Genomic DNA, 72,089 nt, shown 5'->3' with positions numbered 1-72,089 from the left:
CATCATGTCATAAGATCCTTGAAACATGAAGGATTATTGTAACTTAGTATAGCCTATTCCACTGCTTAAATCTTAATAGAGTACAGGCATGTTTAAATATGCAATTCAACATTTAATCATTTATCGAGTCCAGAGCAACCACTGTAGTAACACATCCTGTTGATACATACTGTGTTTGAGGATTTATCAGTGCCATTGTAGAGGTGGTCAGCCTCGGACTTAATCCTAATGAGCACTGTTAGTTATTTCAACCCAATTTTTATCCTCTTCTATTACAGCACGGTACTGTAACGCATTGTGCAGTGGCTGCAGAGGCCATGTGCACCATGTGGGGCTCGCTGTGCCACGTGGCCTCTGCAGGACCACACGATGTGTTACAGCACCGTGCTGAAACAGGAGAGGATAACGATTCTATTTCTACCATACCCTCTTACTCAGATCATTCCTACCATGTTCTCTTTCTGGCTAGCACTGAGGAAGCTCCATATTGCTCCTCACTCAAGGTAACACAAAGGTGTACAAGCTGCATCTCAGAAATTAAAGTAACTGATCTATTTTTCTCAGAAAATAGCTCTTAATTAATAATCATGGGTAAGGAGGAGACTAATAAATTTTGATTTCCATTTCTCAAATCCTTTTTATCCAACACAATTTTAGAATTGTATAATGGTCCTAAAAAGTTTTATAACCTTGGACTTGGAGGACCTGTTGAGTACTGTTTTGGGGAGGGTCAGTTCGTATTACTTTGAAGAGTTTAAACGATCGGCAGAAGAATAATTGGGTCAGGGTCACAAATATCATGGCATTTATTTACTCTTGTTTTTTTGGTACATAACAAGGCTATTCATTCACGCGCTCCCAACGCCAACAGAAAAACAAACTACATAAAAGGATACTGAAAAAAGATAGGTAGCATGACCAACAGAAGGTTTGGGAACACAGAACTCAGACCGACGGAGCGGAAAGCGACCCGATCTCGCATGCCAAAGACCAAGTCATCCGGAGAAGGGGATGGGCGAAAGCCATTGCCCCAACTAAAATGCTGTCAACACAGCAATTGATAAGCGCATGCACTTTCGTGCCAATAGATAAGACCCCATAAGTGCCGAAAAGATCTGTGCCATCATGCCCATGCGAGCCGGTACATTGTCGTGCTGAGAAGAGCTTCGGCGAACGGTGATAGGGCCACAAGATCTGACTGGCGAGAGGGGAAATGGAGTCTGCCATTTCCATGGCGACACCAACGCCAGAACCGGCGTAACCTGCAAAACCAGAAAATAAAAAAGAAAAAGAAGGGGGTGAAACTTGGCACCACCCAAATAACATAGAAAAACCTTCTGCACCAAACACCTCGGCCTTGCTCACAACTAGCTTTGCCGATACAACCAACATCTGCGGGGACTGAAACTCCATCAGCATCAGCCACATCCCTCTGCCTATGGGGCTTCCGCCACCATCCATAAATGAAGAACTACCGAGAATGAACAACGCAGACCGATTCTTAAACAAATCTGAGAATAAAATGGGGGGCCAAGCGCTGGATTGGGCGAGGTCTTCCATGCTACAAGCAGGGGGACCAGGTTCGGTTGCATAGATGCCTTTGAAAGAGGATGGATCTAGGAGCTTGGAGGTACAGATGGTGAGGAGATTGTAAACCAAGTCCTCAAAAACACCCAAAACGAAGTTGAATCGGCAAAGGAACACGGCACCACCCACCGTCCACAACTCCTTCTGTAAACTACTTGAACACAGCTGGTGTTGGAGAATTCCGGGATAGGGGGTCTGAGATCAGAGGAGTGAGGTGAAAGGAAAGAAGAGGAAAGGGCGAGATCTGAGTTCTGGCGAGTAAGAGAGGAGATCTGATGAGTGAGAGAAGAAAGGAAAAAGTAGAAAAAAAAGGAACAAAGAAGCAAGTTCAAGGATCTGGTGATTGAGAGGAGAAAGGAAAGAGGAGGCTAGGGAGGAAATCACGCCACAAGGGCGGAGGAGGTCACGCCACTGCAGTGGAGCGTGTTCATGCCACAGGGGCGGAGGATAAGCTACATCTTGAGATGAGAAACCTGGTGCTAAACCTTGCCGGAGAAGAGAAGCTACGGTTCTGGTATGCGGCGGCTAAAGAAAACCCTAAGAGAAAGCGTCTGGAAGGGAGCGGTGCCCGTGACTGTTGAGTATCAATACCAATCATGGCATTTATTTACAAGTCATCACCAAATGTTCTTCCACTAGCTCCTGTTTTCATGGCTCTTCCCTGCATCCACTATCACACCCCGCCTTGGACAGCCCAAGCGTAGCATGAACTGATGCGGTCTCGCACCTAACCTAGCCAGGAACCTCTATGCAACACAGTTACCAAACATAAAAATAAAGAGATTCCAACAGCAGAAAGATAAGTATAAACAAGAATATTTACATTAAGTCCAACGAGGGACCATGTGGTATACCTATAAAGTATGAACAAGTTTATACCCCAAAAAGAAAAACCCATAATTGCAGACTTCCAAAAAAAGACTATCTACATAAGTATAAGTGTTATACACACATCAAGAAGAATATGAACATGTACAGCCTATCCCATCAAGCCCTCCTAAGAGAAAACACATAAATCACAGACACAGAACCCATCATGTTCCTCGGGCTCTGGGTCTGTGAAGTCCTCAAAGGCATCGTCCACGAACTCGTTATCGGGTAGTCCGTCACCTGCACAGTCATCTAAAAAGAGGATTTCCACGAGTGTGAGTTCACACTGAGCCCAATGAGGGGGAAAGCACACAGCATACAAATGCTGCATGATCATATATTTTAAAATGAAATCATCAATCACATTATATGATGCATGTTCAATTCTATTTTTTATTAATCCACCTAGCAAATAGACTAAGTCATTGGTATGAACTACGGTATTGACTCGATGAGTACTTTGAGTCACTTCACTTTATCGCCGCTGCACTCCCTCAGAAAATACAAGTAGGGAGCCCACCTCTACGCTTGGCACTTTGGCTCAAACCTTCGGGCAGACCCCGATAGTCAAGTACCCCTGACCCTGGGTTAATCCCTTTCTCTAAGCGTCAGTAACCCAACTACTCAGCACCTGAACCCCTGTTGGTAAGGGTTGTAGTTCGGGGTTCCCATCCTAACCATGATTGCTAGAAGATGACATGCTGTGTTCAAGAGTGTACTGTGTTCCATATACACATCCACTCAGGAATACAGGGTCACACAAATCATGTTATGCATATCCAATACAATATATTGTCCAACACACTACAATAGTTCACAACCAGCCATCACTAAAGGAATCACATCATAAGCAATATAGCAGTATCTTTATAGTAAATGGAACAATAATAACCCATACATCTTGATAGGTAAATTTACTTCTAGGCTTAAGACATAAGCACTAATAATGGAAGGTTCATACATATTAGAGAGATCAGATTTGAAATCCAAATACAAGCATATAGGAAATTAGATAGAAATCATCCAAACAACAAACACCCCACTCACCTTGGGTGTCTTAATCAAGCTACTCAACCAAGTGTCCAAAACCAAAAGGGAAAGAGTCCAAAGCAGGCTCAATGTCCTAAATACAAAGTTACAGAAAGGTTAGGGCACTTCCTAAAAGGCTAAAGCACCACCCCAACCCATCCAGGATCCCAAAAAGTCACTCAGGGGAGGCCGGAGCTTCTAGCTTCAGCAGTTCCGGTCAGCCTGCTCTGAAGAGCCAGCCCAAAAAATAGAGCCAAAATCAGCAACCTGTTTGACTGGGTTTTGTCCACCAGCCTATGTTCAGTCATCCAAGGGTCTTAGGGGGGAGGAAAGAACACCCATTAAGGGTCATTGTTCATGGATTGTATGTATGATCAAGGAATCATACATGCATTACACAATCTCAATCAAAATGGGAAGAATTTGAAGATGGATTTGGTGAGTTAAGTTGAAGCAACCCATGGCAGTAGCATTTAAGCTAAAATGAGGTAAACTAAACATGGATTGAACTAAATACAGATTAGGAACTTACCTATTGATGAATTAGAAGGGATTTGGAGGAGGAAAATCAAACATGCAAGCACTTTAAGAAGGTTTCCAAGCCGAAATCACAAGCTTTATACACACCAAAAGCAGCCCCAACGTTTTCAGCATTCTAAGCTTTGAGAAATGATTTCTCAAAGCTTAGAGCCATATATATATGTGGCCCCAAGGGCATGTTTGTTTAAGTGTTGAATTAGAATGAGTTTTTCCTTGATTCTAGAATGTGATTCCAAGCCTTAGTAGAAGCCGATTCTGAGATAAAATTATTAATACATAAGTTATTAATATGCCGGGGTCATACCGATACGACACAGGGTTTTACAAGATTTGATCGCATGGAACCCGCGAGGTACGGCAAGGAATCGAGCCGGCACGGCCAATCATGGTGGTAACTAATTCAAAGCTGGCCGAAACAAGCATAAAATAATTAAGTTATTTTAATTCTAAAACAGGTGTTATTACCTAATGTTCGGTGTTTGAGTTAAAATAATACCGCAAGCGTACTGGTCAATCGCAGCTACGGGTCGAACACGAGGAGATATACGACACTCTATTTAACTAACTTAAAAGTAATGCAAAGTGAATCAAATTAAAGTGTTAAATTAAACTAATTAAACTAATGAAAATTAATGCATCCTAACTCATAAGCATCTAACAAAATTAAGGGATTAAATTGGCATCCTAACACATGAGCATCTAACCTATCAAACTAAAGCGAATTGAAAGGAATAAAAATGCAGCCACACATAATAACCACATAAAAAGAAATAAGAGAATAAAAGTGCATCCACAAACCACGACCATATGAAAAAAAATAAAAGAAATAGAGGGAGAAGAAGAAGATAGAGAGAGATATAGGAGAGGGAGAATGAGATTAAGGCTTTAGAGAATGAGATACTTTGATGTGCTTGAATACTTGAATAAACTCACCATGCCTTCCTCTTCTAAATCTCCATGTCTTGTCATCAACATAGGAACATAGACTAGGAAGCTTTAAACTAAAACTATTACAACCATTAAACTAGACTTATGAAATCAAAACTAAGAACTTGAAAGAAACTAATCTTATGAAATCAAAACTAAAAACTAGAAAGCCAAAAATCATAATTTAGAAGGAAAAGAAGAGAAGAAATTTTACTAATTAATGAGCTAAAAATTGAATTAAAACTAAACTAAAACTAACTTAAAAATTGAACTAGAACTAACTGCTTACAACTCAAAGGACAAGGGGTACTTATAGGGGGAAGAGAGGAGAAGAGAGAAGAGAGAAGTGTAGGAGAAATATTCCCTAAGAAAAGAGAATATTCTCTTCTCTTTCCTCCTTTACATTGCCTTGAATCCTAAGAAAAAAGAAAAAAAATAGAAAGAGGGAGATAAAAGAATCCTAGATACATAAACTTTCTATTTATTAAAAAGTAACTTTCTAATTTTAACTTATGCTTCCTTTTCTTTGTAGATATCTTCTCCAAGCAATGAGATCAAGGCATCTTTGACTTTTCAACCTTCCATAGATGAGAGAATATCTTTCAAAAGAAATCTATCCCAAATAGAATTTCAAAAGTGCCCTTGAAAAGTTGGAGGAGAGAGTGAGAGTGATGACTAGGATTCCACTCAACCAAATAACAAAATCCCCAATGTGTCCTCTAAAAATCGTGGGGCATTAAATGCAGCCCAATAAAAATCGTGGACACCTTGTGGGCCTTCAAAACTATGGAATCTAGTGGCAGTGTGGGTCCCTCCATGTGGGTAGCAATCCTTCTCTCTCTTCAAGAATGCAAAATTGCTGAAACGGCCATGTACTTGCAGTAGATCTCCACCATTGCTTAGAAATATCTTCTATAATGTCAAAAATGTACTTGGACAGTGGTAGAATGACTATGGGCTTGCACTACAGCTCCTTTCTGACTCATTATCCTTTCTTGGGCTGAAAAAAATAATCAACTGCATGGAGGCCTAAACGGATGCGTACTTGCATTCCATCACGTCCATTTTGCTCCAAATTTAGTCCCATTTATAGCCATGGAAAGAAAAATGATAACTTTACGTGTAAATTGGGACATGCAGCTCCCGATAGTACAGAATAGCCCAAAACCTAAAAAACACAAGAAAGCACCAAAGTAACTCTGTCCAATGTGGTAAAATGTATGTTATATGCCCTAAGATTTCACACATAAATGTGCTCATCATTCGGCATCCAACACAGATAATTTTTGCAAGTGGTCCGCCAAACATCTCTCACATGTAAACCTTACATGCGACGGGCCACAGGGTTCCTCGGATTACATCAGGGCCGTGTTCGATGGTTCCTCAGTACAAGGTGTTGGTGCAGGTTTGTTTCAACGACAGGCAATGCCCACAACGCGGAGACGGTCATGGCACTTAAAATCGCACCCGTAGGACCTAATATTTCAAAAAAATTAAATTAGGCCTGATTTTATGAGGTGGGTCTCACACTGCCCCCTCCATATAAAAATTTCATCCACGAAATTGCCATACCTGGAAGACTGAATAGACGAGGATATTTCACCCGCATAGAATCTTCACGGTCCCACGAGGCTTCTTCAGGCGAATGATTACTCCATTTGACTTTGATGGAAGAGATTGTACGGTTTCGCAAGTTGTGTTCCTTGAGCTCCAAGATCTCCTCAGGCACCTCCTCATAGGTTAAGTCAGGAGTAAGCTCATCGGGCTGTTGCATCAAAACATGAGCCGTATCATACACGTACTGCCTCAACATGGATACATGAAAGACGTCATGGATGCCAGCTAGAGATGGTGGCAGTGCGAGCTTGTAGGCAACCAGTCCAACTTTCTGCAGTATCTCAAAGGGACCAATAAATCTTGGGCTCAACTTTCCTTTCTTTCCAAATCGAACCACTCCCTTGGTCGGTGATACCTTGAGAAAAACTTTCTCACCAATTTTGAATTCTAAATGTCGTCTTCTTTTATCGGCATAGCTTTTCTGCCAGGACTGTGCTGCTTTGATCTTCTCCTTGATGAGATCTCCTTTCTCACAAGTGTTTTGTATCAATTTTAGCCCAAATATATGCCGCTCTACAACTTCATCCCAATACAAGGGAGTGCGACAAGTCCTGCCATAAAATGCCTTAAAGGGTGACATCCCAATGGTTGCTTGATAGTTGTTGTTATAGGCAAACTCTATCAAGGGTATGTGGTCATCCCAACAACCACCCATTTCCATCACATATGCCCTGAGCATGTCTTCCAAAGTTTGTATTGTTCTTTCAGATTGACCGTCAGTCTGCGGGTGATGTGCCGAGCTAAGCTTCAAATTCGTACCCATCGCTTTTTGTAAACTTTCCCAGAATCTAAATGTAAATCTGGGATCTTTGTCTGATACGATACTTACTGGTACTCCATGCAAACGAACCACATTGAGGATATATAACTTTGCTAACTGGTCCATGGAGTAAATGAGTTTCATTGGAATGAAATGAGTTGTTTTAGTTAATCGATCAACAACAACCCATACAGTATCCAGACCCTTCCTGGTACGGGGTAAACCAGTAACAAAGTCCATAGTTATGTGCTACCATTTCCATTCCAGTATGAGTAGTGGTTGCAGTAATCCTTGTGGCCTCTGTATGACAGCTTTGACTTGTTGGCAAACCAAACACTTAGACATATAGGTTGTCACATCGTTTTTCATTCCATTCCACCAAAAATATTGCTTCAGGTCCTAATACATTTTCGTACTACCTAGGTGTATAGAGAGTAGATTGGTGTGCTTCTTCTAAAATCATATCCTTCCAGTTACCTCTGCAGGTACACACAACCGGTTCTTGTACATAAAAACACCTTCAGTAGTCAATGTAAAATCTGCATCCTTCTGTGTCCCCTCACGAATTTTATTTATTATTTTTTGAAGTTCAACATCAAAAGGCTGTACTGATATTATCTGAGCTCTAAGTGTCGGCTGCACAGTGAGTACTTATAGCAATCCACCGGTATCACCATCTACAAATCCCAATTCCATCTTTATAATTTCCTTCATCAAATGCTCCTCAACAAATAATTTGTTTAGTGACCCACCTGGCGACCTTCTACTGAGGGCATCGGCCACCACATTAGCTTTACCTGGATGATATTGAATTTCACAATCATAGTCTTTCACAAGTTCAAGCCATCTTCTCTGTCTCATGTTAGTTCTTTCTGAGTGAAGAAATACTTGAGGCTCTTATGATCTATAACTATCTCTATTTTGTCCCCATACAAGTAGTGCCTCCAAAATTTTAATGCAAAAACTACACCTGCCAGCTCCAGGTCATGTGTGGGGTAATTTTTGTCATATTCCTTTAGTTGTCGAGAAGCATATACAACTATCTTTCCGTGTTGCATCAAAACACACCCCAAACCTGTATTCGAGGCATCTGTGTATACTACCATTCCACCTGTGGCATCTGGTATTGTTAATACTGGGGTTGTTACTAGTTTCTTCATGAGCTCGTGAAAACTATTCTCACACCCTTCGGACCACTCAAACTTAACACCTTTCCGTGTGAGTCAGGTCATAGGCGCTGCTATTCTAGAGAAATTTTTAATAAATCGCCTATAATAGCCAGCCAGCCCTAGAAAACTTCTTATCTCTATTACAGTTTTTGGGCTTTCCCAGTTCAATACTGCTTCTACTTTGCTAGGATCAACTTCAATCCCCCTGGCTAAAACTACATGGCCAAGAAACACCACCTGAGATAACCAAAATTCGCATTTACTAAACATGGAGAATAGTTGTTTGTCTCTTAACCGTTGTAACACGAACTTCAGGTGCTCTGCATGCTCCTCTTTATTCTTGGAGTAGACGGGAATATCGTCGATAAACACGATCACGAACTTGTCTAACACATCATGGAAGACTCTATTCATGAGGTCCATAAATGCGGTTGAAACATTCGTGAAACCGAATGACATCACCAGAAACTCATAATGGCCGTACCGAGTCCGAAAGGCCGTCTTGCTAATGTCGCCTTCTCTAACTCTCAACTAATGGTATCTGATGAGTACATTTATGTGTGCTACTTCATTTGATGGTTAGATTCCTCTATGTGTTTTATGGACCCTTTGATCTTTTGGCTAGTAGTTGAGACCAATTTGTTTATGGCAAGGCAAGGCATAAAATTGAAAGCGAAAGAAAAAAATAAATAAATAAAGGAAAGTGGAATTCCTTGGGACTAGATAGGGCACTGTGCCTCATGAAGCAGGGTGACTTGATCAAAATTCCTTAGAAGGAAACTCAAAAAAAAAAAAAAAAAAAACTCTTGCATCAATGTCTCAATGTCTTATGGATATATGCAAAAAGCGAAGCTACCAAGTATTTGGGTGTCTGGAGTATGCTCCACTATGTCATTCAGGGAACAGTAGTAGAATAGAAATAGAGTTTATGTTGAGAAAGGAAAAAAAAAAAAAAAACTTTTGCCTTAATGCCTGAAAAGAAAGTATGGTTAAAAATACTCAATGCCTAAGTCTTTGGTTCCATCGATGCTATGAGTGGTTTACTTGAAGGTGAGTAGTGTTCAGAAAATATGAGGAGATCCCTTGACCTTGATGCATGCTTGTTACTTGAATTGATGTGGGGTGATAAAATTCAAGTGTGGGGGAATCTTTGGCTCCTTGATCTTTAGTTGAGTATTTCTTTGAGATTGTGTGCACTATCTTACTTATGCCATGAGAAAATTTTACATCATTCTTTTTTATTTATTGAATTTTGGGTGTATATTCACTGCAAACACCCACGAGACACAACTCGTCCACTAGGGATAACCTAAGGGTTTAAAGACTTGTTGCACATGCTAAGTGCAACCCTGATCCCTACGAAAGTGAGTTAGGATTTTCTGCATTCTAGATTAGTTTTTCTTTTGCTTTACTTGAGGACAAGTAACGTTCAAGTGTGGGGGAATCTGATGAGCACATTTATGTGTGAAATCTTAGGACATATAGCATACAATTTACTACATTAGACAGAGTTACTTTGGTGATTTCTTGTGTTTTTCAGGTTTTAGGTGAATTCTTGTGAAAATGGAGCAAAAGATGCTAAGAATAGCCGGAAGCGCCCAGGAGTCGAGAAAATCGAGTTTGGATTGAGCAGTGAAAGAATCATGCTAATCAATCAAATTTGAATGTGATTACAGTGGGCCCCTTAGCATAATTCTGAGGTGTTAATAGTATGGATGCGTAGCCCGTCGAGGCAACTTCGCAACAGTTCAAACAACACTTGATTCCGAGTTGAAACAAAGAAGTTACGGCCGTTTTCGTGGACAGAGGTTTATTTATAATTATTGACAATCGGCTGGGGATAAAATAAAGCAAAAGTTCGGATTCCAAGGGCCTTAGCAAAATTATTAGAAATTATCTTTCTGTCAACTGAAAGATTCCATTTGGAAGGCTCTGGAGCAGTCCAACTTCAACTTGAGATATCTTGGGCTCCCGAATTCCAAATTGAACGAAAATTGGGTCTATTTTGGGTGATTTTTCATAAGAAATACAACAGTGAGGCCCATATAAGCATCCCATGCTCCACGTTTTTTAAAGGACAGATTTGATATTTTATTAATTGTGAGTGGAATCCTAGTCATCACCCTTGCTCTCTCTCTCCTCCAACTTTTCAAGGGCACTTTTGGAATTCTACTTGGGTTAGATTTCTGTTGAAAGATATTCTCTCATCTATGGAATGTTGAAAGGTCAAAGATGCATTGATCTCATTGCTTGGAGAAGATATCTACAAAGAAAAAGAAGCACAAGTTAGAATTAGAAAGTTACTTTTTAATAGAAGGTTTATGTATCTAGGATTCTTTTCTCTCCCTCTTTCTATTTTTTTCTTTTTTCTTGGGATTCAAGGCAATGTAAAAGAGGAAGGAAAAGAGAATATTCTCTTTTCTTAGGGAATATTTCTTCTACACGTCCCTCTTCTCTCTTCTCCTCTCTTCCCCCTATAAATACCCTTACCCTATCCTTTGTAATGTTGCTCATTAATTAGTGAAATTTCTTCTCTTCTTTTCTTTTTAAATTGTGATTTTTGGCTTTCTAGTTTTTAGTTTTGATTTCATAAGATTAGTTCTTTCAAGTTCTTAGTTTTGATTTCATAAGTCTAGTTTAATGGTTGTAATAGTTTTAGTTTAAAGCTTCCTAGTCTAAGTTCCTATGTTGATAACAAGACATGGAGATTTAGAAGAGGAAGCCATGGTGAGTTTATTCAAGTATTCAAGCACATCAAGGTATCTCATTCTCTAAACCCTTAATCTCATTCTCCCTCTTCTCTATCTCTCTCTATCTTCTTCTTCTCCCTCTATTTCTTTTATTTTTTTTTATATATGGTCGTGGTTTGTGGATGCACTTTTATTCCCTCATTTCTTTTTATTTGGTTATTATGTGTGGCTGCATTTTTATTCCTTTCAATTCGCTTTAGTTTGATAGGTTAGATGCTCATGTGTTAGGACGCCAATTTAATCCCTTAATTTTGTTAGATACTTATGAGTTAGGATGCATTAATTTTCATTAGTTTAATTAGTTTAATTTAACACTTTAATTTGGTTCACTTTACATTACTTTTAAGTTAGATAAATAGAGTGGCGTATATCTCCTCGTGTTCGACCCGTAGCTACGATTGACCCGTACACTTGTGGTATTATTTTAACTCAAACAGTATCCCGACCTTAGATCTATCTTTGAGAACACCTTGGCACCTTGGAGTTGATCGAAAAGATCATCAATTCTGGGTAGAGGGTACCGATTCTTAATCATTAATTTATTCAACTCTCGATAATCGATACACATCCACATACTGCCGTCCTTCTTCTTAACGAATAGTACCGGAGCACCCCAAGGTGATACACTTGGTCTAATAAATCCTTTCTTTAGTAAGTCTTGTAACTGAATTTGCAGTTCTTTCAATTCACTTGGTGCCATTCTATAGGGCGCCTTTGACTTTGGAGCAGCCCCGGGGAGTAAGTCAATCACAAATTCTGTTTCCCTAACTGCTGGCAACCCAGACAAGTCATCAGGGAAAACATCAAGAAATTCCTTCACAATTGGAATTTCCGATATAGGCCTAACCTTCTTCTCAGTATCCATTACCGAGACGAGGTATCCTTGGCATCCCTTATCAAGCATCTTCTTCATCTGGAGTGCCGATATAATTGTTTTTCTCAGTTTCTTCTTCTGGTCACCGACAAAAACAAACTCACTAGCATCCTTAGGCTTAAATAAAATCTCTTTCTTATCACAATTTATATTTGCCTTGTGTGCCGATAACCAATCCATACCCAAAATGACATCAAAGTCGGTCATATTGAGTTGAATCAAATGTGTAATCATAGTTCGATCAGAAATCAGTACATTACATGGTTCATACACAATGCCAAGCTTAACCACCGTCCTGGTGGGTGTACTAACATTTAACTCTTTAGTTAATTTCTTAGGCAATATGCCCATTCTCCTTGCAAAGGACGAAGATACAAATGAATGTGTGGCACCCGTGTCAAATAAAGTAAACGCCAGTGATGAACAGATAAAGATGGTACATGTCACCACATCTTGATTTGCCTCAGCTTCTTCCACTGTCCCTGAATACACTCGGCTCTGGGTCCTGTTGCCTTGACGCTACTGAGGATTGGAAATAGATCTCCGAACATTGCATTCCCTTGCAAACTGACCTGACCGGCCACACTTGTAACACTTATCTTCTTGACCATTTGTTGATGCTGCAGTCCCTGTGGCTGTAGAATTTGTATGAGCTGGCTTAGAATTCTGACCAGACGATCCTGCTCCTCTTTTCCGATACTGCGAGGAAGATGATCTATAGTGAGGGGTTCTCGAGAACTTGTTGTACTTGCGATCCGAGAACGGCATGGTTCTTTTTCCAATACCCCTTTGTCCAACAAAGTTCTCCCTCTGCTTGTCTTCGAATCCCTTAGTTGTTTGGACCACCTCAAAATAGCCTTGAGCCCTATGGGCTACCATAACATGGCCGATGGAAGGCCTTAACCCATCTTCAAACTTTCTCACCTTAGCCTCGTCAGTCTTCAGATGCTCAGGAGCAAAAAAGAAAAGTTCCTCGAACATCTGCTGATACTCTAGGACTAACTTCGGTCCCTGGCTCAATTATGTGATTCAACTTCTTTCCTCCTTCTAACAGAACTAGGGAAGTAATTTTTCAAGAACTCTTCCTTAAATATCTCCCAGGTCAACTGAGAGTGAGCAGCGGCCAATATAGGCTTGGTTGTCTGCCACCAAGCCTCCGCTTCATGCTAGAGTTTATACCTAGCACACTATAGCTTCTGTGCCTCAGTACAACCCAAAAACTTAAACGCTTTCTCCATTTCCTTCACCCACCTCATTGGTTGGAGGGCGTCCTTAGTAACACCACCAAAGGTGAGAGGTTGAATTTTTAGGAACCTCTCCATCATACGAGATGTAGCATCATTCATAATCTTTGGAGGAGCCGGTGCCGCTCCCTATGGCACATTTGCAGTGGGATTAACAGGTGGAGGTGGCACATTCTGCGTATTCCCTCGCATTTGGACTGTGACGGTGGCCATAAACTATTGTTGTTGTCGCTGCATTTCTTGCAGAATACCACATCTGTAGTTGTTGCTGCCCCATCATACCAGCCACAATGTTAGCAACATCTTGAGCAGTGAGAGAAGTTGGTGCATTTGATGTTCCCGCCGTCGGTTGATTTCCTCCACTAGGCCCAGACGAGGAGGGCATATTGAAACGTTTCCGAGCTCCCGTCGGAAGTTGAGGTTCAGTTGGAGGTAGCACCATGATTTTTTTTAAGAAAAGAGTTGGAACACTAATGATGGGGTTGATTGAAGTAGAACGTGTTCTAAACCTGATCCTCCCTGATGGATTTAGACACAACATTACTATATAGCACAGAAGATTTCAAGTGTGATATAACATTTGGAGGATGGAGGGTAGATGGATTTGCAGAACAATAATCACAGTTGAGTATCATAAGAATACAAATAAGCATCCAAAGAGATAGAAATAATGATACATGCTTGAATTTAAACGCATTTATATAAGTGCATATACCTGACTACTTTAAATTGCAAGAAGTTGCAGGTCAAGTTCTAAGTTAAACTTTCCCCATTCTTGTGCTATTATGATTTGCCACTGCTCCTCAGCCACTCAGATATAGTGTGCATGCTCCTTCACTTCACAGTCCTATATGATTCTTCGGCTTCCCTAAGTACCCTTCTTGCATTTGCTATGATTCTATTTATTTGACAAATTCTCCTCCTCAACTGGCTTATATATAAAATGGTACTCAATAGGCTAATTCTTAGAGGGTTCTTCTATTTAGATAAAGCCTATAGTTTATCTCAAACATCTCTTCTCTAACCCCCTCTACTAGGTTAAGGAAATACCAACGCTCTTCAAACTCAAAGGTGTCAGCAAACGATATGTGCTGCCTCAATCGTTTCCTTACTTCAACTCTTGCTCTCTCAAGGTGGCTTATCCTTCTCCTAAGCCTCCTTGGATGCTTCATAAATGCTTGGGTAAGCTGTGCCCATGTGTGCAACCATTTCCTGTTGCAGGTTGGCGGCCATTAGTTTACCTAACCATATTAGGAGATTTTTTTTTTTTCACCAAGAGCACTAATAACTTCAAAGGACAGATATCAACAAATCTAAAATTTAAATTAGCACCACTAGTTGTAACTCACGTAATGCATACTCCAAGTAAATAAATGAAAGAAAATAAAAATAAGGGAGGCCCTAATGGAGATCCAATATGAAAACATATATATTTATACGAAGGTTGAATAACCTATCATACTAGTTTTTTATTTATTTATTTATTTATATATATGGGTATTATGAAAGAGGGTTTTTTTTTTTTTTTAAAAAAAACATAAATGTTTTATAAGTATTGAATATTCATGCATATATTTTTTTTTTCAAGTTATTTCAATACCTATTCATTTGTTTACATGCATGTGTACATGTAGGTACCTTATTAGTATGATTCTTTTTTCTTTTTTTTTTTTTTTGTAAACATGGGTAAAGATTTACTAGGGGTGGGCAAAAATGTGGGGTCCAAAAAGTGCAGGCCCCACCCTTCTCCCCCTTTTTTTTTTCTTTTTTTTTCTTTTTTCCTTTTTTTTTTTTTTTTTTTTTTTTTTTAATATTTTGGGCTAGCCTGCCTTCTAGGCCAAATGGGCCTGTCAGCCAGTTGGCCCTTGCTGGATTTTAAAAAAAAACGACTTTAAGGTTGCTGCCTCTATTTCCCTCTTCTCCTCTTGTTCTCTTCTCTCCCAAGAGCTCACAGCTAGGCTTCCCAACTTGGGGATTTCACCCCTAGGGCTTCTACAACTTGATTTCAAACTTCCATCTTCATTTTCAAGGATCCAAATCCTTGTAGGTATGTCTTCAACCCATCCCCATACTTCTCTTCCCCTCTTTTTTTTCAAGTTTCTTCTTTTTTTTTTTTTTTTTTTTTGTTCTTTTTTTTCTTTGAAACACAATGGGTTATGGCATACCCTAACCTTTGAATTTTTCTTGAATCTACAGGGGTTTAACACCATCAAGGCTCTTCTACCACCAATTTCAAAGATTCTAAACCTATTGGTAAGTCTTACCACTACATTTCCTAAAAGAAAACAGGGTTTTTTTTTTTTTAACATCTTCACTTCTCTTTGCAACCTCCCTTCAATTTGTTTCTTTGTCTTGGGTGTTACATTGTATTGCATTCCATAGGTTTGAAAAATACCCATTTTTTACTCTGTAGAATCTAGCTTGTTACTTTCATGCACATAAGTTGTATGATGAATTGCTTGAACTAAGTCTTGTATGCCATTGTATGTTGTTTTTTTTTTTTTTTTTTTTAAGTTGTGGTGTTTGGATATACATATATATATTTTTTCTTTGCCTTCCTATGTGAAGGGGACACCTATGGTATATATGTGATTACATTTTTCTTTGTTTAGCAAGTTCCCAAAACAATGAATTTTGGCTTGTTTTATAGTCTATTAATGCCAAACACTGATTTCCCTAGGCTAACCACCCAACTCCTTACAATCAACTTAGACCTTTGATGAGGTAATTGTGCTTGTTTCCACACTAAACCTATGCTGTCCACTCTTATTAATACAGCGCAAAATACTCAAATCACCAATTACATGACCCAAATATATCTTTCTTAAATGCCTATAACCAATAGCATTGTTTTCTCTTTTTTTTCTTATAAGCATTTCTCCTTGTTTTGCTTATCATATTTCTTTTTTTTTCATGCCTATAACCAATAGCATTGTTTTCTCTCTTTTTTTTATAAGCATTTCTCCTTGTTTTGCTTGTCATATTTCTTTTTTTTTCAAGCTTCATTCTTGATAATGGTAAGCTAATCTTGAGCATTTTATTTAGTATTCTAAATAAGTTGTGGTTGTACTTAGCATTCTTCAACCTAAAAATTCGGCTTTGGCTAATGTACTCTTCCCTTTATACATCATTTCTTACAACTTATATCTTCCTTTATTTCTTATTGCAGGTTGGAGACAATGAATCCGAATGAAAACAATGAGTTGGTTAGGATGGATATTGGCATCCCGCTTTAGCGGAGGAAGTAAGATACCAACATTACTATGGAGGCAAACCTATTGACTTGGAGCGGAAAGTTGTGACCAAGGATTTCGAAAGGTTCAAGGTCCAGGAAAGGTTCGAGAAGTTGGGATCGGGTCCCATGCTAGATCTTGATGATCCATGCTACCCCAAACTAGTGAGAACTTTCTACAACAATCTCACCCACACCTATGAGAACAGCGAATTCGTGATTAGCAGCTCCTTGTAAGCATCGCGCTTCTAATTTAACACCAGTCAGCTTTCAGCCATTCTAGGGGTCTCCAACGATAGAACATGGTCATATTGTCCTCTCATGACTGAGCCAGAAGAATTCTTTGAGGGAGATGAGTACGAGTGCACCTTTGCCACCCTTACTGAGGGGAGATCTCTGACCAAAGTGAAGTCAGAGTTGGAGTACACACCTTCAGCCCGGATCATCTAGAGGATTGTCAGCTACAACATCCTCCCCAGAGCAGGTCACTTTACTAAGGTCTCTCCTCTTAATGCCTTTTTTACCTGCTGCATTTATTGTAACTATCAAATCAGCCTTCCTTACCTACTGATGAGGACCATGGCATTGCATGGGGATGACCCAGGTGCCGGTAACTTACCCTATGAGAGGTTACTTACTAAGGTCTTCAAGCACTTTAATGTGTGTTTCTTGGAACAAGAAGTACTGAGAAAGAAATCAGTAAATTTCACCAAGGCCACACTCTCAAAAATGAACATGGATATGACCTACATATCCCCAGTGGCAACCCTAGAAAGTGTAGAGGGAGGAAGGGAAGAGGGAGGTGAGGGACAGGCTGAGACCAATCAGGGGGTTAGTTCTCATGCGGGCGAATCTTCATTATCAGTACTTCCTACTAACGAGAGTCAAAGATGGAGTTGGCTTGCGGGTCGCTTAGACACCATCGAGGGGATGGCAAAGCAGTGTTTGGAGGAGAACCGGGGTCTCAACACCTGGATGACAGCCATGGAGAGGCAGATGGCGAAGTGGAGATCATGCTTTCCGCCACAGCCACCACCGCAGTAGAGGCAGTCCAGCTTGCCATTATGTTCTTTTTTTTTTTAAACTTTTTCTTTTGAAAATGATTTGTAATCAGCAATATGTACTGCTGAATTTTTATGTTTTGTACTAGACTTTTAACACTACATCCAGCAACTCTAAGCTTCTTTTTTTTTTTTTTTTTTGTATTGGGAACACTTATTGGTTAAGCACCAACATAGTTACTCTTATTAAAATCTATTTGTTTCTAAAATTTATTCTTGTCATAGTAGTTTTTACAGGCATCAAACAAGTACCTACCCTATCTCTATTACCTACGATAGTTTTTAGTTTGGATTTTTTATTTAATTATAAATACAGGTTTACAATAATCCTAATGAACCAAAATAACATTTCATTGGTATAACGTATGCTGATAAAAGTGGAGCACATGCGCTTTGATACCAAGTTGTCACACCCCTCCTTAGACAGCCCAGGCGTAGCATGAACCGATGCGTTCTTGCACCCAACCTAGCCCGGAAGCTCTGTGCAGCACAGTTACCAAGCATAAAAATAAAGAGATTCCAACAATAGAAAGATAAGTATAAATAAGAATATTTACATTAAGTCCAACGAGGGACCATGTGGTATACCTGTAAAGTATGAACAAGTATATACCCCTAAAAGAAAAACCCATAATTACAGACTTTCAAAAAAAGACTATCTACATAAGTATAAGTGTTATACATACATCAAAAAGAGTATGAACATGTACGGCCTATCCCATCAAGCCCTCCTAAGAAAAAGCACGTAAATCACAGACATAGGACCCGTCATGCTCCTCGAGCTCTAGGTCTATGAAGTTCTCAAAGGCATCGTCCACGAACTTGTTATCAGGTAGTCCATCACCTGCACAGTCATCTAAAAAGAGGGTTTCCATGAGTGTGAGCTCACATTGAGCCCAATGAGGGGGAAAGCACACAGCATACAAATGATGCATGATCCCCCATATTTTAAAATGAAATCATCAATCACATTGTATGATGCATGTTCAATTCTATTTTTTATTAATCCACCTAGCAAACAGACTAAGTCATTGGTATGAATTAGGGTATCGACTCGAGGAGTACTTTGGGTCACTTCACTTTATCGCCGCTGCATTCCCTCAGTCAATACAAGTAGGGAGCCCACCTCCACGCTTGGCACCTTGGCTCAAACCTTCGGGCAGACCCCGATAGTCAAGTACCCCTGACCCTAGGTTAATCTCTTTCTCCAAGCGTCAGTAACCCGACTACCCATCACCTGAACCCTTGCTGGTAAGGGTTGTAGTTCGGGGTTCCCATCCTAACCATGATTGCTAGATGATGACACGTTGTGTTCAAGAGTGCACTGTGTTCCATATACACGTCCTCTCAGGAACACAGGGTCACACAAATCATGTTATGCATATCCAATACAATTGTCCAACACACCACAATAGTTCACAACCAGCCATCAGTAAAAGAATCACATCATAAGAAATACAGCAGTATCTTTAAAGTAAATGGAACAATAATAACCCATACATCATGATAGGTAAATTTACTTCTAGGCATAAGACATAAGCACTAATAATGAAAGGTTCATACATATTACAGAGATGAGATTTGAAATCCAAATACAAACATATAGGAAATTAGTAGAAATCATTCAAACAACAAAAACCCCACTCACCTTGGGTGTCTTGATCAAGCTACTCAACCAAGTGTCCAAAACCAAAAGGGAAAGAGTCCAAAGCAGGCTTAATGTCCTAAATACAGAGTTACAGAAAGGTTAGGGCACTTCCTAAAAGGCTAGAGCACCACCCCAACCCATCCAGGATCCCAAAAAGTCACTCAGGGGAGGCCGGAGCTTCTAGCTCCAGAAGGGCCGGTCAGCCTGCTCTGAAGAGCGAGCCCAAAAAACAGAGCCAAAATCAGTAACCTGTTTGACTAGGTTTTGTCCACCAGGCTATATTCAGCCATCCAAGGGTCTTAGGGGGGAGAAAAGAACACCCATTAAGGGTCATTGTTCATGGATTGTATGTATGATCAAGGAATCATACATGCATTACACAATCTCAACCAAAATGGGAAGAATTTGAAGATGGATTTGGTGAGTTAAGTTGAAGCAATCCATGGCAGTAGCATTTAAGCTAAAATGAGGTAAACTAAACATGGATTGAACTAAATACAGATTAGGAACTTACCTATTAATGGATTAGAAGGGATTTGGAGGAGGAAAATCAAACATGCAAGCATTTTAAGAAGGTTTCCAAACCAAAATCACAAGCTTTGTACACACCAAAAGCAGTCCCAACGTTTTCAGCATTCTAAGCTTTGAGAAATGATTTCTCAAAGCCTACACTACAAGAAAAAGGGTCATTTATGACAGAATTTTTACTATGGAATTTTTTTTTCCATCCTAATAAGTGTTATTTACAACAGAAATATAATTCCATGGTTACATGTCCCATCTTTTCTGACACTACTATATTTCCGTGGTTACAAATTTCGTAGTGACTGGATTCATGGTACCGTGGTGAATATTTATATTATTACCACTGAAATTAAATTCCATGGTTAAAAATAGCATTCACGACAGTAAGAATTTATAGTTTAACACGGTAAAATAATTCCATGGTAAATAGTCCATTTCTCTTAAAACAACGGAATAATTGGTCCATGGTATTAAGTTTATAAATGGCCCGGTAATTACTCAATCCATCGTATTAGTTTTCCACCCCTAAACAATTTTTCCTTTTTTTAATTTTGTTTTCCCGCTGTGTTTTTTTTTCCAGTTCCCGCGTAGAAATCAATATTGACTCATGAATCTCTCTCACTCTCGCCATGTACTAACACATGCTCCTTCTCTCTCGCCCTCAATCTCTCACCGATCCTCTCATATCTGTTGCCCACTGTTTAATCTCTCCTGCCCTCAATCTCTCACTAATCCCACTCGGTTACGAATTCCCCTCTCATCTGTCTCGCCCTTATCCTGTTTATCTCACAGTTTTCTCTTGTTCATCTCTTTGATTGGGAGTCATCCTCTAGACGCTTAAAACCCTAATCCAGGTTACCTCTGTCTCTCTCTCTCTCGATTCTTTCAAGTTGGAGAATGTTTTGCATAGAACGCTGATATCTATTTTAGATTTATTGATCGCAGGTCACATTTTTCCACAGCTGAAGTTCTGGGCAAAGTTCGATTTGTGTAAACTGGAAACTTTGGCATTCTAAGATCGTACGGACCCAGGTAGAGCTCTTCAAATTTTACCATGTCAAGGTCACAAAATCATCAAATGATCATTATCGTTTTCTATTGACAAATGTGCAAACTGTTTCTAATTGTATATTGAGGATAACCTGGTTGCATCAATAAATATGCAATCTGATTGTACTAGGAATCACACCAATAGACAAGTTACCATCCTTCTTTCTAGACAGGCGATCATGTCTTTGAGTTTTTAGGATATCTGGAAATCATATCAATTTTAGGATCGTTTGGTCTGTGTGATGCACTCTCTTCTAGGGATTGGATTTTTTATGGAAACAACTAAATATGTTTGGCCCTCGTGGTTTCATCCATTTACTGGTGATGTCATGGCAAGGTGCATAAAGATTTGAATCCAAATATTGGGATATTCTGTTTGATGAACCAATGTATTCATTTTAAGCAAAAAATATTGTTTTGATATTACTCTTTGAATTAGCATAGCAGGAAAAAGTAGAATACAAATGGAAAACTTCTCATTAGCACTTCATAGATACATATCCCAGATTCAAATTTAGGAACTTTTTTTTTCTCAGAAAGAAGGAAGCCCAATGTGAGACAACACTGCTACCTTCCAAAACCTAATTAAAAATTGTCCAAACTCCAGATATGACCATCAGAATATCAGTACACGAAAAAAATGCAAACTTGAAATCCAACATATTGAACGACTGAGCAACCAAACAAACACCAGTCCTCATCCAGAAACACCCAACCAATCAAGTAGACAATAGAAAAGTACATATCTACAACTAAAAGGAGGAAGAAGAATGGAATTTTGATCTTAGGGGGAATATTTTTAATGACTCAAACCAAAATTTACATACACTCGATGGTAATAAAAAAACAATTGTTGTGAGAATCAGCTGAGCTTCCCATAAGCATTGCTCAAGAGCCAGCTCCCCTATATTGATTCTTGTCGCTTCAATCTGACATTCTTCGCCTTTTCTTCCTGTTCAAAGAGCCTTCACTATGAGAACCAAATACTGCTTTTATTAATTGACTTCCTCGTGAACTTGGGATCCGGCTCCTCTCCAGGGAGCTCAACGCCCAGGGAGTGCCCAAGAGGCATCCAAGGGTTGGGCTGTGCTGCACACATCTTGGCGCATGCCTAGGGATATGTGCAGCACAGCTTAACGGTTGGATACTCCCTGGGCGTGCTGGCCTCACTGGACAGGAGCTCAATCCGCTCCTTGTAAGTTTGCATGCTTCCTTTTTCTTCCAATCCTCCAGGGCTTTGCTGCCTGATGTTCTCTTAGCTGCATTCTTATTTCTCAAATGGTCCCGCCGAATGCTATAAGTCAATTCTGCCAAATGCACATCATCTTAGGCGTTAGGTTTCCTTTTCCACAAATACAAATTCAGATAATAAAGAAAAGGTCCTACCCATGCAAGAGGTTTTCGTCGCTTCGGTTCTATGTTAGGTCATAATGTAAGCAGCCATACCCCCACTTCATGGAGATTGGAGAGGCTATTACCTAAAATACAAACACAAACAATAAAAGCAATTTTATAGAAAAACATAGATAGTGGGATGTCTCAACCAGGAGGTTCTTCAGAGTAAAGATCTAGGCTCGGAGATCTCGGTGGTGTTTGAGGACACCAACATCATTTCTGGTTTCATGAACCTCATTACTGCAACTACTTTCTTCCGGAGGAGATGTAACTATGTTCTTTGTGCATCAGATTTAGGTTCTTCAACCTTATCATTGCCCTTACTTGCTTCTGTAGGAGATACAATACTTGGTGTCGAAGCACCAATCCTAGCTTCATCAATCTGGTTATCATTTCCCAATTCTTCAACTTTCATGGGCACACATACAGAGTTGATTCCCTCTAGTCTACATCCACTCTACCTTCATCTTCAACAATGGATGTACTTACTTCTTAACCAAAAAAAAATAATAATAATAATGGATGGACTTACTTTAAGAGGAATGTGGCACACATTATGTCCACACCATCTGAACAGACTTTGGGGAACTAGCACCCCTGCTTGCATCCATACATTTATTTTTTGTTTCCATTAAAGTTGAAAACCAGGGCAAACCCTGCCTTGAATAAAATTGAAAGTATATCTTCTAAGAGAGCACACCCTCTTCTCCAACTATAATTACCTACAAATCATGAATAATTAGATTGCATAATTTTCTTAAAAAGATTTCCTTATCTTAATACAAGCTCTAATGACTCAAAATTGCTAATATGAACAGCAGAGGTCGATTCAATCCAGCAAACATTTCAGGAATTCATGGGCATATTCTTGTTGAAATATCGTGAACGAAGATGATAGGTCTGGTGATTCTAGGTAAGGAATCAAAACCCCATAGGAAATTCCTGAAAATAGAAAGCACATGAAAGTGTATGCAGTATTGGAAACATAGAAAACGTAAAATTTAATCAACCAAAATTGGTGGGCTCCAATAATGTTCAGATTCCAACGTGGGAGATGGTAGATCGCAAGGACTTGACTGGAGAAATCAATATAGAGAAAGAGTGGAACCACTTGAGAGAAAGAGAGACTGAGGAAAGAATGTCAAAAAAATCTGGAAATTCAGTGTGGTTTCCTCCATCTTCAACTTTTTCGTTTTCCCTCTTAGCTGCCTGATGTTTTCTAACTAGGAATATCTACTTTCTATTTTCATTATTAGCAGTTAATTTCTATTTTCATTGTAAGTAGTTAGTTTCTATTTTAATAGTTAGCACATTGTCAACAAGTAGTAGGTCACATCAGTCTAGAAACTGATTGTGTTTTGTAACCCAAGTAAAAGGCCAAAGTTGGTAGTTTCTAATTTTTGGAATTTTCTAATTTTGAGTCCTTACTATTTTGTTTTAATGGAGTTTATAAAAACAACCCAGGAGGGCAAGCAGCCCACAATTTTGATTCCGTCAAGCTTATTTACTTCTGCTGAAGTATATTCTTTGGTGTTTGATCCATGGAGGAAGGAGCTGGTGTATGAATTGGCTGACTCCTTGCGGTGGGAAGCCCAAGAGGTCACTCTTTGCTGCTATTCTTCATCCCCTACAAGCTATCTAGACAGTGGAAGACTCTTCTTCACCAACCGAGACACCTTAATTTACTGCTGCCCCCTTGCTCCTGTGCCCTGGTTTGAGCCTATTTTGTGTTACTTTCTAATTCCAGCAGCCCCTTCTCCTGACCAATCCAGCCATCACTTCTCTCCCATCTTTTGAGCACATCTCCCCCATCCTAAGGACCCCAATCGATCCCTGTTTCAGCTCCATCTGCCCCAGATTGACTGCTACAAGAATTCTCCCAAAAAACCCTTCAAAACCCAGCTTCTTAACCTAATTTGAAATGGGCAGAGGATAAACCTCGCTGCAGATTTGATTTTGTTTAAACCCTTGAATTTCCTACTCTCAGATCTTTTCCCTCACCTTATACCTAACCCTAGACCCTTGCCTTAACCTACCCAACCATTCCAGCCATATACCCATCGAGCTGAACCATTCCCTAGATTTCAGATCCTTTGTTTGGGACTGATTGAACTTTCAATCCTGTCCTACATTAATAGACCACTCGACCAGATTTTTGGCCATTCTGACTTTCCAGTTCTGAGTTATAAGCTTTCTCATATTCTGGTTTATATATTCTCTGTTATGTGATATTGTGATCCTGTTAAGTACTAATCTCTTGCTGGATTTGTCTTGTTCAGGATTAGTCTACATTACAATAGCCATAGAACTTATAGGTGAACCCATTCAAAATAAGTCCTTAAAACAATGCTACTGTAGAAAAAGGTTTACTTAGTAAGAGAGCTTTGCTAGAATTGAATGTGAACAGAGTAAACACTTGCTAGTACTAACCTGTGTTTCTTTCAATGTATATCGTTCCAGCAAGGTCTTCTTCTCTTCATTTGTAAGCACCTGATGCTCAGGAACAAGAACATGCTCTTTAATGTTAACCAGCAGCTCCGCCTCCTATATCAAAATTTGTAAGCAACATATATAATGTTTAAGAAAATTTATTCAAAAAAGAGAAGGGCCTAATTGAGAAGAAACATTCACAGCAATAAACCCTTGAGACCCTGAAACATGCAAACAAAGCACTCCCAATCAGTAATAAGAGCATAATAAAAGATTCATCACCCAGGATGCAAAGAATAACTAGAACACATCAACCCATTGCATATCTTTCACAAAGGAAAACACTAATAGGAAATGTACAAAAAGAAAATCATTAAGGCCCTAAACCCTTTATATAAAAATCATAAGAACACCACCTGTCTGTAAGAAGAGCCCTAATTGAAAATTCATCAACCAGGATACCCAAAAAAAAAAAAAAACCCAAGCAGGAAAGCCACCGGAAGCAAGAGCACAAACGAAACAAACAAATAAAAAAAAAACCCCACCAATAGATTGCAAATATAATCTACCCAGTACCAACAGGCCAGAGGCAGCAAAATGATCTGCCCAAAATTAGTCCATCCATCTAACTTGTCTCACCCCCAAGGCAAACCATCAAAATTTTAATGGCTGTCCAAAGGAAGACATATAATGGATCAATATTTTTTCTATACCATACATCTAACCTTGTCAAACCCCACACACAATCCCAAAGCATCAAAGTTTCATGGCAGTGTTAAGTAATTAGGATATCATATAAATGGACGTCTAGTTGCTGTTTTTTTTTTTAACGTAACTGGAGGGGGCTAGCACATGTACAGTCACAATGTAACTAGAAATCATTCCCATTCAAGAGTTGAGGTTGATGGTAATGTAGAAAATGACTCGATGTTTTACCCTCCATTTGAGTATATCATGATTCAATCGAAATTTTTGAGTTAGAGAAAGAGCAAATGTTCTTTCTTAGTGGGGACAGCTAGCACATGATGCCATGGGTTTGCTGAGATTTACATTTCAGTAATGGGGGGGTTTCATTATTCATTTCTGCCCCCTTAGTGGTTTTTTTGAGCTTCTGTGCTTGTGCCTGGACTTAATTCCTTTTGTATTTCTTCTTTCATTTGCCGGCCAAAGGTACAGTCTTTATGCATGTATATGCTCTAAAATATATAGTGTGCTTATTACTCCATATTGAAACATCCTCATTCTGATTAACACTTAACCCTCTCTGTTATATATGACCATTCGGAAACAGCTCACAAGGTAGTGTTGGACCTAGATGATAATATGGGGAGAATCTAACAGTCAAATGGGTACCAAAAAATCCCCAGCACCTCCAACACCCCACCCCGACCCCGACACCACCCCCACCCCCCTCCACAAAAAAAAAAAAACACACGTTTGGTGACAAACCACTATAGCAAGGTTATACCTATTGTTCCTTAACTTTACTGGCTCTTCATACTCTACCTTTATTGGTTTCTTAGCAGATCTAAGCAGGTTCTTGTTCACTCGACAAAAGAAAATACAAATGTCCCAGTTGAAAAACATTAGTTAAAAGAGAGAGGAAAACGATGGCCCATGTCATGCACACTCTCAGACTCTCTCCTCCTTGACACTCTCCCAAGAGATCCACTCCACGCGGGAGCTTTCAGACATCCCTTTAAACCGGCTTCCTTAGAAGGATTTGTATACTACTAACTATTACATTGGATTTAGTATTTTCTAGGAACCAGAGAGATCAAGCAGCAAACCTGGCCGATTGCCACCCCGCAATTCGGAGTGAAATAATAGGAATTGAAAGCAATCAAAAAATCAGAAAGATAACTACTACACGCAAAATGGGAACAGCAACAGGAATACCAAAGGATAAACGAATGGAACTGCCTCTTTTCTTTTTCTCTCTACTGTACATTTCTTGTAAATAAGATTTATATATGGTACAAATCAAAATTGTGTGGTGGTGCCAGCAAAAACCACTCCAAGCTTCTCTTCACTCTCTGTCAATTAGAAGAGCTTTTTAGCTTGAAGAAACAAAAATAAGATTGCACAAATTTAGCATCTTTTTACTGAGAACCTGAACCTATAGAAAAAATTGTTTATAGGCTTCATCTTTGGAAGAATTACTCCATGAAGGATTGCACTTAGCTCAGCCAGAAAACTTGATGACTCTCCAATTACCTGCATAAGATTTTGGATCAGTATATTCTGTAATATATGTTAAATGGGTTGTGCATTTTGTGAATTAAATCACTAATAAAATTTATGTCTAGTTTTCTTCATGCGGATAGTTTATAGTTTAGCTGTTGGTACCTGTGATGAGAATTTTTATGTTACAATGCAATAGGCATATTTATATAAGCTTATGTGTATAATTTGCTTTATTTTTTCCTGCTCTTTCCTCCTCTGTTGCTAAATGGGTTTTTATCTTGTAGACTGGCTTCTGTAGATAATCCTATTCAACTGTTATGTATGTATTTACAGAGAACTATTTATTTACATATTTCAGGATTCCTTTAATGCGTGTAATTATGGGAATGCTACTAATGTTGAAGAGCCTTTTAAATTTTCAATGGATCAATGTGATCAAGTGGCCAATAAGATATCCGAACAGGCAGCTTCAGATGATATACCCATGAAAATTGTGGAACTCATGGCCCGAAATCAGTATGAGAGGTGTCTTTATTATGCCAAAGATGCTACAGATTATAGATTCTGGGCTAACAGATTCCACTGAAGCCCTTGGGATTGAGATGTTGAGATTACTCCATGAGAAGAAGTTTAACTTGCTGAAGTCTCAGTCCAGCAAAGAAAAAGATAGCATTTGTTCAGGTAATTGAGAGCTGCACACTTACTGCTCTTCTTTGAACATTCAACATTGAGGCAACTATTGAAAATGCCAATCCGGTGTTTTAATAATGCTTCACGGTGAACTTGATGAAGGCATTGTTCTAAATAGTTCTCTCTATGCAGGTTGGTCTCATCTTGCGTGCTATGGGATTCAACAATTCCACCCGCATATACCTTGCAGCAGGTGAGCTCTTTGGCAAACAACGGTTCATGAAGCCTTTCAGGGATCTATTTCTTCACCTTGAGAACTACAGCACAGTAGGTCCTACAGAGGAGCTGGTAGAGAATACTCAGGGTTTGCTAGAAATCCAATCAAGGTTCGAGAGGAATTCTCTAGTGGAGATGTGTTTCTTGTTGAACGCCTCTTGATCTTCAAATTAATGATGATGTTTTTCTTTCATTTTGAAATCTGGATGTATATTTGTAGGAATATTTATATATTGTAAATAATTTTTTTTTCTTAAAAATAGCATACCTTTTACGATGGGATTTTCTTTCCATGGCAAAAGATGCTACCTTTCCGTGGTATATAATATAAATGTCCGTCGTATATAAGGCAGTTCTAAAACGACAGCAAGTGGAGCATGTCCCATATAATTTATTATATACCACAGTAATCATTTCCGTCGTATATAAGTTGCTCTTATACCACGGATTTCATAATCCGTCTTATCTAATATATTTTTATCCCACAGAAAGGAGATTTTGTCGTATATAATACCTTTTACACGACGGAATACTATACGTCGTATAAATGTAACTTTATACGATAGTACAAATATGCCGTGGTATACATGCAGAACCGACACATAGATAATTTCCGTCGTAAAAGCTTACGACGGTAGTCCATCCGACGGTTGTGCTACGGATTTATACCGTCGTAAATAGCGTTTTTGGGACGGAAAAAACCTTTTGCCACGAAAAATTCCGGTCGCAAAAACACGGATTTCTTGTAGTGTTAGAGCCACATATATATGTGGCCCCAAGGACATGTTTGTTTAAGGGCTGAATTAGAATGAGTTTTTCCTTGATTCTAGAATGTGATTCCAAGCCTTAGTGGAAGCTGATTCCGAGATAAAATTATTAATACATAAGTTATTGATATGCCGGGGTCGTACCGATACGACACGGGGTTTTATAAGATTTTATCGCATGGGACCCGTGAGGTACGACAAGGCATCGAGCCAACATGACCAATCATGGTGGTAACTGATTCGAAGCCGGCCGAAACAAGCATAAAATAATTAAGTTATTTTAATTCTAAAACAGGTGTTATTACCTAATGTTCGGTATCCGACACAGATAATTGTTGCAAGTGGTCCGCCAAACATCTCTCACACGTAAACCTTATATGCGACGGGCCACAGGGTTCCTCGGATTCCATCAGGGTTGTGTTCAATGGTTCCTCGGCACAAGGTGCAATAGGGTGCGGGTTCGTTTCAATGACAGACAATGCCCACAACGCAAAGACGGTCATGGCACTTAAAACCGCACCCGCAAAACCTAATATTTCAAAAAAATTAAATTAGGCCCAATTTTATGAGATGGGTCTCACATCTACCATTTTCCTTCAAATCATAGTTTTCAGATTCAACTTTTACCCATAAGAAAATATGTTCTAAGAGTAGTTCACTCATGTTACTAATGATATGGATGGATGGATGGATGGATGGATGGGTGGGTGGGTTGGGGGGGGGGGGTCCTCTATTGTATAGATCTTCTCATGTGCCACCACATGGTGGTAATTCATGGCGTGCCAAAAATCACTAAGAGTACTGACACTTAGTGACTCCCTTATTTCAAGGAAATTTTTGGGAAAGAATTTCTTAGAAAAACAATTTGTAGTCTACATTTTTTTTTTAACCGAGTTTTCCTCCACCTCCCATTCACCAATGGGCAAGAGAGTGTGGAAATTGGTATTAGGAGGGTATTTTGGAACATACTAAAACCCTAGGAGGGTTTGTAAATCCTAGGATGGTGGATGAACAACTCTCTATGAATGGAAAAAAACTTTCTTCCTTTTTTTTTCACTAATCTATCATTATCTTTTTGATTTGTTTTTTTTTTTTTTTTTTTTGGGAGGAGGGGTTGGAGTATAGGCCAATGAAACATATTATTATTGCTAGGTTGATTGGAGAAAAGTATCCAACCATACAATGGGGTGTCTTCAATAGATGACAATCTTATACCATCACTCTTTTTTCCTTTCCTCTTCCTTTTTTTTTTTTTTTTTTTTTTTTTTTTTTTTGGGTGGGGGGGAGAGGTTATGGAGTGAATTAATATTCAAAAATTGAACTCCAAGTTCTTTTTTTTTTGTTTGAGGGGAGGGGGTAAAAATAGCTGGGATAACAATATTAGATAATAGAGTTTCAATCACCAAAATGTACTAGATGAGAAAAATACAGATAGAAACGTGCACTATGGGAAGATATGGAGTACAATATGCAACATAGGAAGAAGGTTTTGTTTAAAAAAAAAGGGGAGAAAAGAGGGTTCTCTGAGCAAGCGGCATAGAGGACCACACCAATGAGGTGCAAGTCGTGCGACAAAATGACTTTGTATATGTAGGGCAGCGATGTCATTTCGTATGAGGAGAGAGAGAGAGAGAGAGAGAAAAGGCTTAAAGAACCTTTTCCCCCAAAAAAAAAAAAAAAAATTTCTTGTCTTACGCTTAGTATTGGCCAATGGGAAGCTTTAGTATGTTCTTCATCGTGTTGAATATTGAAATCATTTTTTTTTTTTTAAACTTTGTTTATTCTTATAATTTTCTTTGGACCAAATTTTTTCATACCCACGGTCAAGGGAGACGAGTGGGTTTGGACGATGTCTATAGGGAATAAGAGAACAATGGAGGGTATTATCGCATCATTCGTAAATAAGACGGACAACCATTGATAGTTGTACTTTTCCTTCAGGGATAATGAAAAAAAAAAAAACATTTTCCATTTACAATAAAATATGTGTAGAAACAACTTTCACAAGAAGCAAGACAACTAGTACAAAGGGGGCAGCATGTCCAGGTTCCAATTCTCATTCCCACACCAAAATCCATGATTCTGAATAGTTTTGACTGCTTTGGGTGTGGAGTGTGGACACACAACTATGTGTGCATGCGTGATACCAACAAGAGCAAATTGGTACAAAGTTTACATGAATTGGGTTTTTCCTCTTCAGTCATACCTGTGTCATTGGTGACCAAAAAAAAAATTGGATACTTTTAATGTGAGGTTCAAGTTTCTGCCATGTTGTTGGTAATAAACAATCACTTGCTCGGTTATTTAGTGGTTTGCCAGTTGAGCGTATTGCCCCCAAGAGGTCAGGGGATCGACTCTCCTGTTTTACAGTGTGATGTGTAAAAAACTTAGAAACCCTGAAATATGAATTTTTGTCAAATCTGAGGTTTACAAATTTGCGCACATATCAAAGGGTGAAGCTTTGGCCATTCGAGTGGTACATTAGAAAGTCAATCCATGAGACTGGATTACATTGAGGTAGAATTTAACGAGTGGTACATTAGAAAGTCAATCCATGGGACTGGATTACATTGAGGTAGAATTTAATAGTAAAGAGGTGATCTCCTTCATCCAAGATCCAGCAAAAGCTACTCCATTGTCCCTTGCAGCCGATAATTTCAAACATTTATCACCTTGCACCATACTTTCTCTTATATAATTTTCTTTTATTTTTAAGGAATTGAATATTATTATAAATTCTTTTACCGAGAATATCTTGTCTATGCAGTGTACAACAGTCTGATCAAATTTCACTCCATGGTTGATGGAGTTTTGTATCTCTCCAACCATATGCCAGACATGCCTATCAATAAATTTCCTATTACCCAAAAAACAAAAAAATTAGATGGGACCTAACTTCTATGGATAGGAAGACCTTAAGGTCACTTTTTAGGAACGCCACCCTTGGGCTAGTGGTAGCTGTCTGAGGCTTGTGGCTCGAGTTTGAGGCACCCCCACCTCTATCGTATGCAACATGCCTTTCTGTGTAATTAAGTGTTGGCCCCACTTTGGGGCACTCTTGGCTCCTCTCGGACCTTATCTTGGCCTTGTTCGTGGGATCTCCCCCTTAGTGAGTAATCATCCATCATAGCATAAAAAAAAAAAAAAAGGGTCACTTTTTCAGCTCAAAACATGGTTAAGTGGCAAAATAAATATTTGAAAAATCAAAGACATTAAAAGGGTGCTAACCAATGTAGTTGAAGGGTCACTTCTTTTCGGTAAACAATATTTTTTATTTCTTTTTTAAACAGGTTTTTGTTACACGATTGTGTATGGTACACAATCCATACACAATCGTGCTTTCAACCATTAGATGAGCATCACCATGTACAAAACACTGTTTCTCATCCCCATCCAATGGTTCATAGTACAGTTGTGCACCATATATGACCGTTACGAAACTTTTTGCCTTTCTGTTTTTTTTTTTTTTTTTTTTTTTTTTTTTTTTTTGGTGAAAACAATATTTTTTATTTCAATGAGGTAAAATATGTCATTTCATGTATGTAATTATGTATTTGAAAAACATGCATGACAAATCTAGAGAATGATATAATGATAAGTCAATTTCAAATATGGTTTGATGGCGATCAAAATCTACAAAGGCTATGAAATAAATTTCTTTAACAAGAAAAAAAAACCCCTAAAAACCATTAGCTTTGTCATTCTAGTTCTGAACTTTGGGTTAGAACTAGAACTATGGCTCTGGAGGTGTGTTTGGTTTGATTATGAGGATCAATTCAAGAATTATATCCCAAAATTCTTAGAATTCAGAAATTTTACTCATAGGCCAATTTTGTAAATTTTGGAGATTAGCTTGGTTAATAGAATTTCATGATTGAAATCCAATCCAAACAGGTGAACTTATAAGTGGTTGGATCACAAAAAACCAAAATATCTTATTGTAATATTATTGAATATATGTGTTAGATTTTTTTATTTTTTTTTGAACTACTTAGAATTGAAATCGAAACTAAAATCGACCCACCCACTAATTAATGGTCCTAGATCTCAGATTTGAAATCAATTAACTTTTTAATCTGGTTTTGATCCAGACCCCTTGGCCGGAACCATGAAGGAACCCTAGGTTGAAATACCCAATTTTTGTTTTAAAGTCCTATTGGAGATATGCTGTGGTTATTACCCAAAAACCAAATTGAAAAAACAAAAAAATGCTTTGGTAGCAAAAGGATGAAACTTCCGTCCTCCATGGGTCATTTACATCCCAACGTAACTACGAGCCATTCCTGCCATAATTCTCGCCCGGTGGTTTGGCCAACCGCAAATGATTGTCGTTTGAAACTAGCTACTTTTGCCTAATTCGAGGAACGGTCATAATTTGTCCACGTCATCTCTTTCTTTATCTAAGAAACTTGAAAAATAAAATCATAGGCAAAGCAACATGGAATCATGGATATACTGGATGGATAAGAAGAACCTTCTCCTCCTTTATTTCTCTTTTTTCTGTTTTTTGTCATTAATTAATTAATAATAAACTACACTTTCAAACATTAGTCGAATGAAATTTGAGAGATTAGAATATTTTAGTTTTTGGCTCTTTTTTTTTTTTAGGGTTTGAATTGAATTGGGAGAAAGAATACCGTTGTTGGAATATCTAAACGGTTAGTGGGAGGTCCAACCGTCGAAATAACCGTCCATCCACTATCAACATCTGTGTTTTTTGGACGGTTGGATAAGGCCCAAAATCAAAATGGACGTTTGTAGAAGTTTCTGGAGAGTGAAAAAGCCCATTTAAGATTAAAAAATTATAAGAAAGGCCCAAAGTGGCCCATTAGAATATTTTAGTTGCCTTTTGCATGGGACTCGTGCTTTATTTTTTTTACATGCACACGTGTGCGGCTTCAGTAGGATGGACGGCGGTCCTACGAATCTTCCTCTATTGAACTGAAGTTTATCCTCTGGTTCTCCCCCTCCAACAGTTAAAGAGAGAGAGAGAAAATGTTATTTCAGCAACAATGGTTTAAAACATCATCATAAAAAAAATTGGTTTTGTAGATAAGAGGTCAATAAGATCATTTCATGTGAGAAAGAGCAAAAGAGGGTGGGAGATGCTGCTAACATACCTTCATTGGCGGCTCATATAATTTTTTTTCTTAGAAAAACATTATTATTATGGGAGAAGGTTCTCCACAACACATGTGTAGGGATTCTCACACGTCATTCCAATAATGGTGCAGAGAACAGTATCATCTACATAGGCTTTTCTCAGGGATATGGGGCAAAATTCCTTTCTTACTTTCAACGCATCTAACTTTGTCTTCAATACATCCATTTTGATAAGGGAAAATGTTTCCTGTGAGAAGTGTGGCCTCTTGTTATCAAAAAAAAAAAAAAAAAGTGTGGCCTCTATTTGAGTGCATGTGAAAGCATCAACATGTGCATCATTTCGTATTTCATGGGGCGCTAAGCGAACATTTTGTCCTTCTTAGTGTTTGGACGTAGTATGCATACTTTCGGGCAGAATTCTTTTTCCCTTTAATAATTTTAAAAGAAATTGTATTGAGAAGTAATTTGTGTGGAACTTGCAATGCATTTAGGTCAGGGGTATTGATATGACATAAAAAATGGTATCATCTACATAGGGCCTACATAGTCATGAACTAGAGAGAAAATATACCCATGTGAGAAAAATGTATGCAAGGGAAACATCTTCCCTATTATTATAGAGGGAAACGGTTCTCTGAGACATCGGGTAGGATATGCTAGTACCTCAGTGTCTATCTCTCTCCTCTTCACAAAAATTGACCTTCTTGTCCTCTTATGTACGACACCATTTTTCCGCACCTCATTGGTGTGTTTCCCTATATTGTTTGCTCAGAGAACCGTCTCCCTATTATATCATAGGGTCAGGGTTCACTGCCAGGACATGTAGCCCCTCCGTCTAGATACCAAGAGGGTGAAATGAACATAGAACACCCCACCCCCATGGGCCTACCCTTGTTGGAGGCATGTGTGTGTGCTTCCATTGGCCCCTCCGCATTGGCACAGGGCCACAAAACCTATTAACTTTCTTTTTCCCTAAATCATGTTAGCTTAAAGGGACAAAGTTCTTTGTGGGGGAGTGTGCACCCTACACCCTACACTCAGACAAAAAGAGGGGTGAAATGACCACTCCACCCCCCATAAAAGGTGCTAATGACCATCTTATATTCCTATTGATGCCACACCACACTCAGGGGCCATGCTCCCCCACAGAGAATTCTTACCCTAGATTAAATATCATAATAATTTTTAATAAGGCAAATATAAAGTATTACTGATTAATATGGTAGGCATTTGGCATTTTGCTAGATGGCAAATTCATTTTGTTGACTGCAGGACAGATTAAAAACAATCATGAATTGGAACCAGAGCTGACTGGAATCCTCAACGGTTTAGACTGTGCTGCGTTGAGAGGTTTGAAGCTGAAAGAAGTTTGGTGCTCCAACACGGCACTACCTGGACTTCTTCCAACTCCATCCCATTCTCCTTGGCCTTTTGAAGTCTTAAAATATTTCTTGCAGATTTTGGATTGAACCAAAGATGTCTCTTTCAAGCAGTTGACACACTCTACCTTATTAACCTGCCTAATATCACTAGCTAAACATACTACCCGGACTAATGTACCTTGTGTCTTTGAACATTGTATGAACTTGCCATCTCCTTAATATATAATTTTTTCTGTTTTATCAAAAAAAAAAAAAAAAGATGATACATGACATTTGTTTTTTTCTTTTTGGATCAGGTGATAGATGACATTGATCCTACCCGTTAGTAGAATTTTCATTATTTGTAAAAAACGGACCATTGGATTGCTTGGGCAACTCTTCCAAGTGGCAATTCGATGCACTTCTTCAACACCACGCATCCTATAAGATGCCACATGCATGGCCCCTGTGCTCCTAGGGATTTCCGCCTTTTCATGGAGGTGCAGTGGTCATTTTGCATGGTCTGGGCACAGGGGTTGTGTGTCGCATGTGACTAGGTAGTGTTCTTTCTCCCTAATAATATTTTTTTTTAATAATTTTAATCAGGTTTTAAGCATCGATGGAGTAGGTTTTGTGTCGTATGGATTGTACGCATCGATATCAATAGCTATCAATACGATACTTTTTTTTTTTAAATAATTGTATCAATTGATACGGGACTGCTACGGTCCGATACCAGTAAGATATACTTCATATATATGCCTCCTTTTGAATCTGAAAAACAAAAACCGTGGATGAGATGCAAAAGTTTTGAAATTTGATTTTTCTCTACAACATGAGTTGAAGGAAATAATCTAACTTTAAAAAACAAAAAAAAAAGGACCTTAATCTTCACCATTTGACTAAGTTTGGGGGACTTATAGTGTTCAATTAACCGATCAAAACAAATATGAGTTAAAAAAATGGTAAACTTGAAGATCTTTTTTGTTTTTCTGGTGTTCAAATTTCTCTTTTTTTCCTACTTATTTTTATTTATTGCTAGATTTGGTAAAATCAATTTGAATCCTTGCATCAAGATCATAAATATTTGCAAATTGCATAATAAGGTGTTTTATATTTCAAAATTAAATTTTATATTTATTCTAAGGGCAACTAGGCCTCTAGAGCCTGCACGTACGTGATGACCAATGAGAGTGCAAGAAAAGACCGTTTAATCCCCAACAAAATTGAAAATCACATTTAAATCAATACTTGTACACAATACGATTAGCTTTCTCTTGCCCTTTATAATATGACTAAAATACACTTCACATCAAAATTCAAGAGAAGGTAAGGGTTTTGGAGACAGCATTAAACAAAAACATATCATATGTGTTAGGTTAGACCTTTTCCAGTTTACAATATTTTTAATTCATAGTCTGAATTAAAAACATGTTAAATACGATTCAAACCTGTGTTAAATTTTCTAACCCACCACAAATTGACTTCTAATCTTACAATTGACAACAATTTTTTGAACAATTTCATATGGGAGGCGGGAGAGGGTTCTGCAAGCTGGTGGCTTGGAGAATTCACCAATCAGGGGTGTACACGACGGTTTTGTTAATAATTTGTCGGGCAAAGAGAGAGAGTGTGTGTGTATGTATGTTTGTCGGCGTAGCCTCAGTCCCCAGTTATATGGTTTTGGAGAAATGTTCTCTGCATTGGGGGCGTAGGATACGCCCAGACATATGGGGAGTGGGCGAAATGACCGCCCCCCTCTTAAATGGCCGAAATGACTGCCACGTCCTACCCCATGTGTGTGGGCGCAGCCTACGCCCCAGTGCACTTTCAGACAGAGAACATCGCCCCTATGGTTTTTATCGGTTTGGTTGTTATTGAGTCTAGGCTAGTTCAACTAATTTCCGGCACATTCTGACCAATTCTAAGAGGATTTGAGTCTAAATCGATGGAGACTCAATGTACAAAATAATATTATAAATTAAAGTAGTATATAATTTTTAATTTTTATATAAATAAGAATTCAAAATTAAACTTTATGAACTTAAATTCTTGATATAAAAAAGGGTTTAATAATAAAACTATAAAATCTGTACCACATAGAAATTTAAAATCTAAACAATATTATGAAATGTTATTACGAATACACAAAGAAAGATATAATGAAGTAGTTCCTTAATATGAGCTTGAGTGTGAGAGAGATTAAAAAAAAAAAATCTTGATTAAGAAATTAACTTACCATTGAGAGATAAAGAATGTGTAATTAATTAAGAAAATGGCTTATTATAAAAGATAAAGAGGAAAATTGTTATGCACAACTTGAGCCATATGGACATATGATGTACTATGCATCCGTTGGATTGAAAGAAGATGGTTTGGATTAGCCATTTATCAAACTCCATTCAAATTCATAAATGCCCATGCATGTATAGTGTATAGTACTCTCACCGTTAGCGTGTGCTTTCCCAGGATCCCATATTTTTTGAAGCTCTATTTTCCACATCAAATTTTGAGACCACTTACAAAGCCTATATAATATTTTTTTTTTTTGGGTAAAAACGAAACCTATACGGACCGTGCAAGAAACTTCAGTTGGGTATTTACAACATGAGTAGAGGACCTTCCGGTTTACTTGTTCACAAAATTTGTGCCCCATTTGATTTTCCACATGACAAATTTTGAGACCACTTACGAAGCCTAACAGACCATGCAAGAAAGTTGTCCCCATGAAAGAAAAAAAAATAGAATATTAAAGTAGCAATTGGTCACCATTTGATTTTAAAAATAAAAACCTTAGGAGTTGGAGATACTAGGGAGAATTTCCTTAAGAGAGAGAGAGACAGAGAGTTTTGTTTTTAATTAGGAAATTAAATGAATATTAGGAAATAGAAGACTATCATATTTAATCAGTAAACTTAAACTCATTTATTAAATAGTTGAATATTAAATATTATGAAAATTAGGCATTTCCAATTCATTTATTTTTTTTTTAGGAATAGAAATATCCCAAAAGAAGTGGACTCATAATTGGAAGCAAATTAACTCCCTTTCCTATAATAGTATGATAATAATATAACAGGAAGTAATTAAGACAGATAGAGGTGGGGTTGTTTCCTAACTAGGGTATAAAGATATAAAGACATACATATTATTTTCTTAATTAATTTTAAGTTCCATAAAATATAGGGTTCTTATTTATTGAAATAAAAAAGATTACAAAAAAATTTATTAATCATTCCTTCGTGTGGTTCAAATTAAACTGCTTATGATCATAAGGAATAAGCCCTAAGCAAAGCTATATTGAGAATCTCTTCCATTAATATTAAAAAGGAAGGGATGAAAAAAAATGTATAAACTTTGTGGTTGTTGTTGACTCATTGGTAGCAAATGTGGGCACATAATTAAAATAACTTGCATGAAAAGTTTGGGCACTATTTTGTACAATGATAGAAAAATGCATTGAGAAAATTTACCATAAAAATTTAAAATGTGAAATGATATGGTATAATATTTTTATATAAATATAAAAATAAGAATATGATAAAATAAATAAAAAAAAATGAAGTAGCATAAAATATTATGATACAATAATTATAAATAAATAAAAAAATTAATCTAAGTTTAAAATATGAGGTTCTTTTAATCTTTAGAAATATGTATGCTTAAAAACATAGTATAATACAAAACACATTTTCAACCAATAACGTATCTTATGTCCATTGATATTTAATTTTTTTTATTCATTTTTTGAGGAGAGAGAAAAAAAATTAAAAACTTTATACGTCTTGGCTTAGGTTACATTGTTGGTTTAGAAAGACCTCCATGAAAAATTCTTTGTTCCCCTAAAGGCCAAAAAATCTAGCTTGATGTGCTCAACTTCACACCACACAAACTCTAATTAGGGGTTGAGTCATGGTGTAAGGCAAGTGGCTTATTAACCTCTATGCAAAGAGCATGCATGGGGTATGCTAAAACTCAAACTAACAACAAGGAGCACGGAAGAAGTAAAAAACCATGACTCAAGAAGTAAAATTTAAAAATAGTTAATAACGACACAACGTAATAGAATCCACTCTTTGTTATTAAATAACAAATAATTTAAATATTCACCAAAAAAAAAAAAACCAAATAATGTTCTCGCAGATAAAAATAATTTTCATTTAAAGAGAGCTGAGAATAGAGGGAAGACATTTCAATTTTTTTTTTCATGGAATGTTGACTAAGTTGGCCTTGTGGATTAGTGTCATATAAAGTTGCGATCAAATACTTAAGTTTGATTGGATTAACAATTAATCATTTTGATGAGACACACATAGTGTTTTTTTTATTGGTGGGAAATGGGCCATTCTAAGGAGAAAATTTGTGGTCTTTTCAACTTTCTGTTACAGTTTTAGAAAGAGGCATGTTGTTTCTAAATTTAAAGAAACTATTAGGGTTAGAATGATGGAAAAGGAAAATAGTTCACCATAAATAGAGGTGTTTGGTTCCCAACCTAGCATATCTCTCTCTCTCTCATATCATCAAGAGGTTCTAGGCCCCATCACTTGAGTTTGGAAGAGAATTTCAGAACAATATATTGAAAGCACTAGTACATGTCCATGATGGCTCAAAGGTAAGCTTCAGTCCTTAACAAGTGTTAATTTTTATTTTTATTTTGGAGGAAAAATCAGCAATTTCATGGGTAATTTTTGTTTTATTTTATTCAAATTTAATTTGTAGGGAAATCTCCTTTCCACAACAAGTATTTGAAACTTCAAATCGGTGATCGAGTCACTCCCTACTGAATCATTCCCAAAAACCCTAGAATCGACCCCTCATATCTCAAACTCAACGATTCAGTCCCATAACCCTAAATTAGTTGCTCCAGAACAGTCAAAGTCGGGATCGATCATAGCCGATTCAACTGATCTGATTCTGACTTTAAAACATTGTTCCACAATCATGAGAAGAGAGGCATCCCTTAAGAGTTGACATATCTTTTTAGATTTTGTGAATGTGTTGTCCATGTTATTATCTATATGAATAACATTGCACTTGAATGGATGTCTAGGACCAGTGAAGGACATTATGGATCTCCAACATAGGGGGACTAATGATGACGTTATGATGTAAATTGATATTCGAAAATTAGAATTCAATTCACATCTATATCCATTTCCAGTCAAAGGGTATCATGATCTGAATCCAAATAATCCAGAACATAATCTATTCGATTCGAAGATATTCTTTGTAATTTTTTTGCTTATCTTGTAGCTCTAAGAAATTGCCTCTAATAAAAAATCAAGTAGCTAATGATCTTGAGGGTTCTTGAAGATTCGATAGGTTCTAGAGACAAGGGAAATGAACTTAGACAACTAAAAGACATGGATTGAGAGCGGATCACATATGCTGGGGGAGGAAGGTCCAGATTGTAAACAAATATGGATTTGATTCATATTCGTATCCGTTAAGTGGTATTCGGATCCGATCTCATCTGATCCATGTTCATATGTATTCAACCTGTTTACCTCGCTATGATGACGATAGGATTTTGGATGAACCTGTTGAGGTTTAAGAACTATATGGGTATTTTCGGTAAATTTTCTATATAGGGTTTTTGCTATAACTCTGTAGTGAGAGTTCTTTCTCTGTATTAAAAATCTGAGAGAGGTGTGAGGAACGAGCGACTGTAACCTATTCTTCATTGATAGTGAAACAGATCTCAACTCACCGTAGACTTAGACAACTTTGCCGAACCACGTAAATCTTTGTGCGCATTATGTGATTGTTGCGATTTCCAGTCTTCTCTGCATCATGTTAGGTTTTATAGAACCTTTGTCTCCAACGGTGATGAAGGGAAATCCCCCCCCCCCCTTATCTGTATGTTTGATTACTTACAATCTCCTCCAATGTAGAGATATATAGCTTTCAAAATTATTGGAAAAAAGCTAATTTTATTTGATGGTTTTTCATTGTTGAAAAATACAACATTTACACCTTAAAAATGACAAGTCATAGGAATGATGCATGGGATCCACAACATGTCTAGAAGTTTATTTCCAAGTTGATCCTCCAAATATCTAGAAAAAAGGGTGATTGTATATGGGGATTTAAAAATCAAGAATTGGGATCTAGATTGATCCTGACTAATTTTGATCAGGATTGATCATATCTCAATTATTTAAACATTGATGTCTAGGCATAGAAAAAAATCATCTACAGTGCCCTTATCTTGCGGTACACTACAATGCGGAGCCTGAGACCTTGACACATGGAAGATGCAACATCCAACGATACCGAGCTCGAGAAGAAAGAAAAAGAAAAAAAACCCTACCTTGCATCAAGCTCACACCCTTGGATGAAGCTTCTTCCACATGTCAAACTCTCAAGCCCAAATTGATGTGCACCGCAAGATGCCCACATTGTACAGGATTTTATTCTGAATAGGCATCCCTTCCATAATGCCCATTAAGGATAGGAGAAAAAGGTTCCCTACGATGTCAATGTATTATTATCATCTCATTGAGGAATTTTTTTTCCCCTTCTCTCTCCTTCTCTTTTTTTTTTTTTTTTTCAGTCCTCTTATATGTGATGGATTCAAAAAATTCTCTATCTATTCGTCGGTTTGAGGATGAGAATAATCAAATCATCAAATTACATGACAAAATGAAGACGTTCTAGATGGGAATGGCCTCCCACGTTCCACACCCTCTATATTAGGCTCTATTTGGTTGCAAGAGAAATGCAAATATTTCTCTAGAAAATAAAATATATTTTATAAAAAAATTTTAATATTTAACTGTAAAAATAATAGAAATAATTTTATAATGAATAAAAATGGTTTTTTTTGGGGTGGGGGGGAAGGGGGAGTAGGGGGTAAACCTAATGGTAAAACAACTTTAACCCATGAATGATGATGATAATACAAAGCGTTGGATCAAGGGCCATGATGTCATCAACTTAGCAATCATAGCCCCAACCAACGGCTCATAATCCTTCAAAGTAATAATAAAGTACACAGATGTTGTACCAGATCAATCATAACCACTCAATATTTTAAGCATATGTTTAGTGTGAAACACAACTCTAAAAATCTAATAACGGGAGTGGGTCCCACCCTCGCAACTGTCATTTCTTTATACAATAATAATAATACCTTACCTCTACCCAAAAAAATAATAATAATAATACCTTACCCTTTTTTTTTTGTTTTTTTTGGTAGAAAATAATACCTTACCCTTTACCTTCCTTTAAAACAAATTTATTAATTTTAAAAAGGGTAAAATCGTCAACTTAGAAGAAAAAAAAACCATTCGCCATTTCCGTAGATTCCAAGAGATATCTTAGAATCTCGATTCTCTAATTTTCCTATTTTACCAGTAATTAAATTAGTTAATCTACAATAAAAGTCAATAATTATGTTTTTAAACTTTTAACCAAACTCTCTCTCTCTCTCTCTCTCTCTCTCTCTCTCTCTCTCTCTCTCTCCTTCTCTATTTATTTCAATATTTCTTCTCTATTTATTTCAATATTTCGTGTTATTTTATTTATTTATTCTTTCTTTTACCTTCTCTCTCTTGCTCTGCTTTTAAGCTTTTTTACTATCTATGTCATCCGGATTTTTTGATCTACTGCTTCTCACTGATGATGATCTTTTTCGTCTCTGTTTGGGTGACTCTGAGCGTTACAGTTTGAACAAGTTCCTTCAGTGAAGATCGCTCTTCAAGGAAAGAGAACAAGGAAGGAAGTGTTGGAATTTTTCGATGGTTTGCGAAAAAATGAGGAGTGGTTGTTGAAGAAGATCCAAGTGTTTTGCTTGTTTTTTCCCTTTTTTTCTTCTTTTTTTTTCTGGGGTTTTCGATTTGAGATGGGCGGGTGCTTTCCATGCTTTGGATCGCCGAATAAGGAAGAAAGTAACGGTGTAATTGAAGTTTCGAAGCAAGATTCTGTAAAAGAGGGTTCAGCCTCAACTGCTCAATCTCATCATCTGAGCAGAGTCAGTTCTGGTAATTTCCCTTTGGTTTTACTTTTATGGGTTTTTTCTTATATATTTTTAATGGGCATGAATTGAATTTTTTTTGTTCGTCTTAGTTCTTACTGGCGATTACTGTGAGACGCGTCATCGGTGTTGAATTTTGTGTAGTTTTGATAAATTATGAGATGGGTTGGTGTTAGAATTTGGTACCATTTTGATCTGATTGATTTCTATGTTCTTTATTTTGGTCTAGGCTGTGTGCTAGTTGGGCTTTTGTACCTTCTGAGGTCAATATTCTTGGATGAATTGCTAGTCCGCCGGGTTCTGCTTTTTAGTTATTCTTTGTATTCTTTTTCCTTTCCGTTTGGTCATGTTCAGTTTGTTTCTAAATTTTTGGTTTTGATCAATATTGGGAGATCTATACTTGGTTTTGTGACTCGTTTGTTATTTCTTCTGTATTCATGTTCCTTGATTTTATGCTTAATTGAACGTTAAATGCGGTGATGAAGAAGCTTCTGATGAATGTTTTGCTTCTAATTCTTGGATTGGATGAGTTTCTCCCTCTTCTTGTTTGACCAGGAAGATACTGGTTAAATACATCTAAATTGTATACCTTTGGAGAGTTTTGGAACGCAATTTCCATTTGAGTTTTGACCAATATTCATCATGCACTACTATATTTAGGTAATCTCTGAATTTTGTGTGGGTGAGGAAATGCAAGTCAAGTAGCTAAACTGATAGGGATACATGGTAATAGCTTTCACCTTCTTTTTTTTGGGTGGTTTTGAATTAGGATATAGCAAGGAGACTCTACTGGCCGGTTATCTGTCTAACCTGCATCCCCAATAATTTGGAATTACATCTCATTGCTTGAAACTTTCTTTCTTCCATTCTTATTCCTTTTGCTTTCTTACTGACACTGGGTTTCTCCCTGTTCTCCCCCCCCCCTCCTCCTTTTGTGCATGCTATGGTTTATATTATCTTTACGGAGTAGCAGAAAAATCAAGATCTCGGAGTGGTTCTGAATCTAAGAAGGAAACCTCAATTCCTAAAGATGGCCCAACTGCTCATATTGCTGCACAGACTTTCACCTTTCGAGAGCTTGCTGCTGCCACAAAGAACTTTAGGCAAGATTGTCTTTTGGGTGAAGGAGGATTTGGGCGAGTATATAAGGGTCGATTGGAAAGCACTGGACAGGTCAGTTGGAACTAATCTTATTTATTGGTAAATGGTAAAACATGTTAATCATAGGCAACCTGAACTTTGTCTCTTGACTCCCTGGTATACCATGTGCATTGTACAGAGCATTGAACAAAAAATGCTTATATTAGTGTACTTATCCATCAGTCATGCCCTGTGCTCTCTGATTTATTTGAAATGGCTGTTCTTGCAGGTAGTTGCTGTGAAACAGCTAGACAGGAATGGCCTTCAGGGGAACAGAGAATTTCTGGTGGAGGTTCTCATGCTTAGCCTCTTGCATCATCCTAACCTTGTGAATTTGATTGGCTATTGTGCCGATGGAGACCAACGCCTCCTTGTTTATGAGTTTTTGCCGTTAGGATCATTGGAGGATCATTTACATGGTTAGACTGCTTCTCATACTTAAATGTCCTTCGAAATTATATAATATGATAAATTGTAGACCTAAGGCATGTACGGTTCAGGATTCCACTTTAAGGTTTTGAAAAAACATTGGAACTATCCTTATCCCTTCTGATAATTGCACAAGAATCTGGAATTTGGTCAAGCTGATGCATCTTTGCTCTTGCCTACTAATCTACTATACTCTAGCATCGCTTTAGGACAGCAATGCATTGTCCACATCAATAAAAGTAACACCCAATGTGTATTGAACTAAATAAAAATAAATCTACTTCACTCCAATTCTTATTCCCAACAGCTTTGGGTCATCTACACGAAATTTTTCCATGCCATTTCACTCTACTTGATGCTATATCTGCTCTTAACGATTGATGTCATTCTTCTGCACTGACATCTTTAGCTTTTTCTTTCTCCTTTTAACACCTCCGATGTTCATATACATAAACCTCTGCATTATATGATGATTGTTGTGCATGGCTGAACCATCTCAATTAATTTCCCCTCATCTTTTTTCTTACTGTTGCAACTCTAAAGTTTTGTTAAATGCAGTCCTCTGTCTAATCCTTCCTAGTGTTGTATGTTCTCAATTTCCTCTTATCAGTTGTACTCATTATATATATTTTGTCTTTTTTCGTTTCTTTATTGTTTCGCATTCAGCTCCATATATCATTGCCAATGTTTTAGCGGACTTAAAAATTTTATTTTAGTTTTAAGGGAATGAGTAAAAATACAACATTCAAAATCTCTTCTCCTCAGCATCCAGCTTGCTTTAATTTTAAAGTGGCATCTTCTGTTTTGATGTCCTTGTTTATCAGTTTATTATCAAACCAAGGTAAGGAAAATGGTTACTCTGGGTAATTTCTTGATCATCAATCTTACCTACTCCCCTTCCGTTGTTAATTTTACTGAAATTGCAGTCTTTTTATTCCATTATAGTCTGGCATTCACCTCTTGTCAGTCACAGACAGCACAAACCATGGCTACTACTTACTCAGAACTTCTTACTATCACATTCAACTTTGACTGCTACTTGGTGGGAAGCATTGTTTCTTCTTGGCGTGTGTTATGTTGGATTTAGTTTTCACTGTCATCATCTGTGCCTTTTTAGGTCCTCTCAAGAAGGGTTAGCTGATTACTTTTGAGATTTTGTGTACAGTCATCTCTTAAGATGGTTCTCTCTTAAGATTTTGATAGGCATTGAATGGTAACTAACTGCTCACAAAGAGAAACAAGATGATTGAGAGCCATTGCTTATTAATTAGATACTGCATAAAGATTGGTTTATGATTGGCGTCTAAAGTTATTGATTGCTTCATTTTTTTTTCTGCTTAGTTCTATGTTTTTATATCAATATGTGAGATTTTGTCAGTTCGTTGAGGGAATGATTTTGTTCCATATCCTTTCATGTAAGGAGAGGGGGGATCCTCTTTCTTTGAGGTGAATGTCGATATAAGAAACAAATAACATCAATCAAGTTTCTTTCTCTCATCAGGTTTCCATTTTGTGCTTTATCGAGGAAATTTGCACCTCATCACCTTCATTAACCATGAGTATTTGGGAAACTTCATCAACTTCCTATTTTAGACCATGTCATAGCATAATTTCTTACCCCGGCAATCTATATCTCAATTAGTTGGAATACATTCCCACAGCCATGAGTTTGTGAGGACAATAGCAGCTTATGCACCCAAAAGAAAAAAAGGGTTGCAGAGGTGGTTAGAATCCTGCTTTTCTCTTATAGTTTTAGCTTTTACATGTTATCTCTAGCCAACATTGGACAGTGTCTATTAGTTTTACTCTCACCAGACTAGTTTAACTCATTGTCTATGCTGCATTAAGTTATAGGCTTATAGCACTTTTGTTGGTGCCTGCTTGAATTTGTAGCGAATTGGAGCAGCAGAACTACCTTGGTGCGGTTCCTAGGACAGTTTCAAATGTGTACGGTTTAATTAAATTCGATTTTATTTATAAAATCTAATTATTTTCGTATATAAGCTTTATGCTTTTATATGATTAGCATACCCCATTAATTTTTTTTTTTGGTAAGACATACCCCATTATAATGGATCTGGCATTGCCTATTGTGCACTGTTAATCAGGATGTGATATTAGCAATTTAGGAATAAAGTGTCTAGTTTGGACATGAATCACGTCATAGAACAATGTTCTTTAAAATAGAATTAAGTGACGACAAGTATCACTTCGAGAACTAGGTCACGTTTTAGTTTTCCTGTAGAAGAGATGAGATAGAATAAAAGTCTGGATCAATTTTTTTATGCAGCTTTTAGTTGTAATATCATACATGAATGTTATTTGGGATCTATGTTGTGTTTCAGTTTTCTTTCTGATAAAATTTTCTGTCATCAATCAAACAACGAAAGAAAAAAAAAAAACTGTTGGTTGACCCCTCTCTCTCTCTCTCTCTCTCTCTCTCTCTCTTTTATATATATGAATGGATGGTATAATAAGCCAATCTAGCATAACTTATTGGGTGATGTAGAATATAAAGATATGTTATTACAATTAAAAGAATGAAGCTTTTGCTCATCAACTACAATACTTATCTAGTTACCTACTACACCTTTTTTCAGATCTTCCTCCAGACAAGGAGCCTTTAGACTGGAATACAAGGATGAGGATTGCAGCTGGTGCAGCCAAGGGTTTGGAGTATCTACATGATAAAGCAAACCCCCCTGTCATTTACAGGGATTTCAAGTCATCTAACATCCTTCTTGATGAAGGTTTTCACCCGAAGTTGTCAGATTTTGGGCTTGCAAAGCTGGGTCCTGTTGGAGACAAGACTCATGTTTCCACACGAGTTATGGGAACTTATGGCTATTGTGCTCCTGAGTATGCTATGACAGGTCAACTCACTTTGAAATCTGATGTTTACAGTTTTGGTGTAGTCTTCCTTGAATTGATCACAGGGCGCAAGGCAATAGACAACACTAGAGCTCCTGGAGAACACAATCTTGTTGCATGGGTAAAAGTGTTTCTTTTTTCAGTTTTTCATCATTCCTTTGACTGATTTAGTTCCCTCAAAATTTGTTCTTTCACATAAAATAATAAATGTGAATACTTTTTTAATTAATGAATAAAAAAATGGTTTACTAAGCCATTTCTTGCGATTGCAGGCACGACCGCTTTTCAAGGACCGTAGGAAGTTTCCCAAAATGGCTGACCCTTTATTGCAAGGCCGTTATCCAATGAGGGGACTTTACCAAGCTCTTGCTGTTGCAGCCATGTGTTTGCAGGAGCAAGCTGCTACACGGCCTCTAATAGGAGATGTCGTGACTGCTCTGACATATTTAGCTTCCCAAACATATGATCCGAATGCCGCTTCTGCCAGTAGCAGAGTTGGTCCATCTACTCCCAGGCACAGGGACGACCGAAAGACCATGGGCGGCGGGTCTGACAGCCTAGATGAAGCTGGACGTTTTGGTCGACATTCTCACTCACCCCATCAGAATTCTCCTGACAGGAGACACAGAGACCCTGTTCGGGGAGTAAGCTTAGGGGCAGAGACTGGAACGGGTGAACCCAGTGGTGGGTCTGGAAGGAAGTGGGGCTTAGATGAATTGGAAAGGCAGGAAGTTCAGAGGGATAGCCCTGTTCATGCAAGGGAAACACCAAGGAATTTCAACCGAGATTTTGATAGAGAACGTGCAGTTGCAGAGGCAAAAGTATGGGGTGAGAATTGGAGAGAGAGAAAGCGAGCAAATGCCATGGGTAGCTTTAATGGTACAAATGAGCAACCATGAGGTAATCTCAAGCCTACAGGTTGCTTTGGTGAATCATTCTGAAGAAAGAACAGGGAAAAGAAGTGCTTACAAGCCACCATATCTTCTATCAGGGCTTCCATCTTTCCCATGGAATAAGGGTATGCTTGTCCAACTTGATTGTTGCAGCTCTCCCTATGTAGCCATCAGATTTCAAAGTGAGTTGGCCTGTGATTAAAAGACAATCTGGAAGAGGGAAAGTAAATTTTTGTGGGCATGTGCAGCATAGGATTTTGAGATGTGCAACTTTGTTGGACTTTGCAAATGTATGGACTTCTCAAGGCTCAGGGTACAAAAGGAAGCTTGAAAGAGTATGTATTAAATTTGCGCAGTTATTCTGTAAAGGGTAGAGGGGGTTATGGGTTTTGTTTTGGGTTTCTCATTTTTCTGGACGTCAGAGTCATTTTATAGGTTTATACAAAAGGTTTCATTAGCATGTCAAATTGAAATATCCTGTACCTACAATGGCACAGCATGAGCCAGTGGTTACTTGTTGCAAGGGAAAAAGAACTCTTGTGGGGGGAATCTATGCCTGCAAGCAGACATAAACATAGAGGGAGGCTAAATGACCGTCCCATCCCCCATGAAAGGTGGAAATGTCGACCCTATGATTCTTCCGTGCAGTCTCCCACAGAAAACACTTCCCCTTGTAAGTAATTGCAGTTTCCCTCCGGCAGATTTATTTGGGAAACTAAAAGGGGGAGGGTTCCCCATGCTGCTGTTCTAGGAAGAATCTTCCACTGTGGACCAATGGCAGTGTGTGGGATGGTATTGTCAGAAGAAAAGGGTCACAATGTTCAGGAGGATAGAGAGGGCATATGTTAGAATGGGTTTTTTCTTCGGACCACTCATTTTTGCTTTTTCTCATCACTGGGTATATCTAGTCATGTTCTGAGTGGAATCTCTCCAATTTGTTATTTTCTTAAAACGGCTCTCCACTCTTTGTTTTTTTGGTACTCTCCATATGGTATTCGTCAGGGATATCCTCTCTCCTCTTATCTTTGTATACTCCGAAGTTCTGTCATCTCGTCTCTCTTACTGCACTGCATAACTACTCCATCAAAGGGCTTAAGATATCTAGGAATACGTAGCCTATCGTGCATATGGTCTTTGTAGATGATCTGATTCTCTTTCTGATATCAAGGAATCTTTTGCCTTTGTAGATATAATATCAAAATTCTGCTCCCTTTCTGGCCGAAGTTCTCCATGTGACCAATCTAGAGCACATTTTAGTTCCAATGTGTCATTCGAGAACCAAGCACCTTATGTTTCATATATTCGACATCTATTTGGGTATTCCTTTCATTCATGGTACAATTTCTAAACCCCGTTGTTTCACTTCATTCATGTTGAGTGTCACTCTTATGCTTCTCTGGGGTGGAAGTCAGTTTTCAAAGAGAGAGAGAGAGCATAGGTTTTTTTTTCTTGTAAACTAATTTGTAAATGATAGAAATCTAAAAAGCATTAATATCCTTTCTCTCTCTCTTTTTTTTTTTTTTTCTCTTTCTTGGTAAACCCGCTCATGGGTGGAATGGTTTTTTTATCCTGTTTAAAGCAGAAAAAAGTTTTGTAAAGAGAGTTAGGTCTTTCGGAAAGGAGGAATCCCAAAATCCAAACCTATGAGAGAAATTGGCCACTTGGCAATCCAATGATATGGGAATTCTCAACTCTATATACATAGAGAAAATCACAAACCTGAAAGCTTTTCTCCAGATGTCTGATGTTGTTGAGGACAACTGAAACCTCTGTCCATGGCTGTATCATATCATTAACAAGATAACAACGTATGAGAGCTTTGGGAATCTGAGTGCAGTTGAACCCAATGAATTCCAGAAACCTAAGAAGCCTATTTCATACAAAATTTGATTGCTAAGGCCTCACCGACAATGACTGAAGATGGAAACATATAATTAATAGTTATCCATCCCTGTAAACCCTTGCTCATTTAGCAATAAGCAAACTAGAACCATTCCCTTTGGTTTAGTTGAAAAAATTGCATCTTAGAAAATGGAGCAACACCATATAGGAGTTACAACAGAAGATGAATCACATCTTTGTAAAACATATGTTGCTGCTTGATTCCCCTTGGCATGCTATTGTCATGTAATCTGTTTGTAATGTCCCTCTCAGCTGGTTATCCATGTATAAATTAAAATGATCATGGGTAAACAACTTTGCAAGATTTATGCATCTCTATGTAGGAAATATAATCTAGATTAATCGTCGATAGCGATACATGATTATCAAGTTGGAGGCCAACGAAAGGATGAGTAGCGAATCCACACATTAAGACCCTACAAAGCATACATACAAAACAAAGTTTAAATAGTAAAAATCCAACTGCCAGACTCAGGATAACTAAACAATTATCAGGAAGAATCAGGTCATACAATTAGGATAAACAAACTGTTAATCCGTCAGAATTACATGTTCATATAAAGTCTATGGAATTACTGCCAAAATCAATACATGAATCTATAGAATTACTGAACCAAACACAACCTTAGGGGCTTCATGCTGAATGTTGCCATTTTAACCACTTCTTCTATGATTGGTAAACATACCTCTATTCATCTCTATTGTAACTTTTGGGGTAAGAATCCATAGAGAATAATCTAGTTGGTGCACATCTTTTGATTTATACAAACTTTGAAATTAGTCTACGATTGTCTCCTTCACTTTCCAACCATCTCCCCACTCTTGCCTTCAGTCTATCAATCTTATTCCAGCAATATCATACCATCATTAATGTACTGTATCCTTCTGCACAAATTCATCACATGGGTATCTGCAATTTGTTTGAAATTGGACAAGGCCTAGTTTAGGGCTGCTACAGATCTTGCCCCTTGAGCACAAATTCGTCTTCCCTCTTATAAATACCAGTGCAACTATCAAAAACAATATCCACGGGGCATTAGCCTACAGTTTTGGATATCATTCTATCATAGAATCACTAAAAAGTTTGAAACAAGCATAGCTCTGTAATTATCATGTTAAAACACCATATCATACAATATTGAAACCTTCAGAATCAAATCCCAATGGCATTCTTCAATAGTTACTTGGTACAGCTCACTCCAGTGCAGCAAAATAGAGGGTTGGGCAGAAAATTCTTACTAGTCTCTTGCAATACATTAAAAAAAATGTGTACCGCTCGTTTGGTAAACTAGAAAGAAACTTCTAATAACCCCCCCCCCCTCCCCAACCCCTTCCACCCAGAGGATGGCCCAAGATAACCAAGATTCTACAAAAAAATTACCCCAAGAATCCAAGACGGGTCAATTCATGAAAGTGAACCATAAAGACTTTAAGGGTAAAAGCCTACACAGTAATCCTGCAGTTTAGTTACTGGATAGTGGACAGTGGATAGGCATTCATACTATGACAAAATTTCATTTCCTCCGCCTCCCCTGTACAAATAATTCCGCAATCAGACTCGGTAACTAGCAGGTAAAAAAACAACTCTGATTTTTAAGTTGAATACTCCAAATAAAACTAAGAATTCAGTCTGGTACTCACAGAGCTAAGGTAGTCATCCATCACTGTCTGTTTCCTTTTCTTCAAAGTTGAAGTAGGGCTCTCAGAAGGCAATCTAGCCATTGCACGCTTTGAAGGTGTCATATTCTGTAAAGACATTTGTTTATTATCAAGCATAAAAGAAATAAAGAAACATCTATGAAATGAAGTTTTACAGGGGATGGGAAACCAACCTTCGCAAGCTTCTTATCTTTCCTTGCTTGTCTCTCCCTCTCATCAAATTCTTGATTTTCTCTCTCTACCAAACGAATGAGGGTATCACAGCGTCTTGCAAGTTCTTGAGTGGTGCGCGATTTTACAAACCAATCAAAGCGAAACAATGGCGATGTGCGAAAAGCTGCCTTGAGCTCATCCCAATTCCCATATCCAAGCTTGTGAACCATACATAGCTGTATAGAGTGGCATACATATCAGACAGATAAACAAGTACCATCCATTAAAAGCATGCTCTCAAGAAATTTAGGAACCATACCATGAAGCGATCACATTCTTCATTGTACAGCTTCCCTTTGTTCTGGCCATATTGAATTTTCAGTTCCAACCATGGATTCTTGTAGCGATCCAACTTCTTCCCAATTGCTTTCATGATCTCATCCTTCCGAGAGATTCTGGCTTCCCCCCTTTCAATATTCTTGATGATACGATCATAATCTGGACACAAAATACATAACCATTAAGCACACAAGTAATGCTCTGTTCACCTATTAAGCTCGGTTCAATGTTTGAAAATATAACCCTCAATATATTATAATGCCAACTCAATACACTTATTAATCAAAGAATGAAATTGAAGTATTTAATTACCATTTAACTCCTTGTATCTTTCTTTGAAGACCTTGGCATACCGTTCAACTTCCTCTTCTGTTTTGCCCTCCATTTCAGAAGCAATACTTTTTATGTCGTTACGACCATATTTTTCGCAAGCACGGATGAATGTGTTGAAGTCTCTCCTAGTCCATGATGAAAAGCCCTATAATTCACCCATAATCAGGCCCGACAAGAGAAACAGCTTATTCTTTTAATATGCAGCACAGAAGACTATTAGGAACCCATATTAACAATCAATAACCTACACACCTCTTCTAACAACTGCTCTCTCTCTTCTCGTTCTTCTGCTGTCAAGGGCTCCCCTATGTCTTAAAAATATGGAAAACAATTATTAGTATGTAGAGTTAGAAAGTAAAGTGTACCACTGAAAAAACACAAACGTGTCTGTAAAAGATAAAAACCTTCAGGTTCATCCCCCTCTCCAATTGTGTCTTTCAACTGATTTTTCTGATTTGCTTGCTGAAAAACATTTGAACAGAGTAGATTAGTTCAAACCCACACCACAGTGGGCAAATTCCAAAGCCAGGAAAAGAATAAAAGGGAAAAAAACACATTAAACCCACCATCAGGTAGCGCACTTCTTTTTCATAAAGTTCATTTAGTCTCTGTGTATTAAAGAACTGGAAATCATGCCTGAAAATGAAACAGAATACAGTTCAGATGACTACCATACCAACTACGATCTTCGATGCATCCTACTAGTGATAAATGCATTGAGAGTACCAGATTACCAATTTAATAAAAAAAAATTTGAAGGAGAAAAACTAAAATGTACAAGCATCCAGCATCAAGAAATCAACAGGTACATACAGTTGAGGCATGCGAGGAATGCGTGGTTCTCTCGGTTTTGCTGGCCCTCCTTGGCGCATTGCTTGCTTGAAGTACTCAGATTCAGAGTAGCTAAAGAAAGGACATACAGGAATCAGATATAGACAGAATCACAGGAGCCAAAAAAGAAGAGCCAGGGGGGGGGGACTGAGGGACCATAAAGAGCATAATATGGAGAAGGTGCAATACAAAAAATATCCTTACTTGCGCTTCCGCTCCCTCTTTGGAGGCTCAATCCAGTTTTCACTGACAAGTTTCTTGAAATCGAGCTTGTTCTCATCCTTCATTAAAACAAAATTGAATATTAATAGCACTGTACAGTGTAGTAGGGGAAACATTTCCTAGCATTATTAGCGTCTTTAATATAGGCTACAAAAGGCAAGGGCATATAAAAAGAGATATTTGTACCTTTTCATCATCAAAATCATACAGTTCAGCAGCTGCACAGAACCAAACAAATAATAAAAATTAGAAGCTGATATCTTTTTCCTTTCCTTTTATTTATTCTTTTGGTTGGGTGGGTGGGTGGGGGGAGGGGCGGCTCTGAGGATTTGGGAGGGAGGTGAGGAAGAAGATGGGTATAAGTGCTCAAGTGAATCATAAGACATACTATCATCCATCTTAAATTTGATAGCATCTTCAGTAAATTTCTTCATTTTGGCATCAAGTTCTCTTGTTGCTTCTTCTCCTTTCGCTATGATTCTGTCAATATCCTCATCTGTGATTGTACTGTCTTTGGAACTGAAAACCATTTCAGCACCAAACCTCACCATTTGCAATAGTTCATCTTTATTAACAGCTGCATCACAGGTTAAAATAGAAGTGTCAACAGAGGTTTCTGGCGAGTTTTAAGATCAAGTTACACTAAAACTAAAACAGCAAGGAAACATCTAAAATAGATATCCTTTACTTTTCTGTTCTGCTAACCGTCCTTGTTGAATTACTAAGGCATCAAGTGCAAGCTTCTTATATGCCCTTTCAATCACTTTCTCCTCTATCGTGTACTGAATCAGCACGAAATAAATGATAATTTTTGTTAGGTAAAGAAGTAAATAATATTATTAAATAAGCATAATAATACAACTCAAGAAAAATGGCGTAAAAACTGAACCTCTGTACAAAACCGGAACACTTGAACTTCTTTCTTTTGACCAATCCTATGAGCACGGTCCTGTGCTTGCAAATCCACCTGCGGGTTCCTGCATTGCAGTGACAAAATTTTCAGAATTTGAACTGATTAAATTGCCATAGCAACACCCAAAAGAACAAAAGGGATGAACTTACCAATCACTATCATAAAGAATGACAACATCTGCCGTGGCAAGATTAATACCAAGGCCTCCTGCTCTGGTTGATAGTAAGAAGATGAACTTTTCACTTCCAGGCTGGTTAAAGGCATCAATAGAAGCATCACGGTCTTCTCCACCAGTATTCCCATCAATTCGACAGTACAGATATCCACGAAACATTAAGTAGTCTTCCAGAATGTCCAGCAGTCTAGTCATCTACAGATAAGAGCAGGAATAAGAAAAGATGAAATCACTCAATAAGAAAATTAAAATAACAAAGAAAATATAATCACCACAGTGAAGGAATTCAAGGAGTGATGCAGAACACAGTTAAATAATCCAAGATTCATAATTATCTAAGCATAATAGGCCATGACATTAACCTGAGAGAATATCAGAACGCGAGAGTCACGCTCTTTTAGCTTTGGGAGCAATTTATCAAGGAGAACCATTTTACCTGTGCAAATCAGGAAAGATACTATTTTACAATAAATCAACCAATAAACACCAATGAACTCAAACAGAGCTTCAGAAAAGAAAGAGCCTACCTGCATTTGTGATTAGATGATCTCCTGTACTATAAGGAGGGCCAGGTTCAGCACCTTGAAAAAGGTATGGATGGTTACAACATTTACGCAGCTGCATTGCTATATTCAGAAGACGTTTACGCTCTCCTCCAGCATTAACAACCTCTAGATCTTTCTGCAATAAAGCCCGATAATACTGCTTCTGCATCTGGGACATCCCTACTTTAAGTATGGTTTCCTTTTTAGGAGGCAAACCTTTCTCAACATCAGACTTCAACCTTCTTAGCAAGAAAGGGCGAAGGACCTTCAAAATGCAGAAACATACATCATATACTTGTGTTGTTCCATCAAATTAGATAAACTAAAATAGTGCTCAAAGACAAGACTGAAACTTATACCTTGTGAAGCTGTTGTACCACCTCCTGCTGGTCATTTTCACCAGATATTTGAAACCATTCGTCGAAGGTTTCAGCAGAGCTAAATATCTCAGGGAGTAAAAAGTTAAGAAGAGACCAAAGCTCATGGAGATTGTTCTGCATATAAAACAGATTGCAAGAATATTAAATCCACTTTACAGAAACTTTTGCAAGAGACAAGCAAACCATCTTGACCTCTCCAAGGATCTAGAAAGGATGCAAACAATCGAGACAAATGAATCTCCATTAGAGTTAAAATATATAAAAGTATACAAGAAATACATATTAATTTTTTTATAAAAAAAAAGATCCAAGTTATCCAGGATGACTATCTTAACAATCTTCAGGATAGCCCAAAATATCCATCCTGTGGCAGAACAGATGGAGCTCCAGTTCTGTGGACAGATAGACCCCAATGTCCCTGCATATATGTTGAGTTTCGGTGCAAACAAGATTCACCAGGTGGCAAAATGCCGCTTTGAAAATTGAGGGACTAGGGAGGGTGCATGCACATACAAGGATTTTTGAAAAATATGAGGCATGGACATACGTGGGAGGGTATTTGATTGAATGAGTCTGAAATTTGACACATGGTTAATCTAAAAGGTGTACAACTAATCCAACAGTTTGTTGACCAAAACTAGGACTAGCCAACCACATGGATAAAAGTTGGTGGAACACCCTGATAAGCTCATCAGAACAGGTTGTGAAAAAGAACTCCCCCACCCCCACACAATATTTAAGGAAAGAAAAAAAAAAAGCAGTAAAGCTCCACACTGCCATGAAAAATTGGATCTTAAACATGCAAAAGTAGGTGCTAACATCTCACAGTACCTTTGGCCCTTTCATAGTTTGGAAAGCATAAACCCAGCCAGGGTTGGAGTTAAGAGAGTGGCACTATTCAAATCACAATAGTTGCAACAAGAAGGAAATATCCAAACGAACTCAGAGATCAACTACACAATTTTTTCATATTCCAAATATTGAGTAATCAGTAACAATAGCATCTAAAAGAGAAACTCTGACGGCTCAATCCTGTTGCTCTATGTTAGCCCGGTTACTAAATGATCTTGATTAAGGCCAATGAGTTCATACAACAATAAATTTAGCAAACTGTTTTTCCAGTTAACCTAAAAAAACATGATAAGTCAGACATAGTAGTAACTGAAATCATAGGTTCCTCATTTTCAGTTCAAATGCTGAAGGAATTCAAAAGTAACGGATCCTTTAAATCATATAAAGAAGCAACCAAAAAAAAACAATAAATTGCAAGAGCTTGCATGCATAATAGCACATAACTACCTGAAGAGGAGTCCCTGTAATAAGCAGTCGGTAATTAGTGTTGTAGAGCCTCATTGTTTTTGAAAGAAGTGAGTTCTCATTCTTGATTCGATGAGCCTCATCAATAATAACATACCGCCAGCTAAAACGGCGTAATGTTGTCTTTTCTTTGATTGCCATTTCAAAACTGGTCACACAGACATCAAAATGCCCAGCAACGAGTAGTTTCTCCCGTATGTGCCTCTGCAAAAGTATAAAATAAAAGTAATAATTAACCATGTGGTGCATAGAGTAAATCATGGAAGAATAATTCATAAAGCCAAGCCTAATTACCCTTTCATCTGGATTTCCAAGAAATTTCACAGCACGCAGAACTGGACAAAAACGTCGAATCTCCTTCATCCAATTGCCAAGGGTAGATTTTGGGGCAACAACCATATGAGGACCAGTTATTCCTCGGAACTCGTGCAAATAACCCAGCAATGAGATAGTTTGCAGTGTTTTGCCAAGACCCTGAACAAAAATTACACCAAGCACTCATCAATATGGAATGATTAAGGAGTGAAAGTGATCCACAATATCAAATCAGGAAGGTTATCTCAACGATATACACATGAATTGAAGATTGGCAAGTTGGGGAAACTTTGAGAGCAAATATCCATTCTGAAAGGACTCTCAAAGTTTTACCCACTGCCAAAGATGAGAATAACCAGGAAGTAATGGGCATGACCAGAAAGAAATCCAAAGATTTAGCCCTACTGCCAAAGATGCACATAACAGGAAAGAACAACTGCCAAAGATGAGCATGACCAAAAAGAATCATCAAAGAACCAAAACTAAAAAGCTCCAGCATTTCAGCATACCATTTCATCCGCAAGAATTCCATTAATGCCATTTTCATAAAGCCTTATCAGCCAGTTCAATCCAGCCAACTGGTAATCCCTCATCTTCCCTTGAATACCTGCAAAAAAGAGCAAAGTAACCCAAGGGATCATCAAGCACATTAATTGAAAGAATTGAATATAGGACTCCAAAAGAAATCAATTAATAATCACCTTATTAAGAAATTGGACATTGCTAATCATCAGAGAGAAAGGAAAAGAAACCCCAACACTACCCAGGGAGAAATAATGCCTAACCATTTGCTAGATTAGCCCAAATTTCATTTCAAATCATTATGGATTTGCACCAAGTCAGCATGGTGGGAATCCTCCCAAGGAACACTTGAGGATAAGTCTACATCCATTATTTGTCAACAACAGTTTTATAGTGACAACCAACAAAATGTAATTCTGAAGATCATGTACCCCTTTCAGATGAACATTGTAACAACAACTAGGCAACCCAAGGCATTGGAGGGGCACCTAGGTGACAAAGGACCTGCCCAGGCATGCAGTATATGACTATGTAATATAGCAATGATAATTTTATATAATTATGCTTCTATGCAGCAGCATAGAAGGCATTTCAATGCAATATGATATAATTATGTTAGTAATGACCTAATATGAGAAAGCCAACATAAAATAAAATAAAAGGCATAGGAGCATATCCATTCAAAAAACAAGACAATAAACATGTATCAATATAAACTTGTGAAGTGTCAACAAGGTGTGTTGTCTTCTTGGATCCAAGAAAGAGCCTAGACACCTAAGCAACGCCTAAAAGTTATGTTTTTTACTGTCTAAAGTGAGCGAAACAGAGTGAGTTAGAACGTAACTGATTTCAAACAGCTTCAGAACACTTAGCTATGCACAGCCCAACAAACTAGGATTGGGCAGATGGAGCACAGTCCAAGCCCAAAGCACAACCAGGCCTGGCATATTTCTCGTGTTTGCAACTTTATATAGTAGGGCTACAAATCAATTTAAGCCATAATTAGATAATAAATCGTAATACTAAATAAATCTCTCAAATATCCTTGATGCAATTGCATTGGACTGGTTGGATCAATATCATCCAATATGGACACCTAGGCGCAAGCTTGGGAGGCCCATAAGAGGCAAGTGGCCGTCCAACGGACTAAAATTGAGTTTTGGGTAGTTATAATATAAGTTTGGCCATTTGCTTTCTTGTGTTTCATTGTAACAGGCCCAATTTATAAGCCCATAAAGTAGGGGGTGATAGTACATAGGATTAGTACCTAACTGTTTGAGATAATAGCTTCAAGAGTTCTATATTGAGTATATTTACTGTAAGTCAGTATAAGAGAGTGATTAGGAGTACTGTATGAGTCAGTTTAGGAATTTTGAAAGGTCTTTATATATGTATACACCCAATTGGACATGTTTTGATTAAAGAATTGGTTTTGTTAAGAGTTTTGACATTGTAGAGCCCTCATACAGGATTGATATCCCAAACCTAATTTCTTCCTTCTTCTGATATGCTTTTAACAGGTGAAATCTTTCCTCATACTTCTTTGTTCTTATTTTCTAGTTCTGATAATTACCTCTAATGCTTCTACTTTCTTCTCTGGTTTCTTCTAATTCTCTTTTCTTTAAATATAGATTTCTTCTAATCTATATCAACTGAGTTATTTGCTTTTCTCTAATCTAATTAATCACATATTAGGGTTCTTGATTGTGTTGTTTTTCCCAATGATCTTGTCGCAAGCTAATCTCCCACTGCATTTCCTGGAGTATAGATTAATTACGCATTAACCCTAAGGCTAATATATGTATATACTTGTGTTTAATGTTTAATATGTAAAACATCAAATACATATAGGTATTAATTAAGCTAAGGCTTTGGCACAGGTTATGGAGAACTCAACCCAAGTCCAATCAAGAACCCAAAAACAACACCAATCTTGGAAATGTTAGGGGGTAGACCAGCCCACATTCGCAACCCTACAACTAACTTGTGTAGAAGTAAGCAATCCACATCTAAACAAGGAAAGGAGTATATCTCCCCTACATTGGAGTTTACATCGAAGCACTTTAAAGCAATGACTAGGGGGGAAACAATCTATTAGATTATATGATGCAGTCAAGACTGCCCAGTGCCCAATTGTCCCAGAAGGACTTCATTTTGGGTCTTAAATGGGTTCTATGGGTCTTGGACTACTTGTTTATGGGTTATTTGTTGTAATAATTCTTAATTATAAGCCCATAAAGTGGGGGGAAATTTAGTACACGATATTAGTGGTTAAAATTATGTGTTTAGAGTTAGATTAGGATACTTATTAGTTATTAGAATAGATTCCAGATATTAGTTTGATTTTCTTAGTCAATTTAAGAAAGTGGTTAGGGGTCCTTTTGTGAGTTGAATTAAGAATTTTGAAACCTTTATATCAATTAGGAATGATTTGAATTGAGATAGATGTGTGGAAAAAAACTAGGAAGGATTAAGTAAGGAATGAACGTTTTAGAGTTGACTTGGGAGTTGCCCCGATCAATGACAAGCTCCAAGAGAGTCGTTTGAGGTGGTATGGTCATGTTCAACGGAGGCCTAGGGACGCCCAATAAGAAGTGATATGATCTCAATTGGAGGAACTAAAACAGCTAGGGGCAGGCCTAAAATGATCATAGGAGGAGAAGTGAGGAAGGATATGCATAGTCTAGGTCTTGTACCAAGCATGACCTCGGATACAGCCTATTGGAGGGCAAGGATCCATGTAGCAGACCCCATTTAGCTAATATTCTCCTAAAATGCTAGGTTGTACCTCTTTCCTCTTTACTTTCATCTTTCTTTTTTTATTTTAATTCCATTTTCATTTGTCATTTCTCATCTCATTTCCCATCCCTCTTTCCCATATCTCTTCATTCCCCTTTATTGTGTAGACCTAAGTTTTCCCTAGTTTGTTTTAATTGGATCTATGTAGCCGGCCCCATCAAGTTAGGATAAGGTTGAGTTTGTTGTTGTTGTTGTATACACACATACAACATCAATTAGGCATGATTTGAATTAAGGATATTGAGTTTTCTAAGGAGCTTTCAAGCTGTTAAGCTAAGCATACGGGACCTTTTCTTTAGATCTGGCCAGTCGTTTCCCCTCTTCTTCTTCTTCTAGCTGGTTGATCACTTCACCAGGTGTTCTCTACTTTCTTCTAGTTTCTTCTCTCTCTATTCAGCAAATCCTTGTTCTGCTTATATACATGCTAAAAATGAATTCTATCTTTCAAATCTGGTTACTAGAGATCAGTTAACTTTATTATTGAACCATTTATCAACTCTAATCATAAGATTTTGCTGAGATTCATTAGTTCTTGAATTTAGCTTGAAACTTAAGCAGCCTAGGAATCATTTATAAATCTTCATCTCATTTTGAAGGTTTTTCATTAATTGGCCAGGTAAAACTGCATAAGCTTAGTGAATTGTTATTCTGCATGTTATATAAGAGGCAAAGAACGTGTCAAAAGAACTCTATCTTACAAGAAGGTTGTGTAACCAATCGTGTACTTCCTGCACCAGAAAGATGATCCTCTTCCTCCTTAAGGCACTCTTCATCTTCTTCCTCCTCTGTTACTTTAGATGCATGCCGACCCCTGCAATTTTCAAACAATAAACCAACCATCCAACTCAGAAAGTGATCAGTGAAATGCAAAAGACTATATGGTTCACATGAGACACTAATCAATACAAAAGCATCGTTGATATTTCCTGTTTATTATTGTTGGAAAATAGAATAGGACCTTCTAGCCAAATCAATTACACCTACGAAGTCTTCTTCATCAACTTTTCAACTCTCTTCTTCCTAACCACATTAAAAGACCCTAAATGGTACCTCATACAAACATTGCAAAACTACTTCTGAAACAATTTATTTGTGCATATTGTTCAAAATTTGACATAAAATTACCTAAGAGACTCAAGGTCAAGCCTAGTATCATCAATAATAATATCATTAGACAAAACAATCCCAATTGCCCATAACCCTAGAGTCAACCCGCCATCAATTTGATATTGCCATCGTCTCAGAATCTGTCGCTTGATCAGGAGTGATGCAGGACTATATATGTACTGCCAAATGATACTTTTACTTAAGGGATAGATACTTTATAGAATTGATTTAAAGCAAATTATGCTTTTATCATATATCTTTCAATTTAATGTGAAAATTCCACAACAAAAAATAATGTTCAGGCTTTTTACTTAACTTAACATAAGCCTCACCAGTAACAGTGACAGTGACAATGCAGTTTTTAAATAGACTCAACAGATTATTTTTTTTTTGTTCCATTATTGTATGAAATTATTTTCTTTTTAATTAAACTATTAAATTGAAGAATCCATTGATAAGCAGATCATAGAGGTAATTAATTGACTAAGGAGTAAACCATAAACTCCCATTACACATAAATACACCAACTTATTCATGTCAACATTTTTTTTTTATTTCAAAAAAGATACTCAAAAGCATAATAGAACAATCACTGACTCCTTCAATCCATTGGCCATTCACATATCCATTTCCTACCTTCGACCAAACAGAAAATAACATAAGTAAGCTCTAAATAGTTCCCCACCTGATAAAGTTATTTGAGACTTACAAAGTTCCAGATAGAACAAAACTTGCAAGTACTACTTAACAGTAGCTCAGACTTCTGATTGAAGTGAATCATCTCTCATAACTAAAGGATTGGTGAATCAAAAAATGGTTTTAACAATTCTGCTGAACATTACTTGTATTTGTTTTAAGTTCTTAAAGCGATTAAGAGTACATCTACAATTTGGCTTTGGAAGGCTGAATCCAACCACCTTGCCCTTGAATTTCAGTTCCACTTTTTCTTTCCGATATAAAGCTCAGGCTACATTCTAGCGTGCATCTTCATCACTCCAACATCAAAATATTATTCTCCTAATGGGAGAGCAAGTCACACACTCTGCTACCCATGCATAATCCCCACTTGTCTCACCTTGAATAACAACATTACCAATCATAGAAGAGAAAATTTATACCAGCTATTATTATTCAAGGAGCAGATAATTTTACCTTCCCTTTGGCTTCTTCTGTGGTGTGGACTGGCCTTTGGCAAAATGAGCAAATATCTCCGTCTGCTGCAGAAGATACTTCAGCCGCCCTTTCCCCTTGTTGTTCTGGAATAAAAACCATTCAATTACAAGTTGCGTTCACAGACCCAATAGGTATCAATAGAAAGTAGAAATTGTTTTCATTCATCAAAATGGCAAACCATGTCGGCATCAATAGAAGCATTTTGGGCATCCAAAATTTCTTGGATCTTATGTTTCTTCAACCTCTGCATTTCTTTCAACCTGGCCCTTTCACGCTTTCCAATTTCAGCATTCCCTAAATTTCCTGCCTGCAATAATATAGAAGAAATGAAGCTGGATGGAAAAATAGAATCGTGCATGGCATAATGAAAGCAAAGTTCAGCACGAATGAGCTTGATAAATAGTTGCACCCACAAATGAAACCAGTACAAAAGCTCTCATTTCTCAAACAAACTGCAATAGTGAGTCGGATAAAATAAAAAGGAATTTGGACGACGCAAGTGGATAACCCATCTAAAATGAGTCCCTTCAGAGGAAAAAAACAATAAAATAAAAACGAACCCAACTCCTTTGTAAGCCCTAGAAAATGAGACCACCATCAAATAAGAGATTGGGAAACGGGAAAAAAGGGATAACAGGAAACCACTGAATGGATACAAATTTTTAATCTGGAATTTCAATCGCCTTATAATTTGCATCAAATCGATAAGAAACTGGTGCAGAGCAATCTAGCCACAATTTGACAATTTTCGTCAATGCAACAATGAAAACCCTAGACCCCTGGGCCTATAAACAGTGAAAACAGCGACCTCCATGAAAAACCTAACTGATACCTCCACAAAAACACGTAAAGTTCGAACAACATAAACCTAAAAATCTTAGCATCATTCAAATCCGCATCCTTACCTCCTCTTCATCTTCTTCTTCTTCTTCGTCATCGCTCTTATCATCCCTGACTGCATCATCGTCCGTCGACTGTAAATTCTCCTCACCTGCTTCCTCTTCATCAGAAACAGTCGTCCTCGCAACAGCTTCAAGCTCTTCTTCGTCTTCCTCATCATTTAGGTCTTCATTCTTCTGGTCTTCCTCCGAATAAATCGAACCGTTCGAAGGATCTTCATCGGAAGAGACCTCAGAGTTCGAGATCTTTGCCATGGATGCTTGGATCTAGGTCTCCGTCGCCGTCAGGAATAGAAGAAAGGAATCAAGAGAGATTAGAGGAGAGGGAGAAGGAACAAGAGCGAGCGAAAAAGAGACCTACGAGACCACTTTTTGTCAAATGTTAAGTGAATTTGACGAAATAATCGGTTAGGTGAGACTCGAGAGCGGGTTTGGACCCTTTATATACCCCCGATAATTTAATGCAGTTTAAGGGAATTTTGGAGTCGAGTTCCCGCCAATTATTCGACGAGGATGAAAATTTTCCCGCTCCGGCCAGTTAGTGGAACCGTTGGTGCTTTCTCGCGAGCCATCTGATCCATTGTGCTTCATTAATCGAAATATCTCACACTCTACTGGTGTGTTTGGTTTGCGATAAAATAACAGGGGGAAAAAAAGTCGATTTTCTGTATGGTTTTCCCACATATTTCTTTTTCTTTTTCGATGATCAACAAAATATATTTATAGATAAAGAGAATGGGTTATAAAGTTTACCATGGCATTATATGCCGGATATCTAACTACAGAAAAAATCTCATCAGTAGTGGTCCAATTAAAAAAAAAAAAAAAAAATTTTCTGATAAGAAAACTCTTAGTGAAATTACTAGTTAAGTCAGCTAACTCAAAAAACTATTTACTAACAACCAAGGGATTTATTTTTCTGCGCTTTGGGGTTTAAAAGATCTCTAAGATTTCTTCCACTACACCATATTTCTTTGATTTTGATATTTGCTTTCGTAGTGATCTTCCCTTCTGAAAGTATACTGAAGAGTTCAGCTTCCACCACATCCATTGAATGTAAGTAATCTGTAGAAGTAAGAGCATCCTGTCTAGCTATCAAAATGCAAAATGCCCATCCAGTTAATCTTAATTCATGGTCAGAAATGATTGCACAAATTAAGACAGTGTAATTAAATTCCTGATTATCCTACCCAAAAAAAAAAATTTAATTCCTGATTAGAAAAAATAGATATACTTGCATGTTTAGTAGGGGGTAGATGTTCAAATCTGAGAGCCACTTATTTACAGACCGAATTAAAAAAAAAAAAAAAAAAAAATATCAGCTTTCGCTAATCCGTGAACCATCTTGTTTCGAACATGATAGATAAAATAACAAGTAATGATAAAAATAGGAGAGAAAAAAATTAAAAAAAACAAATAGAAGGTTGTTTATCCAACTTTCTAGAGTGAAATAAAGAGACACACAACTGTGCCATTGAAGGGTTGGAGAGAAGCTCTGGTAAGCTCTTAGGTGATAGAAAATTCCTTGTTCATTTGTCAAATCACATTTTCTTACCAAATATCCATGGATGGAGTGATTTCACAACATCATACTTCCATTGTTTTCATGTGGAAGTTAAATCATACGTGTGAATTATTGAACTTGAAACAAAAAATCCAAAAGATATGTTTGGTTTGTAATAAAATAATAAAAAACACTTTTATTTTATGAATGATTTTCTCATGGTTTCAAGTTTTTAGCTGTTTCATATGCTATTATTAGCCAGTGATATCATACTTCCATTTTTTCATGTGGTAGAAAAATGAGGGTAATTGAATGTAATGTGACATCAACCTCACACATGTCTCGTTCATCAAATTGTAAACTCAAAAGAACAGTGAATGTTTAATAAATATAAATCTATAGATTCATTAAATGGCATGGGTGGGTTTCTTGATTTTGTATGTTAATTTTTAAAAAAAATTGTCTCGTGTTTCTAAGTTTTTATATTTGTTATCTAATTAGTTAAATGAAGCTAAATTTTTTGTATATGGCTAAACCCTAGGTTTCTTTGATTACATGCTAAGTTTCAACCTAGATGGAATTTGTCAAATGGTGAAATAAATTATTAACATTTTTGAAATTACCAAAAAAGTTTATAGATATACATGGAAGGTAATGCTATTATAGGAGGGTATTTAGTTTGATATGAGTTTAAAATTTAGCATATGCCATATCCGGATCCTCCCTTGTACATTCGATAGTCAAATTCATCGTGTCACCTATGATCTATGATGTAGCACAAATAAATGTACAAGAGCAAACAACTTACTTGGATCAAATAGACCAAGAAACCTTCTCCCTTCATAAAATTTGAAGATCCCCATTTAAAAAAACAAATATGGAATTTTCTTATTGACTTTTTGAAAATCCCTTTCTTACCTTTGTATTAAATACTCATTAAATAACTTTTGAGAATAAAACAAAGAACAATTAAATGAAGGTGTCAAGTTCTAAACACACCTATATAGGTGTCATTTAGCCACTCCCTTCTGAATCTAACAAGTTTAGATTTTCATGAAGAATACAATATAGTTTTAGAATGGCGAACAAATGTGGTTCCCATAAATGGAAACTTTTCCAGCAAATTTGAATTTTAAATCACTTTTGGAAACTTTATATCTCTTCATAGTTAAATCCACTTTTTGGAACTTACAAGTATGTCTCTCATGGCTCTATTTCTCAATAAATGATTAATATTTGCCTTTTTTTTTGGGTAGAAATTAATATTTGCCATGTAGTAACTTGGATGGTCTCCAATTTTTTTCAATATCTTAGCCATATCATTCTCTACCTATGTGTCAAGTTCTATTATAGAGTTTATTGTATGCTGAAGTAAAGATTCGAAAATTATTAATTATCAAGTTTTTTTTAGGTGAGGATCCCACTCTCCACCTAAGATGGCTTGTCCCTATCATGTGGGAATATTTAATGGCTATAACTTAGAGGAAATACATTCACACATCATCTAACTATGGGTGAAATTGTATGTCATTTTAAAGAGAAAGAACTCTACTTGGTTGCGTGGTGGCAAGGTTTCCACATAGCCCTGTTTACAACCATCAGATTAGGATAATTATTATGGATTGTTGGATCTAATGTAAGTATTAATTTAATACTTAAATACTTGTTTAACAGGTAACCAGTTCCCACTTCCTCTTCTTCATCCTTCATAGAACACCACCCTTTGCAAGGGTGGATCAAGGTTGCAGAGGGTGTCTGAGGAGGAGGAAGAAGAAGAAGAAGTGGAACTTGGAACTGTTATATATATATAATATATATATATATATATATATATATATATATATATATATATATATATATATATTTAATATTTAATTATTAGTTATTAAATTGATATTTTACGTTAGATCTAATGTTTCCTAATAAATTATCTCAATCCGATGACTATATAACCAGGTTGCGTGGAATATATACTACCCACACAACCAAGTAGAGTTCTTTCTCCCGTTATTTTAATATTTCGGAAACCTCCATTCCCCTTTTGAAACCGAAAAATCAAGGAAGCAACTTTTATGTGGTGAATCATATTGTTGAGAATCTGCATTGCAAAACTAGGGGAAACTCAAAGGGAAAGAGAAAAAAATCACCTCTGTTCTGTTCACCCACGGTGAAGAAAAAACATCTTAAGTCATGACATCTGACCTTTAGATTAACCTTATTTTTTGTTTTTGGGTAAAGATCTTTGGATTAAACTAGAAAAAGGTGTTTTCAACTTTGTACGATGGTGGGGTTGGGGGAGTTGATGATGAAACTCGTCTACCCACCTAAGAGAGAACATCTTATGTTTTTTTTTTTCCATAAAAAAAGTGAAAAAATAAATTCAAAATATCATGGAAAGAGAACTGTGTTTTTTTAGTAAGGGAAAGTCCCCCTCTTGAAGGTCCAAAATGACATTCACACTATTCATAGACGCCCATTCAAGGGTGTCAATTTCTAGCCCGAACCGAGAAGTTCAACATGAACAAGCATACCAACTGCCCTGTTCAACATAAATCATTCGTCAATTGAACTGAATGCTTATTTTTTATTTCGATATGGGTTTTATGAAAACATTAGAAATCGAACTAAATTGGACCGATCGAAACAATATTGATTAAAAAAACTTAGGCTGAAACCAATAACAAATTGATAAAGAAAAATATAAGTAATCCATAGAACCATTATTATTATTATTTTTCTGCTACATAAAACAATAATTTTCAGTATATATATACATATGGAAAAGCAAAGTCGAATCAGTAGCAACCCGATAACGATCCAATAAAAACCCGTTAAGTCAACCCAATAAAAAAATCCAAACCGGATCGGAAAAGACTTTTTGACTTAACTGTTTGATTTCAATTTGGTTTATTACCAATCCGAAACGGATTCAACCCAACCAAAACCAAAACCGAAGCAATCAATTGACACCCCTTCACGCTTCACCCACGATGGCTCAAGGAAAACTCATCCTTTCCGTAAAATACTTAAAAAATAAGCTCAATTAGATTCTATCGAATATCCTAAATGAATATATCCGTTGATGGAATATGAATGGTCCCATTCTACTAGTCTACTGGCAAATTGTCAATATTGTACTTCATAATGAGAACCCTAAGGCCATGTTTGGTTGACAAGAAATGAATAGAAAATAAAATAAAAATAAGGGAAAAAAGTCGCAGCGCGATCGATGAAGTACCTTAAGCGCACCACTAAACGCGACGGATGAATCTCAGCCGTTGAGATTTATCCTATGAATCATAACCGTTCAAAACACTGACAGGGGAACCGGCATTTTACAGTTACTTAACCGATTACAAATAAAATAAAATAAAAACCCTTTACCGGAAACACCGGAGGGAATTAATTTGAAAAGAGAGAGAGAAAAAAAAAAGAGATTTGGAGGACGAAGCTCACGATCTGTGTTTTTGGTCTGGAAATGGTAGGTTTTCCGGCAATCCATCTTCCGGCAATCCTTATTCAGTTGATCACCTTAAAATCTCGGTATACTATGAAGGTTAGACGTCTATCCCACTCCTATCGATTTTTGTTCCTTTATTGAAATCGTTGTTCATATAACTAGGGTTTCGACCGTAGTTCTCTGTTTCTTTCTCTCACTTTCTCATTTTATGCATTATAAATTTGAAGTTGAAGAGTTTGATATGTTTAGGAGTTGATCGACTGATGAATTTTTATCTAAACATTGAAAAGGAAAAAAAAAATAAAATTGGAGGAACGAAGGTCGCGATCTGTGTTTTTGGTCTGGAAAGGGTAGGTTTTCTGGCGATCCTTATACAGTTGATCACCGGTAACATCTCGATATCTAAAGGTTGGACGTCTATTGAAATCATTGTTCTATTGAAAGGGTAGGTTCTCTGGTTCTTTAGTTGTTTGTGTCAAGAATGGAAGAAGGGTGTTGAAGTCTTAAACAGTTTAATTTTATCAAAAACAATCTGCAAATGATGAAGGTCTATTCTTGTGTGTTGGTAGCATTGAGGAGTATGTATCTTCTCTGTTGTTTGGAAACCCACATCTGTCGTTTCTTAAAGTTTGGATGTGATGATAATTCATGTTACTATTAGCTAGCTGCTACTCTCGAATGGTTTGTATTATTGCATTTTGATATCCTTTCTTCATTGTTGTGTTGTCCCCCCAGCACCTATAGACTTTGGTTTACATAAATCTCCCTCTAAACATTGCATTTGGTACTAGGAAGAGACATGATTTAGTCACAGAGACTTTGATGCTTCATTGATGGATTACTATACTCAGAAGCAGTCAGAGGTTACAAATAATGTATTGGTAGAACTCCACCATAGCCATTGCCATTAGCCCCATCCTCAACTATAATTGAAGGATCCCAGAGGTATGAGGGCACAATTTGTGATCCCTAAGAAAGTGGAGTGGGGAAATATGCAGGTGCAATAATGGGTTGTGGAAAGACGGGGAATGGGAAAGTATGGTTGTTGAACAAAATACTGTTCAATCAATGCCAATTTTAGGTCCAGGAAAATGTGGGTTGCAATGAATGTAAACAGGTTGAAACCATGGCATGTAGTAGACAATAGATCCATTATCAAAACTATTCAACTTGAGATTGAACTGTTGGTTCAGTTGGAGCAGAACTGTTGACAAATCTGTTTCACTTGGCAAGTAGTTAGGAACAGAATTGTTGGTTCAATTGGAGCTCTTCTAATGTGATGTACAGCTTTAGCTGCTAATCCACTACAACCCAAACCCAAGATAATTAATTTTCAGATATACATCAGTAAGAAGAAACAATTGTAAACAAAAAAACTTAAATTAGCCTTGTATTATGTATGGATTTTTTTTTTAATTTTTTTTTTGTATTATGTATGAATTCAGTTGTTTTGGTCAAGGATTCAGTTGTTTTGGTCAAGCCATTTTCAGGCTTGAAAGTGGTGTGATGAAAAACTTCTAGCAGAAGTACACTAATGCAGATAAGTCACCTACTAGTCTTATTTTATAGGAAATAGGCCTTGGGTTGGGTTATATATGTATCAGGCCTTTGATTCCATGTGTTTTCTTTGTAATGAACCACTTTAATGGGCCTAAAATATGTGTACAAGGTAGGCATATGGGATAAGGCTTAGTTAGCCATTTAAGTTTTCCTATTAGCATTATGTTTCTTTTTGTTGCTTAGCAATAAGAGTTACTATTCCTAATCAGAATAAGACTTTAGTTTATTTCTATAAATACATTGTGAGGCTGAAAAGCTCAGAGGATTTGAATATTGCATTTTCTGAGTTGCTTTAGCCTCAAATAGCTATGAGATATAGTGGGTGAGAGGCCCGAATCTGCGAGAGGTTGTTGTGATCGATGTCTCCTATTCCCTTCTCTGTTTTGCCACCACCCATATGCTCCCTTGAGTTCTGATCAAGTAATATAGGTGCTAATTGTGTTCTCTCTTTGATCTTGACTGAGTTAACATTCCATTCATCTTTTGTTGTAGTATATTCATCAGTTAAGATCATCACAACCTTAAATACTGTGATTTTATAGCTGGTGTATACTCTGTTTTGAAGTCAATTTTAGACCTTGGTGATTTGCTTCTTGAATCTGATTAGTTTATCGGATTAACTTCAAATTTTAGAATATAAAAAAACCTCCCTTAAGAGCAACTTGATTCTGGTTTGGAGGCTTTTTGATCATTGGTGAGCCTGCTACTTAAAAATCTCTCCAAATGTGCAAATTTGGATTTCAGAAATTTAGTTCCTCTAATTACTCCTAAGTTCGTTCACATTGATGTTTTCCTTAATGGGCCACTTATATTGTCAAGACAATTCCAAAAAAATAAAAATAAAAATATAGATTAGTTATAGAAAAAAGTGTTTTTTATATTGTTTGGTTGGCACAATGCTTAGAACTATATTTATAATCAATGTCTTAATACTACTATTGTTTTGAATGTCAATTAATGTTGTAGAAGATGCTAGTCATTTTGTAATAGGAAAATATGTGGTCTGCAATCTTCTTTTTTTTTTTTTTGGGTGAAGAAAGTAGTAAAATTATTGATTAAACATGATATTTACAATAGTATCCATGCAGTCCGTCGAGTACTTATGTATCCTAGCATATCTGGCCATGTTATCCAGAGGTTGTATGTAAGATCTAAGTTGTTTTGTAATTATTATAGATTGAAGGGAAGAAAGGGATTGGGAAACATCAAACAAATTAGTATAAAGGTCCCATGGCCAGGGGAAAACATCCGGGTTGGATAACCAGTCTCTGATCTGTTGTGAATTAGTCCAAATGATTACTTGTTGACAGTCCAGTGAAAGTGACTTTTCGAGCCCTGCTTGGAGTGCTCGAAGTTCCGCTTCTTGTGCTGACCCTACAAAGCCACAGTTCATCGCCGCAGCAAACAGTTTATAGTTATGAATAATTAAAAAACCACACCCACCAAAGGAGGAGGATTTGCAATAGTTGCCATCTGATAAAATGACACAAGTGTCCCTTACTCCCAGTTCCAGATAAAAGGATAAGGGTAATAAATCATGGGTGGTAGTGGTGGGTGGTGTCCTATGTTGAGGTGAGAGTTGTTCAGCCAAAGCAGTGAGGTTCAAGTCGTTTACCCATCCATTGAATGATTTTCAAA

At 37.3% G+C, this 72,089-nt stretch overlaps 3 protein-coding genes across 7 annotated transcripts in view; 2 read left to right on the top strand and 1 right to left on the bottom strand.

Annotated features, from left to right (window-relative positions):
* Positions 1–119, top strand: part of LOC122666800 (membrane-anchored ubiquitin-fold protein 3-like) — a 3,448-nt gene extending 3,329 nt beyond the window's left edge. For both annotated transcript variants that reach the window (XM_043862872.1, XM_043862871.1), the window contains one exon: positions 1–119. This exon is cut by the window's left edge and continues 355 nt beyond it. The gene's annotated coding sequence lies outside the window, so the exon portion shown is untranslated.
* A 42,462-nt stretch (positions 120–42,581) lies between these two features.
* Positions 42,582–48,797, top strand: LOC122669041 (serine/threonine-protein kinase PBL27-like). Of its 3 annotated transcripts, none has more exons than XM_043865663.1 (5): positions 42,582–43,017; positions 43,981–44,183; positions 44,380–44,569; positions 47,180–47,571; positions 47,723–48,797. In XM_043865663.1, the coding sequence occupies exons 1-5, from the start codon at positions 42,879–42,881 to the stop codon at positions 48,347–48,349; spliced, it is 1,551 nt and encodes a 516-aa protein (XP_043721598.1). In that variant the 5' UTR covers positions 42,582–42,878; the 3' UTR covers positions 48,350–48,797. The 3 variants fall into 3 exon arrangements, with proteins under 3 accessions (XP_043721598.1, XP_043721597.1, XP_043721599.1); XM_043865662.1 differs by having other exon boundaries at positions 43,978–44,183; XM_043865664.1 differs by having other exon boundaries at positions 42,583–43,017; positions 43,984–44,183.
* Positions 48,798–51,422: 2,625 nt separating this feature from the next.
* Positions 51,423–64,203, bottom strand: LOC122667640 (ISWI chromatin-remodeling complex ATPase CHR11). Of its 2 annotated transcripts, none has more exons than XM_043864008.1 (25): positions 63,934–64,203; positions 63,207–63,335; positions 63,008–63,111; positions 61,447–61,559; positions 57,937–58,034; positions 57,407–57,586; positions 57,095–57,316; positions 55,775–55,909; positions 55,398–55,680; positions 55,233–55,306; positions 54,845–55,065; positions 54,672–54,759; positions 54,471–54,564; positions 54,171–54,359; positions 53,969–54,000; positions 53,765–53,841; positions 53,543–53,632; positions 53,296–53,365; positions 53,134–53,191; positions 52,982–53,040; positions 52,709–52,874; positions 52,377–52,555; positions 52,078–52,293; positions 51,887–51,991; positions 51,423–51,777 (listed from the first exon to the last, which is right to left on the bottom strand). In XM_043864008.1, the coding sequence occupies exons 1-25, from the start codon at positions 64,180–64,182 to the stop codon at positions 51,760–51,762; spliced, it is 3,249 nt and encodes a 1,082-aa protein (XP_043719943.1). In that variant the 5' UTR covers positions 64,183–64,203; the 3' UTR covers positions 51,423–51,759. The 2 variants fall into 2 exon arrangements, with proteins under 2 accessions (XP_043719943.1, XP_043719944.1); XM_043864009.1 differs by having other exon boundaries at positions 63,207–63,337; positions 63,942–64,203.
* Between the last annotated feature and the right edge of the window lie 7,886 nt (positions 64,204–72,089).

Source organism: Telopea speciosissima, chromosome 7, assembly GCF_018873765.1.
Source record: "Telopea speciosissima isolate NSW1024214 ecotype Mountain lineage chromosome 7, Tspe_v1, whole genome shotgun sequence".
Lineage (NCBI taxonomy): Eukaryota > Viridiplantae > Streptophyta > Magnoliopsida > Proteales > Proteaceae > Telopea > Telopea speciosissima.
Note: the sequence above shows the minus strand (reverse complement) of the source record. Positions and strands in the feature narration are given on the sequence as shown.

Bases quoted from the DNA above. Each gene is read 5' to 3' on its own strand.
- LOC122669041 (XM_043865662.1), top strand. From the start codon at position 42,879: ATGGGCGGGTGCTTTCCATGCTTTGGATCGCCGAATAAGGAAGAAAGT. The intron at 43,018-43,977 runs GTAATTTCCCTT...ATCTTTACGGAG, and splicing joins TCTGAGCAGAGTCAGTTCTG to TAGCAGAAAAATCAAGATCT. The intron at 44,570-47,179 runs GTTAGACTGCTT...ACCTTTTTTCAG, and splicing joins ATTGGAGGATCATTTACATG to ATCTTCCTCCAGACAAGGAG.
- LOC122667640 (XM_043864008.1), bottom strand. From the start codon at position 64,182: ATGGCAAAGATCTCGAACTCTGAGGTCTCTTCCGATGAAGATCCTTCG. The intron at 63,112-63,206 runs GTTTGCCATTTT...TTTTTATTCCAG, and splicing joins CTTCTATTGATGCCGACATG to AACAACAAGGGGAAAGGGCG. The intron at 52,556-52,708 runs GTAATTAAATAC...TTTTGTGTCCAG, and splicing joins AAGATACAAGGAGTTAAATG to ATTATGATCGTATCATCAAG.